At 43.3% G+C, this 56,080-nt stretch overlaps 2 protein-coding genes and 1 long non-coding RNA gene across 5 annotated transcripts; 1 reads left to right on the top strand and 2 right to left on the bottom strand.

Moving 5' to 3' along the window:
* Positions 1-10,083: 10,083 nt before the first annotated feature.
* Positions 10,084-13,330, bottom strand: RPL37A (ribosomal protein L37a). Of its 2 annotated transcripts, none has more exons than XM_030241879.2 (4): positions 13,202-13,330; positions 12,139-12,267; positions 10,876-10,958; positions 10,084-10,233 (listed from the first exon to the last, which is right to left on the bottom strand). In XM_030241879.2, the coding sequence occupies exons 1-4, from the start codon at positions 13,202-13,204 to the stop codon at positions 10,170-10,172; spliced, it is 279 nt and encodes a 92-aa protein (XP_030097739.1). In that variant the 5' UTR covers positions 13,205-13,330; the 3' UTR covers positions 10,084-10,169. The 2 variants fall into 2 exon arrangements, with proteins under 2 accessions (XP_030097739.1, XP_030097738.1); XM_030241878.2 differs by lacking the exon at positions 13,202-13,330 and adding an exon at positions 12,440-12,484.
* A 163-nt stretch (positions 13,331-13,493) lies between these two features.
* LOC127059804 (uncharacterized) lies at positions 13,494-17,002 on the top strand. The gene is made up of 3 exons (XR_007777957.1): positions 13,494-14,116; positions 15,163-15,345; positions 15,743-17,002. It is a non-coding gene; the product is annotated as an uncharacterized LOC127059804 (long non-coding RNA).
* Positions 17,003-17,147: 145 nt separating this feature from the next.
* On the bottom strand, positions 17,148-52,538 carry SMARCAL1 (SWI/SNF related, matrix associated, actin dependent regulator of chromatin, subfamily a like 1). Of its 2 annotated transcripts, none has more exons than XM_018911403.3 (17): positions 52,202-52,538; positions 50,729-51,690; positions 49,987-50,037; positions 47,162-47,422; positions 45,951-46,001; positions 43,026-43,206; positions 41,939-42,089; positions 38,949-39,107; positions 37,132-37,197; positions 29,306-29,446; positions 23,955-24,173; positions 23,101-23,171; positions 20,885-20,987; positions 20,044-20,226; positions 19,449-19,549; positions 17,846-17,942; positions 17,148-17,463 (listed from the first exon to the last, which is right to left on the bottom strand). In XM_018911403.3, exons 2-17 carry the CDS (start codon positions 51,597-51,599, stop codon positions 17,266-17,268), a joined length of 2,904 nt encoding a protein of 967 aa, XP_018766948.2. In that variant the 5' UTR covers positions 51,600-51,690; positions 52,202-52,538; the 3' UTR covers positions 17,148-17,265. The 2 variants fall into 2 exon arrangements, with proteins under 2 accessions (XP_018766948.2, XP_009086126.2); XM_009087878.3 differs by having other exon boundaries at positions 52,061-52,207.
* Positions 52,539-56,080: the final 3,542 nt, after the last annotated feature.

Genomic DNA, 56,080 nt, shown 5'->3' with positions numbered 1-56,080 from the left:
ATTGCCCTTATTGTTAAAAATTAACAACAAAACAATAATCGTAGACAGCTGGGCCTTTCGTGACTTTTATAGCAACATTCCCACAGCTCCACAAGAGACATTGTTTGGGATTCACAAATAAATTTTCACCCCAAATCAGGATAAATCTTTAGTCAACTGTTTCAAATACCTTCCCAAGAGTGAATGGACATTTCCCATGTGGCTCACCATGGCATATCTTCCTGGCACACACATCTCTGTCAGCAGGGCTATGGGGCTTCCTTGCTTGTAGGAGACAATTCTTGCACCCCCAGATCTGCTGCATCCCTCATTTTCTTTGTGTTTCAACTCACAGCATTTCCTGGCCTTGACATTGACAGAGACATGTGAGCCTTTGTCACCCCCTCCTTCCAAAAGATCATCTGGTGGCAGATGGCCCAAGGCAAAGGGAGGCTCAAGGGGAAGCTTAAGCATACAAAAAGCTGCAGCCAGTTCATCTTCAAGGAGGCAGGAAGGGGTGACCAGGAGATGGACTAAAACTAAGTAGAGAACCAACCCCAGCTCCTGCAAGTCAGGCTGATACCTAGGAGAAGACTGATGGGAAGGGTGGAGGGAGGTTGGTTGGCTGTGATGATCTGCATCCTACAAAGCCAAAGAAACATCCTTGGCTTGGAATGCTCCGAGTGCCAAACCTGAAGTGGTCTTGAGACTGTTATTTGAAGGCAGACATCAGCTGCACCCTGCTTGTCTCAGACTTGGGTGTCTCCTTCTTCTACCACTCATAACAATTTGTATTTCTGTATGCCAGGAAGTGCTAACCAAGACTGAGGGTGCGGGCTTGCAAAGCCTCCCAGCTCCCCAAGATGCTGTGGCTGATGTCTGACACTCCACAGCCTGACATGAAACCACAGCAGGGTGATGCAAACCATCACATAGACCCTGTCAGGATCAGCAGGAACAGCCAGTGCTCAGTTCCTGCACTGAGAATCAGAAACTTGGTGCTCCAGACCAAGAAACATCCCTGGGGAATCTGCTCCACTGATTAATCAACATTACACTTAAAAATTAATAACAAAATAATAATAGTAGGCAGTTGTGCTTTTCCTGCCTTTTATAGTAACATTCCCTCAGCACAATGAGGGACATTGTTCTGGGTTCACAAACAGCTTCTGGGACATTTACACATCTTTATCTCTTTTTCCATTGCTTACCTCTCACCTGCTGGACCAGCCTGCAACAAATCTAACTGTCTGGCAGAAAAGTACGTGGGTTTGCATAGCAAGGTTTTGATAGCAGGGGTGGCTTTCTGCAATAAGCTTCCAGAAGCTTCCCCTGTGTCCAACAGAGCCAATGTCAGCTGGCTCTGAGACAGACCCACAGCTGGCCAAGGCTAAGCCCATTCACAATGGTGGCAGCATCTCTGGGATAAGGGATTTAAGAAGGGAAAGAAGTTACTGCACCACAGCAGTTGCTGCCAGAGAGAGGAATGAGATGAACAGACACCCAGCTCAGTGAAGAAGGAGGGACAGGAGGTGCTCGGGGTGCTGGAGCTGAGATTCCTCTGCAGCCTATGGGGAAGACCATGGTGAGGCCGTGGTGCCCCTGAGGCTATGGAGGAGGGAGAGAAAATCAGGAGTGGAGTGCCTGGGAAAGAAGCAAGGGATGGGAGGAAGGTGTTTTAAGAGTTTGGTTTTCATTTTCTCATTACCCCACATTGATTTGATTGGCAATAAATTAAATTAATTTCCCCGAGTCAAGTCACGCAGCTTTGGTGGGCACTTGGAAGCCAGACAGAGTTAGACCACCACACAGACAGCAAGCTTGGTCCTAGCTTGGGTGAAGATTAGCATTCCTTCACATTCTGGGATATGGAAAGAGTTGCTCAAACCAGGCTCATAGCAACCTTTTAGACGTCGCACTCAGAGTTATGTAAAATATTTTTCCTGCTTTGGTAGCTGGCAAACTTTGTTTTATAGGACAAATGGAATTTATTAATGCAAAATATTTATCAAGTCTTTTTACTTTTTTCCCCAAGGGAGTAGAGAGGTTGACCAGGAGTCTTTCATCTTTGTTGGCTTCTGAATGTTAAAAATGCAGCTGATTTAGAGCAAAACCACAGTCAGAGTCTGTCTCATTTCTATGCAACCCCTTTTTCTGCAAGTGATGGCAAGTTTTCCTTTTGACAAAAGTACCACCTTCCTGCTGTGATGGCAGGGAGTGCTCCTGAAATGTATTCTCAAAGGCTTGGGTGATCTCCATGTTCCAGATGAACAGGATCCAGAAGTAACAGGCAGCATGCAGGATCCTCTGTGCTCAGCTTGCCCCAGTGGGCAAAACAAGAAGATATGCCATGCCTTCAAGGCCTCACAAGGGCCCTCATGGAGAAGGGTCCATGTAAGGTGAGAACACACCAAAGAAAGAAGGGAAGCAGTGGGAAAGGGCAGGAAAGTACAATGACCAAACAAAGTAGCCTGATTACCATGAACAATCACTCTCTACCCTTTGAGAGCAAAACAGCAACACAACCAGCAGCTCTACCACCTCTTCTTAAGCCTCAGGTTCTCCAAGTGAGCAATGTGAAATGATTTATCAGTGATTAAGGTATATATTGTAAAACCTTCTTCACCTGCTAAGCACTGGTGCAGTAATAATAGTCCAAATCAAAGTAATGGCCAGGCTGCTGATGGGCTCAGATAACAAGTCTGTTTTAAGGGCTGTGAATCCTCCATATCTGTTTGATTGTTTTGTTTTGACAGCTACCAGCATAGTCTTCACCTGAGGTCCACAAGGAGCACCACAGCATCCACAGCATTTCTGTCAGAGGTGGACCTACTTTGGAACAAGCATCTCCTGCTTGCTACAGGAACTCACATTTCTTTGTTTCATATTCCTCATGCAAAAAGAAAAATACATCTTCAGCTGACTAAGGTTAAAAATTAATTGTTTAATGCCTAGATTATTTATTTGTTCCTCTTCTTTCCTTGCATGACTTAGATCTAGTTTTCATTTAAGGATTTTTTTAATGTTTCCTTTACAGATTTGCCTTTTAATCTCAAATCTAATCCATCATAGTAATAGTAAGGACAGTTTCAAATGTAACTGCTTGAATGGAAACAGATATGACTGATAGAGGCCAAGATCCTATCTTCAAGCAATCAACTTGCCCTCACAGCTGGGATATCAGAGATAATCCTTCCTTGCATCAGAACTTCTTCCTTCAAAGGTGAGGCCCAGTAGTGGGTGGCAACTTGGAAGAAGTATCTTCAGTGAGAAAGGCAAGTGCCCTCTTGGCCCATCACTTAGCATCAAGTATATTTTCTGGAAGGAATCAGGTTCTCTCTCCACACTTGCAGAGAGCTGAAGCTGTTCCAGAATTGCCTGAAGGACAGAGCAAAGCTGTGACTTGCAGGACATTTGTCTCGGGGTGGGGAAGGACTGCAATATAAAACTCTCCTCTTACAATAGGAGGTTTAATCAAAGAAATGGAGAAGGGTCACAGAGCAAATTCCTGAAACCAAACTCAAGAGTTATAAATAAATATTCCTCAGTGTGAACAGAGGTCCCTTCAATAACATCCACTGCTCATTCCAGGCTGCAGTGTGATGCACTCAGGCTCTCTGGCCCCACAACTCAATTCCTCTGGAGCACCTTCCCAGCATCCCACATGGAGCTCTTTCCATGAAGAGAAGGTAGGACTGAGCACAGGGAGGGGAATCCAACATCCCAGCCTGAACACAAAGACTTGCTCCCAAGGTGTGTCCATCAGATAACTGAAGGCCAGGAGAGCAAGTCAGGGGCAAAGCTCTCCAAATGCTTATGCAAGATTGTCTGCAGTGAAGCCAAAGGGAGGTGTGTAACCTCATGCTGATTGATGAATGTCGGCGTCCTAGGGTAAGGTTTCCTTCAGGGAAACATTGAGGTTTTCAGAGGTGCTGCACTGGCTTCTCACTGCTTTCTTTGCTTTGTAAATTCCAAATGCCAAGGCAGCCCTGCTCTTTGCCTGGGGCAGAGGGAGAGGAGCAGCCCAGTCTGAAGCTCTAATCTCTGGGTCCTGCCCAGCTGCAGGCAACACCTCCAGGGCTGCTTCAGCACCCGGATAAGCACTGGGGAGGAAACAAAAGGGGAGCATGACAGCCTCATTCACTTGCTAATAGGCTACTGGAAGAAAGACATCAAATCTACAATTACCATGCAAGGACACAGTCCAGCTTGCTAAGAACAGAGGAGAAGCAAGAATGGCAAAGAGGAGAGGAAATAGATTAGGTTTTCCACAAGCACCCCGAAATCCATGCCTCCTACTCAACAGGAGCCCGGGAGGTTGAGCAGGGCTGTGGCACCGAACTGTTGAACACGAATCAAGCACTTTTTTTTGGCTCTGGTTAGAAAAATCCTTTCTTGCAGAGCTGCCATAGTTCATGTGCTTAGAGCAACAGCGTACAAAAAGAAGGGTTGGGGTTTTTTGGGAAGGAAGGTGGAAAAAAAAAGAGCACAAACCCTGCACTGGGAAAGCCACACCGATGAGCTTGTTAACATTTGAAGAGACTGCTTGGCATGATTCCTTACACAAATTCCTGCCAAGAATTTGCAAGAGGAAAGTATATTTAGCAATCCAAGGCATGCCAAAGCCTTGACAAGAGAAAAAAAAAAAACCTTTTGAATATGTGGAATAACAATTAGACATTTTCTAAGCAGCCATTTTCAAAATGCATCCAGGCATCTAATAAGGGCACCTGAGGCATATCCACAACTCTGCCACACTCCGTGGCTCAAAAGACATCCGCTGAGATCAAATACTCGGAGGAAGGATGTGTTACCGATGGCAACTGCCCACTTCCAGAGCACTGGGGCCAGTTTCAAGCCAGCATCTCAAGCCGTTGGAAATACACAATCTCATGCCATTGCAAATAATTTTGTAGCATCCTTTAAGGAACCAATTCTCCAAGGAAAGCTGGGAGCCCTGCTGCATAGCTGGGTAGCAGAGAGATGTCACCTGCCCGTTTCACGCATAGGAGCTGGGCCAGCTCTGTATGCAATTTTTCTCCAAGAGGAACTGCTGAAAATCCAGGCAGATGAGCAGCAGGTGAAAGCTAGGATAATACATAAAATCAGATGGTGACTTGCAGCCCATTAAAGTGGTGCTCACATAATTCTCTACATTTGGCTGCTTCTCTTGTTGTCCAGTGTTCTGAGCTGCATGCAAAGCCAGCAATAAACTTCATCACTAAATCTCCTTTCTTTCTACGGAGAGACCTAGAACTTAGTCCCAAAATACTGTTAGCCTGCGCCAGGAAGGTGACTCACCTACATCAGTCAGAAACTTTAGTTTCTGAAGTGCCATTGAAATCTCCTTGGGATGCAGCATGGAGGAAGGAGCTTAGGAAGCCCATGAGTAACCCTTGGTTGTGCTCAAGGAGGAAAGCAGCTGACCATACAAGAACAAAACATTTGATGGTCATGAAAGTTAGAAATCACACTGAATATACTCCTTAAAACATGGTGTCCATTGCTTATAACTGCCAGGCTGTGTTACAGTCAAATTCCTAAGACCCCAACCCAAAAGGGATCACCTGCACACAGGCTGAGTTCACACCAACCATAAGCCAGGACATGCAGGAAGGGCAACCAACCCCTGTGGCTGAGGTTTCTCATTCCTGTAAGCCCTAAACTTCCAGTCTTCAATATGGGGCATAACACCAGTGGTGTCCCCAAGGCTGAGTATTGTGATGCCCAAAAGACCAAACAGGGTGTTGGTGACCAAGAGGGGGCAGGAAGGGCAAAGGGGGTAAAGCCAAAGCAATTACTTTGTTTTGGAAAAAAAGAAATACTTAACAGAAATCAGAATGAGGAAAGCTGCCCTGAGCTTGTTCAGTTTTTTTATTTCCAAGTTCCTTTGGGCTCCTGAAACACATTTTGGTATCTGAAATGCCATGCTGATAACAGCTACCATCCCCTTAGGTTATATCCTTGATTCTGAAAGAAAAAAATCCCATGGGACCGTGAGATTGCTCTGAGAAAGATGTCCCCTTCTCACTTGCTCTTCAAAAGTAACCAAGATAAATTAACCTGCACAGCCACATCTAGTGAACATTCAGTCAGATTTAAAGTCTCAGTTTCCATCAAACCCTTCTCCAACTCCCAGAGCTATTGTAATCCAGATGGGTCTGGCATTGCCATAAGCTCACACCTTCCAGGACAGGTATCAGCTTTCTAGAGCATCTAAGACAACTCTGTCCAAATTCCTGACTAAGGTTTAACAGCAACTGTACTCAAAGCAGTAAGCAATATTGTTTAGAATTCCTGTTTTCTCCATATATTATCTGAGGAAACACCAAATTTGGATGATCACCCGGCTGAATCACATAGTTGTCAACACAAATATCTGCTAGTATATACACAGCATTTGGACTGACCACTGACACAAATTCAGCTTTGCTAGAGGTGACAATGACTACCAAGTCCTCATGTCCAACCTGCCCATTCCTATTTTAACCTCCTGATGCCTTTTGTCACAAACAATCGAAAAGACTGCCATGGTCTGTTTTAGGGGGGAGCAGGAGCCGCTGAGCTGAGCAGCTGCGGCAGGAGCCCAGGCGCGCAGAGCCGCTGCCGGGCGGGAGCGAAGCCAAGGGGATGCAGCGGCCTCGCAGCAGAGCGGCAGTGGCGCCCGCTGGCCGCTCGCAGCATTGCCAGCGCATCCTTCCTCCTGCCCGCCCTCACTTCGGGCAAGTGGCACTGCAGCCTCGAAGATTCACCCACACAAAACGCCTCTGCTGAGGAGCACGCCGGGGTACCACGGCGCAAGAAGCCCAGGGGATCTGAGGGCACAGCCCATCCCACAGGGATGCAGGTAGAACCACACTATCCAGGTCAAAAATCGTCTCACATCCTTATCTTCTCTTTGTATTTCTACCCTGCCCAGCTTCCACCGTCTGCAAATATAAATCCAAAGGGTAACTAATAACCTCCTCAACAGGAATAGAAGTCATCTCAGCTAAGACACCTGTGCAGCCATCCTGGGATATCAACACAGTGAAACAAATCCTCTGCACCTGTCAATGGATAGCCATTCATACTTCAGAGCAGTTGAGCAAGCTTCATCAGAAACCTGAACTTCAGTTACGACCTCTGCATTAATGAAGAAAGCATAGAGGTGTGCAGAGTCTCACCACCTGAAATGTGACCCAAGCACACTGAACGAAGAATAAAAAGCAATATGCAGAACCAAACTGTCCTGCCCATGAGAGGAAGCAACATTCCCACAGGGCAGAGGCTGATCTCTGGTGGTCAGTAACAGGACCCAAAGGAACATAATTAAGTTGTGTCAGGGGAGGTTTAAGCTGGATATTAGGGAAAGGTTCTTCACCCAGAGAGTGGTTGGGCACTGCAACTGGCTTCCCAGGGGAGTGGTTACACCAAGCCAGTTGGGATATGAGGATATGCAGATTGATATGAATGACACCAGATACCTGAATACATTAATTGACTTTAGTAAAGGATATTTGAAGCAGTGAATTAAAAGGAAAAACAAGAAGTTTGAAAAACGAGTTCAGGGTCACTGAAATCAAACTTGTGAGCCACAGACTTTTTGCAACTTGGGAAATAGTTCCTACTTAGGTCCAGCTTTGAATTAATCTTTTGAAGAAGTCAGGCTCTTTAATGAATCATTATTGCTGTGGCCACTCCCCAAATCCATGTAAAGCTTAATTTGGAGTAAAAATAAGCAACCTCTCTGCTACTTCCCTGCTATTTTTCCTCCAGCAGAAAAATTTGTCTATAAATTTTGTTAATAACCAAAGTTATTACAAGTCTTTTGTTTTCTGACCTGTATTGTTTGGATGGGAGATTCAGTCACCAAAAAACCCCCTGAAAATCCAAATTGTAACTCACAAGTCAGACCATAAAAGATGTTCCAGCATCTTGAGAGTTTAAATGGATTATTTGGAGGCAATTATTAACTCAAACAGCAGCTTTTTCACCAAGACTGAATGTCCAAAGGATTGGCTCAACATGAAAATTTATTGTTGCAACTCAGTGTGGATTAGGACACTCAAACATCTGGACACGAGAGCCTGCTACCATACCAGGGAGCAAAGTGTTCAGGTGAACTAACCCCGAGATCTGCACACACCAGAACACTCCACAGGCTGAGGTGCACAGCTGTAGGTGGTGCTGAAGGATTAGCAGCACCAGCCAGCAGCAGAGCATGAGTTGCTTTTACCATTCCAGTCAAAATGCTCTTTATCTCTCCATCTTGCAGCACATGGCCCAGTCCCTTGAGGAAATGGGAAAAGGCAGAGATGCTTTTTTATGTGTTCTCTCCTCCCCCTCTTACATCTGCCCATTCCTCCACTCATGGAGCTCTACTCTAGTCCTCGAGGAACAGATGTGAAGGACATACCAAGATGAGCCAAGCTTCTTCAAGTTATTTAAGCTTTCCTCAGATTCACCTCAGTGCATTCAAGCAACAAAATGTGCAATTAACTAGAAAGGAAAGTGGTTTTTAATAGCTTCACCAGTAACCAGAGCCACTCAAACTACTGGATAGCACTACTAGTGTCTCCATAGTTACACCTATAAATATAGAACAGTGCACTGGGTTTGCATGGCAAGATTTTGCGGTGGGAGGGCTACAGGGCAGCCTCTGGGAGAAGCTGCTAGAAGCTTCCCCTATGTCTGACAAAACCAATGTCAGCCCAGAGTATGAGAGGAACAGGTCTGGAGGTACCCAGGCCACTGCAGCAGAAACAGAAGATGCTCTAGGCACCTTTGAGAGAAATTTTAAGGGTTAATGATGCAATCAGCCTTTTCAAAAGCAGCTGGTGAGGTGCACACTTTAAACCAACTTTTGTTTAGTAACAAACTGGTTTTGAGCCAGATGAGGGAGAAGGGCATTAAGAAGCTGATCCTGCAAGATAGGAAAATGCTCTTTATCATGCAAATGTCCTCCCTTATACCACTGGCTGAGATGTAAAACTCCTCCTCCCTTTCCCCCTCCCGTGGAAGGTATTGGGACATTCACAAGCGCACATAGGCGTGACAGCATTCATTCCTGCCTCAGCTAGGATGATGTGAGGCAGCTCTCATGGCCTGGTCATAAACCATCAGACCACCGACGCACCCCCAGACCCATTTAGGGCCTGGACTGCACATGACCCAGTGTTACACTGGACAGTGGAAACCCCATCCCTTTCAGGGGAGGAACCTGGGCATTCCCACCACACGTGAAGATACTAACCCAGTGAACTTTTGTGTTTCAGGGGCTCCCTCACCTCCCACAAATCAAGACTGTGACTATCATCTCAACTAAGGGACACTGAAGTCACCCACAATCAAATCTTGTCACTGGATCCACGGGGGATGGTATTTTTCATATTTTCCTTTTTTTCCCTTTCCTATTTGCTTATATATGTATTTTTAATACTTTTATGTTACTATTTCTATAGCTAACCAAAACAGCTACATAGCTCCGTTCCACTGCAACCAAATAATTCTAAAATATATTTGCCATCCCAGTCCTACAGTCCACGGAGGGCTCCAAGCTGAAGTAGGGATGTCTAAAGGAGGCTGTGACACTGTAGGAAGCCTACAGTGGAGGAGGCCTGTGGCAGGACCTGTCCTCTGTGGAAAGGAGCCCAGGAGCCCACGTGGAGCAGGTTTCCTGGCAGGACTTGTGATGCCATGAGGGACCCACACTAGAGCAGAGGAAGTGAGAGGAGACCTCCCCCAGTGGAAGCTGGAGCAGCAGAGTCAACATGTGATGCACTCAGCCACCATTCCTCATCCCCCTGTGCAGCTGCTGGGGAGAGCAAGAAAGGCAAGAGTAAAGCTGAGGATGGGAAGAAGGGAGGGGTGACTGGAATGAACATTTGGTTTTATTTCTCATTATCCTACTCTGATACAACTGGTAATAAATTAAACTGGTTTCCTGGGTTGGGTCTGATTTGCTGATTACAGCAGCATCTCTCCCTGCCCTTATCTCAACCACAGACCTTTTGTTCTATTTTCTCTCCCTTGTCCAGTAGAGGAAGGCAGTGATGGGGCAGCTTTCATGGGCACATATGTAACAGACAGGACTTTTTGCAGAAAAGACAAAAATTATTCCACTCCATCATCACCCTTTTATTGATAAAAGGATAGGTCTTGACAGTGGAGAAAAAACGATGTTCCACAAGGAGAACAGGAAGTAGCTTCTACTGGTCTTTCAGTTCCTTCAGTCTTCTGATGGCAGATTTGACTGTCACTGCAGAGGTGGTACTGGAAGAAGAAGCAGAGTCATTTGCGTGTGGCAGAACTGTGCTGGTGTTGTTTATTTTTGAGAAAGTGCTTATCATTTCAAACTGTTATCATCTGACTGCGCTGTCAAACAGGGTCTAACTCCACTTTGATTTTCCTCACAACAAAGCGTAGGCCTGGCTCCACAAAGCACATGGAACTTCAGAGGCTGCATCCCAACCCAAATCTCCCAGTCATGCACTGACCATGAGCACCGAAGTGTGGGCTCAGATCCCTCATGACTGCTACACGTGGGGCAGGAGCATCTTCTACAGAATTGTGGGGGAAGGAGTACACAATGGGAGTAAGCACCCTCACAAGAAAGGTTATTATCATTCAATTTTTTTTTGCTTTTACAACAAAAGGAAAACATGAAAACAATTGTTCTTGGAATAAATCTGGCTTTGCCTATTGCAAAGAATAGCAATCAAATTGACTTTGATCCGCACCAATCAAATTTTAACAGAACAGCCAACTTCCCCCATTACTATCTCAAGACAAATCTACTCAATGATTAGATCAAAATTTAAAAAAAAAAAAAAAAAAAAGATAAAATGTCAAAAGCTGCATCATGCCACAGCTATGTGAGAATAAATACTGATTGGAGCTTCTTCATTTCCTTACTTGTAAGTCCACGCACCACCAGCAACTGTCTTCATGCAGGACCCGCAGTGCCAGATACCCACAGCCTTCCTCTTCATTTTAGTCTGGAACAGAAGAAAAAAGGAAAAAAATAAAGTCGCTCTCCATCAGCTGAAAAAGCCAAACAAGAAACTTCAGGCAAGGCCTTCACAGCACTACTATAAGCCAAAGGGACAATCCTTTTACTCAAATTCTGCAGACACTTCTGAAACACTTTTCCATTCAGATATGAACTGGGTCATTTTTGAAGGCATCACCAAAACTTCAGCTTATTTTGAAGGACAAAAATAGTAAGGAGCTACCTTGGTTATAACAACTGATATTCTCACTTGGTTTGGTGCTCATGTAACACCACTGTTCCCAGGACTCCCTGGGCAAGCCCAGCTTGACTCAACCCAGACCAACTTCCAACAGCATCTGAAGAGTGAGTGGTGGGCACATAACTCCCTCCCCAAGGCAGGTATCCCTCACCTTGCAGAGGTCACAATAGGTTTGCCCACACCTATGCCTGATTTAGGCAGCTCTGCAGACTATGAACATTCTCACTTCATATATGAAAGGCAGTAAGTTAAAAACAAACAAAAAAAAAAACCCAACAACAAATCAAAGCAAGTAAAAATCCCACAATGAAAATATTTTTAAATTTCCAAACACTTTAAAGATTCTTACTCTACAGATATCAATAAAAATATCTGTGCAAAGCATAAGCTGATGGACTTTTCAAACTGTCAAAAACTAAATTTTACAGGAAATTTTAATTATGTACACACACAGTTAAGATTACTTTCTATCAGAAATTCTTCCCCAACCAGAGTTATACAGCACACAAAAGTAAGCAACTGCCATCAGAAGTTTAAAGTGGAAAAAGCAAGTTTTGTTACTCTGCCAGGTATGCTGTAAAAAGTCCAAGTCAAGCCTTAATTATAAAGATAATAACTTGATGCTTAAATTCTGTCAGGTCTCTTTTATTAATTATGTAAAACATATAGCAACATTGCTCACTCTTTTGTATCATGAAATGTAATAATGTTTGTTTTCCTTTAACTACTACTAAACATTCATGTGAAATGTCTACTCTCTTTTTCAAGAACTCTGACAGCAGCACAAAGCTCACTACACACTAGTCCCTGTCTTGGAACTAGGCACATTTCTCTTCAGTACAAAAATTACTGAGGCATCAAATCAGCTTTCTAGCATCAGTAACAATGTGATTTTTAAAGACTTTTTTTGGGGAAGATCTCTCACCTTGCCGCAGAAGGAGCAGGTATACTTGGCATGCTGGCTGATTTCAATCTTCTTCACCATCTTCCTAAGGGATGCACCGTAACGGGTCCCATATTTACCCACGATCCCGACCTTCTTGGTGCGCTTGGCCTGTTGGAAGGCAAACCAGAATGAGCTTCAGCTCTACAGAGACAGCCTGCTCCTCACTGCTCCCCTCTCCAGCATGGCAGCTGATACTGAGCACCCTACAGCCTTCCCTGCAGCCTGGGAAAACTGAGTATTCACAGGGTCCGGCTGGAAGAGACCATCTGGTCCAACCTGCCTGCTCAAGCAGGATCGGCCCGGAGCACATGGCACAGGACTGCATCCAAAGGCTTCCCGAGTATCTCCATTGAGGGACACTCCACACCCTCTCTGCGCAGCCCATCAGTGCTCAGTCACTGCACAGAAAAATTCTTCCCCGTGCTCAGGTAGGACCTCCTGTGCATCGGTTTCTGCCCGTTTGTCCTACGGCTTGGCACCACCGAGAAGAGCCTGCCTCCTGCCTCCTGACAGGAAAAGAGATAATATTTGTAGGCCATTTTAACTATCTAATTATATATATTATTATAGTGAGATACCCTCTCAATGGCCTCTTCTGAGGCTGAACAGGCCCAACCTCCTCAACCTGTACTCATGTGAGCCGTTCCAGTCCTCCAATCCTCCTCGCTGCCCTCCCCTGGAGCACTAGCGATGAAATGCCACCGGGCTGGCGCTGCTGCAGCCCCGCAGCTCCTGCCGGGGCACTTCGGGCCGCCGAGACCGAGCAGAGCCCCGTCCGTCCCGGGGCCAGCCGGCGGTGGCACGGAGCGCTGCAGCCCCTCTGTCCCGCGCCCCGGCTGCCATTCCCCTCATCCAGGCCGCCTCCCTCAGGCCGCCCGAACCGAGCGAGCCGCTGTCGCAGCGCGGAGCCGAGGCCGGCTCGGGGACATGGCGCATCCCCGGCCCCGGCTCCGCGCTGCCTCGGGCGCGTCCCGCGGGCTCAGAGCGGTGGTCCCGGCGCGGATGCCGGCGGATGGCGGCGGACGAGTCCGGCTTCACTCACCATCTTCCGCCGGTGCCGTCACGGAGAGAGAGCGGCAGCGCGCAGGCGCGGGCGGGCCGGCGCGGGCGGAAGTGACGCGAGGAGCCGGGCGGTGCCGGCCCCGGGCGGTCGGGCCTGGCCGCGGTTGCAGCGCAGCCGACGCGGCCCAGGCCGCAGGATGGACGGACGGACAGCCGAGTACGGGCGGGTGCGCTGCTGCTCGGAGAGCGTGTGAGGGCTCCCTGACTGCAGACGCTGCCCAACCGACTGGATGCAGTCCCGTGGCGTGCGCTCCGCCAGGGCCCTGCTCGAGCAGGGAGGCTGGAGCGGATGAGCCCCGCGGTCCCTCCAGCCTGTGGAACCCGTGTGAGACCCAGGCGGGGCATGGGCGCCAGCACCGCCGGAGCTCAGATTCCTGGGTTTCCCGCGAGGGAAGTCACAGCAGAAAAGAAAACGGGGCAGTTACATTAATTCAACTCGTTTTTAGAGAGGATAAGCAGCAGGTAGATGTCAAATCAGGGACAGAAAACTTGTCCACAACTGCCGAAAAAGTAAACTATATAAAATCAATGAGGATGAATTCTTATCATAAAACATACCAGCCCTAAACCACGAGGTTTCAAGAGTCTTTGCATTAGGTCAGGTTAAGACAATTTCCTAATTTGCTTGGGATTAGCCAGTGCTGAAACCACCATCCCTGAAAGCCCTCATGTGCCGCTTCAGAGGTGATTCCCAGCACCAAAACAGAGGGAAAAATACACCAGTGCCACCGAACTGCAGTGCTTGTAAGTGGAATTGCAACTCATTAACCTCCATTAAGAAATGTAATCCAGTTAGCCTGAGAGCTTTTCCATGCGCAGAGGCATCTACGGTCCATCCCTCTCTTGCCAGGAGAGGGCCAGAGCTTCCCAGTCCACCGAGAGAAACCATCCCCAGGTAATTGTTACAGGTTGTTTTCCTCCATACCACCCTGGCTGCCTCAAGCAATGACAGCATTCTTCACTTGCAGTTTGTTAAGAGAGAATCAAGGAATTGAGTGTAACTGTGTTACTTTCCCTGGCTGTGGTCTGTACTTTTAAGAGATGCTCATAGACAGATGTCACATTCCTTCTTGGCTCTTGCTCTGAGGGTTTGAACACCGACATTTTTCATGCCCTCTGTCATGCCCGGCTCCTCATTCCCTGATCATCCCTGCAAGCTCTTGTGGGAGCTGGTGGGCCAGAGCAATGTTTGAGATGAGGGCTCAGCGAGGCGTTAGGGAATGGTATTTATATCTGCCTCAGTTGAATCAAAATTTCATTTGATATATCCTACGAATAAATTGCCCTTTTCAGATCCTCGTCACAATGATGACTCAGAGGATACAGTTTTGATACCAACGTATTAGAAAACAGAAAAAAGTAATTTCCTTTGGCTGCCTAGTGACGATATGGTTAAAAAAAATATAAATTGTCAGCCAACACATCCAGAGAACCTACTGCTATTCTCTGGTCTGTATCTACAGAGTTCAGGTTTGCTGTGACAGTACAGCTCATGGTCATATCCATCATCTACCAGTGTCACAGAGAGCTCTGGCACCAACCAAACCCAGCCACCCTGGGTGACAGCTGTTCCCAGCACTGCCAAAGTAAACACACATTTCCAAAGGACTGAGAAGATGAAGGACAGAGACAGGCCACCACAGCCATGCCTTGATAGTCCACCCCCTTGAACTTTTCAGCTCATAAAGTGAGCCTGGGACACACAGAACACTTAGTTGGAACTGCTCCAGCTTATTGTTGATGTATTTTAGCCTGTTGTTGCTGTTTTTAGCTTTCTTCTTAAAAACACACCTTCCTCCAACACGGGTGGGAGCACTGATGTAGGTGTACAAGCAGGCATCCAGCCACAGCAAGATGCTCCAACATCCAGTGAGATGGGTCCATCCATTTCCTCTGCTGGTTTTAGATAATGCCAAAAAGATATAGCTCTATCATCTTCAGCTGGCAGGTTCAAGAGGCCTAGGAGTGCTCCATGTTCCTAAGCCGCTGTGGGTCCCACTGGCATCCTGCACACTGCCTTGCAGAGATTCTCATCAGCAATCCTTGGAGTTCCTGTCTGAACCTGCTGCCAGCTGCCCAGCCACCTCCTCACCATATGAATGATGGACTAATGATGCCATTGGGGTAAGGCTTGCAGTCTCTCCAGTCCCTTGAAGTAATCATAAGTAAGTAAATAGCACTTTCCTGCAAGGTTCTTCTCCCCTTTTTCATGTAGTAAGGATAAAGTGGATCTCAGGTGTATTTGAAAAACCTCTGTATCTGGGCAGCAAACCAGCTGAGATTTTATGGGTCCTAACAAAGGGAAGGTTCACCTGGCATTTCTCTAGCAGGGCTGGGATTTATCAACATGCAGACAAGATGAATCAAGTTAATAAGGAGCAGAATTCTCTAAGGGTACTTTCAGTGTGTCTTAGGAAAGTACCATTTTGAAACAGCTGTAGCTTTACAAAGAAGAGAACTACTCCTATGAGACAACAATATGGGTACACAAATAATTTTTGCATTTTTGTTTTTCATTCAGCAGACAGCAACATTTCTCACCTCTTATTCAGAACAACCCACTCTGCAAGTAGAAAGATCACTCATCCTACAGACAGATTAAATACTCTGTGTTCAAGATGACAGACATTTTAAAATGTCAAAAAGCGTGTCTTCAGCACCTGGCCAGCTGTTGAAGTAGAAGCAGTGATGGTTAACTCTCAGCCTCAAACCCAGAGATAAAACATTTCCTCCAGCTACCCAGTCACAACACCCCTTGCTACTGCTCACCCCCAAAGCACCATCTGCAGTCACGAATGAAAAGCAGCTCTCCACCCAGCCCAACTGTACACACAGCCTGGGGGGCATTTCCGTGATGACACCAGCTGAAAATGGAACAATCAAACCCTTCAATGCAGGAAAAAAATATCTAATGTTACCAGGTTGATCTTACAGCACAAACATTTTTCTCCTCTGCCTTGCAAGAGAGGTATTTTTGTCAGTGTCTGGTACCTGCACAGAGCCAAGCACATCACCTCCACAGCACTTTAGCTATTGGCCTCCAGGAGCTAAATGTAAGCCTTCAGTTTGCCACCTTTTCTACAGATTACAGCTGTAAAACACAGCTAAGTGGGAGATAGAATGCTAAGACAGAGGAAGTACCAAAAGCTTGGTACACAACTTAGAACAATTTATTTAAACAGTTCAGTCCAGAATCAGTTTCTTACAAAACAAGAGCAAAAGTCTGCCCATGTCCCCTTCTCATCATTCACCTGTAGAAATCAATCAAGTCTTGAAGAAAACACCCACCCACCGCACCTCTCTGAGAAGTCAGGGTTAATCCCTGGCAGTCAGCACAAGCTTCACCCTCCACTGGTAGAAGAAGCACATGCCAATGGAGCAGGTCCTAATATTCAGCACAAGGCCAGACATGAGTGTGCAGAGGCAGACATGTGCCTAAAACAGGTAATGTACACTTACTGGCACACAGCTACATTACTTAGCTCAAGGTGGTAACTTCTACTTTTCCCCACCTCCACAAAACATCAAGGATCTGTTTGGATCTTTCTTCCTTGTGGCCAAATAGAATAACCAAGGGCCAGTCTGTGAGTGATCCGAGCAATGGCCCAATTTGCCAGTGAACAATCTCCTAGAAATATAGACTTTTGGAAATGGAAAACATTGTTAAAAGCACTCTGCAGCTGCTGATGAGTTGGTTTTCTCAAGAGTTCTGCCTTGGGGACAGACAACCATTACCTGCTTTTTAAACGTAACAACTGTGGAAGCTGACATGCTGAAACACAGCAGAATGATACTCGGCCTGTGTCCGTTCAGTCACTGGCAAAACCAGGACTGCAAACCCTGCAGGCTGCCAGGTGTGTGCTGCACATCTGTCACACTGTCATACTACCTTCTCATCCTTTGAGATGGAACATGCCAGAGATACAGAAAATTTCAAGTCTTTTATTTCCAAAAATTGAAAAAAATAATATATGATTGCTTTTGGTTTTTCTTTTTTAATTAAAAAAAAAAAATCTCTAAGCTGCCATTTTTAGCTGTCAGCATTTACACTTCGTCAATACGCCGCTTTTTTTTGGGAGTCACTGAACCTGCATCTGCTTCTCCGTCTTGCAAGGCACTGCCAGAGTCAAACTCACAGCCAGCATCAGCTGCCTCCAAAAACAAAACATCATCAGCATCAACTCTGCTCTCAGAGAAGGTCTTCTGGAAAAGGTCGTAGATACTCTTCTGCTTTGGATCTGGCTGAGGAAAGAGAACAGAACAGGATCTGCATCCACACTGTCATGTAAAACACAGTGAGCAAAATCAGAGGACACTCCTTACACAGTGCACATGTGTGTACAGATCATAGCTCACATGATACACACCAATATGTATCTCATACATTATAAACTCAAAGACATATATATGGCATGGATGCTAACAGGTCTCCTTGCAGGTAGCAGGTTGGAACTTCTGTGGAGACTCCAAGCCAAGGCGTGGATCCTGGGAGGAGCTGAACAATCTGGTCTGTGGCATTAAAGGCAGAACAGGTGCAAGGTCACCTATGCCAATCTAGATGTACACAAGCCAAAGCCCATTCAGCCTCTCCCAGGGACCACCAATATTCTTTCAGGTCAATTACCTTAGGACAGTAATTAGTTGACTCAGCTGTTTCAGAGAAATTGGTTTCTGAAAGACCAGCTTCACCCAGCACTTTGATCTTCTCCTGAATCATTGGCCTAGGAGTGATAAACAGGTATTACTGAAAGGAAAAAAATCAAGGACACCGCTTCATTTACTATGTGTAGATTAAAAAAGAATACAACTGGGAAGAAAGATGGCTCTTCTACCAAACTTTGTTGGTTCCTTGACTTGTCCTGCTCTTGGCTATAATCACTGTATTCTGTCTTGAGATATCAGTCAATTAAATTAGTAACAATTAGAGGATTTTGGGCTATAAACATTTGGAGAACACATATGTCCAAGAGAGAAACTAGTTGACTGAGGCAACATCAATGGTACGAAGCCAGACCGAGAAGATGCAGCTAAAAGGACTCCTAGCAGCCTGTGTGCTCAGTCTCCAAGGCAAGCAATGGAAACCCCCAAAAACAGATGCATCAGCACTTCAAGGATAACTTCCAATGTACAGCAGGAGGAAGAATCCATCACTGGCCCCAGAGGCTGAGAGGTCCTGGCCACACCTGCACACTGGACACTGAAAGATGCCAAGGCCACAGCACAATTAGTGCATTTACCAAATAGCCTTGTCCTCTTGTTCTTTTTCTTATCTTAAAAAAGATGCCACTGTCCTTTCGAGAGCCGTTATTTCTTCCCCATTAAGTACTAATGACTGCACGGACAGCATTTCACAAATACAGGCAGAATTAATGTCATTAATTTTCCATGAAATTTGGGTGATGCATCAGTTTCCAGATCCTTGCATTGTAGGGTTATAATTACTTGCCATCATGATATTCTGGGAACTGCACAAGTTCACTTCATTCATTCCTTTAAACAAGGTAATAAAGACGTTATTTTGGATTTAAATGAAGCAGCTGGTGGATAATTTCTTGTCATCATTTGCAGGTCAGCTCCCTTGCAGCACTAAAGATTCCTCAGATCCTGCCTACCCCCAGATGTTAGATTCCCCAGCCCTAAGGACTAATGTCCACTGGTAACTCTCACTGAAGCCAAAAAGCTTCGTACAACTACCCAGAGGTTGGTCAATAGCACCTTTTTAATCTATTTGAAGGGCTCACTGAAGAGCAAGAGGAAGGCAACAGTGCAGTCCTCCTCCACAGCTCTCTGTCCAAGCACACAGCAGCCAGACTGCTCCTCAGAACTGATCTACAATATACTGAACCATCTCCAGTCTCTGCCAATTTCGTTTGAGTCCCAGCACTTTACAGTATCCTAGCACAGGAAATGTTCTGGGCTGGTATCTAAGACAATTCCTCCTCCTTACACAGAGACTGTGAAGGTTTTAGATGCATCAGCTCTCCCAGAATTTCTCTTGAGAGCCCTTTCTTTGTCAGGTAACTACTTTTATTCCTCCTGCTTGTCAGCCACTCAGTCATGTCCACTGCAGCCAGTCCATGCCACCAGCTTGCAGCAGCCCTGGCACATATTGGTCCTCCCCTCACAGGCCCTGGAAATCAGCACTAGCATTAACTCCTCACACCACATATATAACAGACAGTGGAAACACCTATCAGGAGAACCAAAGTGTCTTTCTCACTTCTTACCATAAGTAGTCATCTGCTGTGCCTTTAGCCACTAGGTAGTGAACATTAACAGAGCTGGTCTGTCCAATTCGGTGTGCCCGATCTTCTGCTTGGATCAAAATCTTAACATAAAAACATGACAAGAATTGAAAACTGCAACATCTGAGAAAGAGTGTAAGCATCAGAAAACGGAGGATCTCATTTCTTCTGCTTAGCAACTCGTTCTTATCTGGATCCTGTTAAGACCTGTATTCTCAGAGTAAGACAAGAAATAATCTGGTACACCAGGTTCCCAAAAGGCACTGAAGAGTTTTCCAAAGTAGAGGGTGAGCACTGATGATGGACCCTTTCAGGTGTTGGATGAGCAAACCGTTAAGAGCTCTGTCAAATAAAGACAGAAGCATGTTTCCCTTTTGTGCCACCTTCCCCTGCCAGCAAGCTGTGTAAACCAGCCTCACAGCTTCCAGCCCAGGCACCTATGGTTGCAGAGCTAGCAGACATCAGATAAAGAAAGAGACAAACCCTAGAGAAAGCTGCCTGCCCATTATATCACTTAATCAGCAACATTTCTGCTCTTCAGAGAACATCCAACCCCTGTCCCCTCCAGGACACTTACCCCTGGGTTCCAGAAGAGCTCTGCAAACACCACCAGATCTGCAGCAGACAATGTCAGGCCCATGTTTGCAGCAGTGAGGGAGAGGACAGCCACAGCCTGCTTCTCCGAGAACTGGAACTTCTGGCACAGAGCCTGCCGCTCCGCTGAGGATGTGGAGCCATCGATGCGAATGTGCTCGACGTGCTGTGAAAAGGCAGAAGATGCTGTTTAGAGACCTGGTGTTCCCTTTCTTGTATACTCCTTCCTGTTTTAGTGGATCCCATGTCCAGTGCTGCCACTGAGCAAAGTCACCAGTGCCACTGTGGGTTACAGTCTGGAATGTTATCTTAAATCATTCTTCAAAGTGCCCCAGCATGCTTTAGGAGCATCAAAGGAAATTTCACATGAAAAGTTATACAAACAAGAGAAGTCAAGAGAAATGATTGGCAGGTCTATCAACTCTCCCTACAGTATCTTACTTCAAAAATACAAGAGCACCACAGAGGTAAAGGCAGGCAGAGATTAGTGTGCTTGGGTAGTCTCATTCTCCCTCTGAGGAAAACCTGGAGAACAATGGCCACACAGTTAGGTAACACAAGAATTCACAAGCTCTAGGACAGACAGTGGAATTAAAGAACATTAAATATATAAAAGCCATTCAGCTAATACAAAATGCATGCTGTGAGGCATTCACCCTGACAGCTCAGCTCCCTTGGTGAAGGGCACACTCAGAAGCACAGCAAGTAGAAATCATCTCTGTCACTAACTGTCCTGAACTATCTGACCAGCCATAAATCCAGGGGGCTGTTCATCAGCTTTGAAGCTGGAACAGTGACAATGTTGAGACCAATCAGTCACTTACTTTCTTCTTCAGCTCTGCAACTACTGCATCCAGCATTATCTTGTGATGAGCAAACACCAGGAATTTATTATTCCCACTTTCCAGTAACTCCAGGATGTACTCTCTACATGGAAAAGGAAAAACAACAAAAACTATAAAATTACATGCTGAGAGAATACAGACTTTGTTCACAACAAATTTTGAAGATACTGCCCATCTATAGAGAAACATTAGGAAACAGGCTAGCATAAAAAGCTGCAGTAAAGTGCAAGCAGCGAGTCAAATCTTCTATAGATTAAAATACAGAAAAGAAAATTCTCTCAGTTTTTCTTCACCACAGGCAGAGAGCTGCCTACATTATACTTGGGTGTCAAAGAGAATCAGTTTATTATATCCTACTTGGAACATAACATCCTAGGCCAATCGACTGAAGGTCATCTATACTTAATTACAATCTCACTCACTCATCTGTATTTCTAACTTCTGCACAATCACAATACACTTAAGTAATCTGTATGCAGTTAACTTCCTGTGTTTACTTGGGATTTGTTTTGTATCAGAAGAAAACAACTCTAAACACGCTGATCAGAAAAAAGTACCTTTTCTTGCAAGGGCTCCCACTGACAATTTACTCCAGCTTAAATTTGTCAGCTATTTCTAGGAGTTATCCACATGTATATAGGCTAATGGCCAATGAGAGGCGACAAGGCTCCTTTTAAGCAACTTAAATGAAAATATCTAGCTTTTCCCATGGACTAGCAGCACAGCTACAGAACCCATTTCTATGTAACAACTTGTATTACAATCAGGTTAACTGGAGCCTGAGGAACACCTATAAGCCCATACAGATGATGTAATTTTTTCTTTGGAACAGCTAAGTTGTTGAGAAGATCAGGAATACCAAGACCTTTGCTAAAGTCAACACATCTAGGTCAGCTGCAACTGTCACAAAAGACCAAAAAGGATTTCCAGCACTGTATTAAGATGGCAGAAAATTTTGCAAGGTTCATAATATTCAAATCCCCATCACATGACAGTATTATTTTAACAAAGAAATCTTGGAGAGAAGTGGGACTGCTGTATTTTAAAACAAATATCAAAGCAAACATTCAGAGTAGTAAGCAGATGCCAACCAACACATCACAATTATTTTGTATCTCATCCCCACGTTCTATTTAACAAATGGCAAGTCATTTCAATGGAAGCAATGCAAGTCATTAAGGCTAAGATATGGGAAGTTCTGATGACCATAGGACAGCATCATTAGTTAGATGCAGCTTGTAGTAACTGATATTTTAAATGCTACTAAACCCTAGAAAAAAATTGACTACTTCCTACTCAAGAGTCAAATAAACAGCACTTTATGGTTTTATATTCAGTTCACACTTGTAACTGAAAAACATGAAAGTCTTGTAACTGTTCACTAACAAAAGGAAGAAACTCTTCTACAGAAATGAATGCTGGGACTAGGAAGTGTAGTTCTGTTCCAAACAAGCAAATTTTGCAGCAAGGTCTGTGACTGTGAAATCACACAGTGCACATCAGTTGGTTCTTACATTCAGAGAGCTGTGGAAAGTAAACCATTTTCATATTATTACCATATTACTTATTAGAAAGTTATGCTATGACCTAAAGCAACTCCTTTGCAGTTCCAGCAAAAAGGCTAAGGATGAAAGGGCACAGAAAGAAATTACTTCTAGGGAAAAGAGAGTTAAAAGCACACCTGTGGTACAAAAACTTTACTACAGAATTCCCACATGAGCCCTGTGGAAGAGCCAAGAACTTCAGTAGGAGCTGTGAGATTCCTAAAACACACTACAACCAAAGCTAAGCCCATGTCATAAGCTTTTTGGTTCAGGATTCCTGCTGCAGCAGAACAGCAGGATTTGTTTTCTCAAATTCTGTTGATGCTTTTAGTTTCATTATTCCCCTGCTCCTTAAATTGAAAAAGGGTACAGACCAAGGAATTTGATCCAAGTCCCAAACACAAAGTCATTTTAAATGGTTCAAATGACAGTTTAGATTTGTATCTGGAATGAAATTAGAAGACTTATTCAGCCACAGAACCCCAAGAGAAGAAAATGTTTAGTGCATTGTAATTACAATCAAGTTTTTCTAGGCTGACTTGAGGCTATGCTTCACGTCCCTGCACTGTTATCTCCAAGGCACTGTCTCCCTGTTCTCAGCAGAAAAGCACATTTTACTGGGCAAGAATGAAGCAGTGACACGGAGCTTACGTGACTGAGCGGATTTTAGCTTCTGCTGTTCTGCTGAAGTAGACAAGAAGAGCTTCCTTCTCCTGTTGTTTCTGTAGAAGGAAGAGATAAACAAATCTGAATTTCAAAAATGCCTTTTCTCCTTCTTGCTTACAAATCTGGTATTTCTGCTGCTGCCAATAAACACTTTGCTAGGAAAAAAAAGTCAGCCTAAAAAAGCACAACAATAGAGGCCTGGGGGGGAAGTCTTCTACTCACTATTAGGTACAGCAGATACTCACACAGATCTGACACCTCCCTCCCTACCTCTCACAAACTCCTACCAGTTGGATGACAAGTGTATCACAAATGCAGCTGTAGTTGAGAAAGCGTGTCCCAACTAAAATGGCAAGGAAAAATCCCTAAGTTCTTACAGAACTATATTAGCAGCCTAGAAGCCTACAACATGCATTTTCCACCATACAAGGAAAACAAACAAGAAAAGCAAAAATAGACTCTTGGCATTTTTGGCCACTGCTCTGTCCACAACACAAATAAGTCTGGTTCTGAACGCTGAATAAGATTACAAGGCTAGACAGGAGAGTAAGTAGAGAGGCAGAAGATATGAAAGACAATTAAAAATTACTAACAAGAGAGGAAAAAAAAGATAGGAAATGGTATTTCACACAAAGGGGCAAAGTAGGCCACTTAGATCAAAAAGCAAATCAAGCTGAGCTAGTTCTGATTGTGCTGTACACTCATTAAAACTGTGCCTTTGCATAAGGTGTGGCTCTGACCTTTGGAACTCAGGGTACTGCTTTTCCATGAAAAAGTTTTTTAAAATAAAAGTACCTGAAATAGCAATGGCTCATTGCGAAAATAAGTTTCTGACTTACACTTTCACATCCTTTGGCCATCTTCTTTGCTTCAGCTGCCAAGGCAGCTTTGGTCTTCGCACTAATGCCTTCAGGAGCCACCACAACCATTTTGCGTTGCTTTGCTGGAAGCTGGGAAAGCACATCTGATTTCAGACGTCGAATCATGATGGACTCTTCCAGCAAAATTTTCAGTTCAGTTAAGTTGGATGATCCAGAGTAGTCCCAACCCCATGGCATCTGGGAAAGATCAAAGCAGTTATCAGTGTCAAACCTGTAAGGGACTGCTCTACATACAATCCAAAAGCAGAATAAATTTACAGGGAATCTGGACAAGGCAAGAACTTGATAGTCAGCAGGAGACTTGACAAAAATGGCAATAAGGTCAAAGCACACAAACTAATATATTCAACATGAAAAGGTTACTTACAAGCTTCCCTTCTTCCTATCTACAAGAGCCCAGGGAAGTGCAGGGAAGCAGACTGCGCAGAAAGGTGGCAGGAATCTCTTCTCCAGCAGTGCGCCCTGATACACTCACACAGCAAGGTGTTGCTGCTCTCTACTTGCAGCTTTGAGCAGGCCAAAAGAATTCACTGCAGTTCTGTGCAGGCACATTTATCTCAGCTTTAAGCAGAGAGACACACAAAAATATTCTCTACCAGCATGAGGACAAATATCCTTAACCCAGATGCCTTCACAGAGTTTTTACACTTGTCTGACATGCTATGTCAGAACTGCCTGTTCTCCACTGTGACCTGACTCCTGCTCTGCTTCCTGGCATACTCTATTTCTGCCATTACTGTGTTTGGCTCAGACTCAAGCAAACCAGAAATAAACTGTGGCCCAAAAGACATTACTCCAAACATTGTCTCTTCAAAGCATCATCACTTCAGAGCTCCTCTGAACAAGCCATTTATTTACTCCTTCTTGAAGCACTCCCCTCTGAAGCTGGCCTATCCTCCAAGATCCTGTGTGCAGGCAATATACATCTGTTCAACTAATCTCAGCTCATCACTTCTCCAGCAACCCCACAGCCTATCTTTTGTTCTCTGAGAAAGAACAACAGTGGCATCAAAATTGGTACACTCCCCAAAAGGAGCATCTTTCAAACAACTGTCTTTCAGAGAAGAGACCAATACAGTTTTAATGCTGAAGCAAGGGGAAAAAAAAGAAACCTTTCTGCTACAATTTCACAAATAAGTATAGGGAATTCAGCTACAGGAATACCAAAGACCAAGGTAGGGAGAGAGGTGACATCTTTCTCATAGCTCTAGTTCTAAATAATATTGGCAGTGTCCAAAAATACAACCTCTGGTCTTGGAATAACAATCCAAAGGAAGCCACTACATACAACCTCCTGAAATGCATATCATGGAGATGTGAGGAGCCTCAGCACCTCAATCAGCCATATTAATTGATAAAATAGACTTAACCTTAAATATCTATACTGATTTTGTCTTCCCCAAGAGAAAAGTGCTACAACACAGTTGTAGCATAAATAAATGGAAGTAAAGAAGAAAGAATCACTGCATCCTCCATCCTCTCCTAGAATGCATGAGACAAAAAATAAATCATACTAGCCATAAGGTTAGTCATGCTACTGATGACTGACTGTATTAAGGGATGGTTCTTGGATGATCAGGGAGGAGAACATGCTGTGGGACAGGAAGAGGAGGAATCAGATAGCTTATAGGCAAGTGAACGTACCTACTTCAGGCTGAGATAAAACAATCTGCAATCCTATTGCCATATTGTACTGATGTGAACCATCAACTGACTTCAGATTCTAGTACATTAAACTCATCTGACTTAATCTACTCCTACATAATTATGGCACCATCTGATTAGCTACAGTTGGTTCATTAAAGAAGGAAACAATTCAAACCCTTAATACATAGCCAGTTTGAATCCTGGAGAATTAAAACTTTGGCTCCGACAAGAGCCCAGTGTTGTAGGGCTAAAGTTAATAAGCCAACCTGGATCTCAGCCAAACCCTCAAAAAACCAACATGGTATCACTGCTTTCCTTCCCTGAAACCAAGAGTGCAACACAGGTGCATCCCTCAGGACCAAGTTTCCCTGGGTTTGTTAGCTTTAGTCACTCTGCATGAAAGGTGATATTGCTGAGCCACAGTCGTTATGCTCCCTTTCTTCATTTCTCAGGCTCCATGGGCCCAGCAGAGCAGATGGACAGAACCAAGAAGGACCCCCTGGTGCCGTGCCCTGCCTCCAAAGCCCACTGCCCACACTGCTCAGTGCCCTGGAAGGTGAGTAGGACGGATCAACGTGATTAGGCTGCTCAGCAAGGCCTGCTGTGGGGCCTGGATATCCCTTGGGCTACCTCTTTCCACTTAAAAGCCCATGTTTTCCAACTTTCCACTTCCATAACAAGCAAGTATACATATGCTTTGTGTCCACGTAGCCAAACTGATTTTAGAAGAGCAGCATCCTCATAAGGCAAAGAACAACACACACACAGAGCCAAGACACCATCTACTGTCATGTTAAAAAGCACACACAGGCAGAGTCCCCACAGCATGTTTAGGTTATTGCTTATAGTGCTGGAATGATTTGCAAACAAGAAAACATTCTAGCTCTGTGCTGCACCTAGCTAGTTATAAAGAGATAATTACTTTTGGAATTATTAAAATTTACTTTAGTATACCCTTCTGTGGAAAAGAAAAGAGAGAAACAAAGGGACATTTATTTTGCCAAAACACACATCTGACTTTGATCCATAACATTCCAGAACACATGCTTCCAACTGTGATTTTCTTACCAAAGTGTTACAGCATCTTACATGAGTCAGTAAACTTATTACAGTGTTAGCAGAAGCTGCCAAACTCTTACAAATTCAGAGCATGTGCTCAGATAGAAATTACTTAATATTTGCCAACATCAGCCAATTTGAAAAATGAATTCACAGCATGTATTTTGGGAAACAGTCTTGGGACATCTTGTAAACAACGGGTGACATTTCACTTGCAGCATTTTTAAAAGTACAGGTGCTGGGAGGTTGAATTAATAAAAATTTATAAACTTCTATAACTTTTGTAATCAGATCTGCCAGATATTTGCAATTTTCGGTCATAAAATCTTGAAACAGAAACTAGTCAGACTTTAAGTTTAAATTCAATGGATCAGGTTTGCCAATTTTTCTTTAATCTTATAGTGCAATCAGATTTATTATTAATACCAAAACATTTTTACATAACACCTTTCATCCTCACACATCTTCAAAAGCCTTGCAAAGCCTCTCTGGTCCTGTGCAATTTTACCTCCACTCATAATGCTGCCAATTTCAGGACAGAAAGCAGAATTCATTTGAGTATTGACAGCAGAAGTACCACAACAGTTCTTCAGAGAGGATGCAACTCCTAACACAATCTCAGGTTAGAGCTGCAGCAACAAATGTCAGGGATACTCTACAGTCATGAAGGAACCAACTACAATCACTTTTTAAATTTTTTCACTGCCAAGCAGATCTGTGCTAACCCATCTTCAGCAGTCCAATCTTTTTCTGTAATGCTATCTACATCTCTTCATTTTCAGCAGCCCTACTTCTCCAAACAACCAAATTCATGCTATCATTTACTGACATTAACTGTAACAAAATGTCCCAGGTGAGCATGGAGAAGAGCAACAATGTTCAACTGTCTAGGAAAGGCAGGTCAAACATAGAAAGAAAATTGTATTAGAAATCCTGACGAGGTTTTGAAGGGAAGCTGATATAGACTGGGACCTCCATGCTGAGTTTCACTGAAGGCTGAGAAGTCATTTACACTGGACACACTATTCACTACTACCACCTGGATCCTGTAAAACAATTTTATTTCTTTTATCCAAGGTCCATCTGCCTCATAATTGAAATGACAGCTACTTGTGCAGAACTTTACCCTTAACAGGGCTTATCAAACTCCAAACCTACTTATGCTGCAAATCAGTTTTCCTTTTTAGTGCAGAAAACCAAGAAGATTAAACTCTATCTCTCAATTTCCCTCTAGAGGAACCATTCTGAAAGGAATGTTCAGAAAGGAATCTTTCAGTTTTAAAGATAATGAATCTTATCAGAAGATGTGGCCTCTCTCCATATGATTCCTACTATGGATGGAGACCCAGGACTGATGCTCTGTGATTCTGCATGCTAATAGCCTTTCTCTAATCAATGGCACCAGCACACGACTACCGAAGCCAATTAAGTGCTTCTTTCACTTGCACACTTGGACATACACAGAACAACACTACACTGGCTATGAAACCAAGTGGGCATTCAGATCTAGGAAAAAGGGGATTCAAGAATTTTATATGAGACTGCAGTAAGAATCTTCTTGGTGGAAACTTGGTATATGTTACCTACCTCAAACAGAAAAGAAAATAAACACAAAAGCACTACAAATAGCTGTAACTATTTTTATGGCATACACTGATGATGTTCAGCTCTTCAGTAAATATTTTTGAACACTGAAATGGTCATTAGGTGTTTCCAACCACTTTGCTGAACACTCTGAAGTAGAGCTGTAGGAAGATTTGAGTCCCTTTTTGGTGTCTATGCAAGCAGCACAGAAGATCCTAGAGCCTCTGAGTAGAAGAAGCAGCAGCAACAGCTCTTCTCTGAACAGCGTGTGCTCCAACACACACAACAGCCCTAGGGATGGCAAATCCAAGTACAGGTGAGTTGCCCATACCTTGGCAGCAAGGCAGACATTTGCTATCATGGCTGCAAATGCTGGCTTTGTGGAAAGCCAAATTCTTGCAGTGGATGGACTCAGTAACTCTGTGGAAACAACTGCTGAGCAGTTGGTAGAGGAGTTATTTTCAAAATATGCTGAGGATTGCATTCACTTCCTAAATTAGAAGATGGTGGAATACAAAGATGTAGTCTGTAAGTCTTCAATTTTTTACTTACCTGGAGGTATAAAATCCAAAATCCAAAGCAACAAAGTCCTTTATCAAACAGTGACTAAAACGAGGAACTAGTTTTTTTTTGTTTGCTCTTTTAAATTGTTTAAAAATCATTTACCCCAAATCTGTAGCTGCTTAAATGCCCCTTAGTTACTCTGCCCCTTTTAAAAACTCAGGGGGGCAAGATCTGATAAGAACCAGTTATGGCCACATTTATTTGGGGATTTTTTTCCCCCCGTTTTAATTTCCATGGCTTTAAAGGCAAGAAACACTACTGCCTTCACATCTCAGGCCCACCACTGCAGCACCTACACCTCCTCAGCTTACAAACTTTCAAAATGTTCCTCTGCAGAGAAACTTTCTCAAAAAAGATGTAATATCGTGCAGAAAGAAGGAAGAAAAAGCCTCCACATTTTGCAAAAACCCAGTGCTGTTTGCAGAGTCCCATCAGGCCCTCTGCCAGGGCAGTACCTTCCTGGCATCACAGTAGCGCAGCCCAAAGTAGTGGAACAGCGGGAAGAAGCTGGGCTGCACAGCCGCGATCTGCGTGTAGAGCTCCGCGGGCCGCGACATGGCCGGCGTTCCCGAAAGCAGGATCACTCTCTTGGCAGCCTGGGAAAACCAAGCAGGGCATCGTTACCATACAGCTTACAACACAGCAGGGCTTAGGAAGTCACCACAGTCCTGAAAGAAAATCCCAGACCCCCCATTCAAGTACCCTAAATGGAAGAGTGCTTCACCTTCACAGGTACCTTCAGCTGTCACTGCCTGAAAACCTTCAAGCCCAGTACTTCAAACTTCCAGGGACACACAGTTTCTTAACACCCATCCACATGCTCTAAGAGAAGGATACATCCATTTTTACTACAGTACTTTCTGAATCAGCATTTACCCACTAGACACATCTTATGCCTGGCTCAGCTTTTCATTTGGCATCAGCAATCCCGGGAAAATGACACACCCTCGCAAGTACATCCCCACCTCCAAAATAAATTCTCTCATAATAAACCTGCCACAGCAAGCCACAAGCAGACTGTCTTTCTCACAAAAGCAGAAGAGATAAAAAGAAAAAGGATTTTTTTCTTACTTCTTTATTATTTTTTTTTAATTATACTAGCAAGGAGAAAAAAAATGAAGCTCTCTGATGCAGGGCCAGAAGAAGATCTGACAGCCAATGGTGAGTGAAGACACATCTGGCTGGATGCTAGAACATGAGAGAATAAATCCAAATCATGTAAGAAAGAAAATATGTTGTAGGGGAGACAGGAAGAGGACAGAAAGTCTGCATCTAAAGTAGGTGCTCCCAAGAAGAAGGGGCAAAAATTACACTATAGACATTAAAGTCTCCAAAATACACTTCTACCTTCATACCACCACTATTAGCTAATTCTATTATTAGATAAAAGCTATGAACTTCTACTGCTGTAAATTCACATATTGTGGTTAAATTACACATGCCTTGCAATTTCCTACATGGTTTAATGCAGGTTCATTAAAATAACAAAGAGATTGTTGAGTGACATCTGTACCAACAGCTCATTCACATTTAAATGAAAAAGAAAATTAAATTCTTTTATCATTTCACTGAGATCAACAAGTCACCCAGATCTATTCAGCTGTTTCATCCACTTACCAACCAAATCTAGTGGAAAAAGAGTTCCGGAAATTAATTCAAGACTCTATCAGCTATTTATATATAGGCTGTGATCAAGGTGGGACTTGACTTCTCCAATAATCCCTACTAAATAGATCAGCAGGAAATGTGATCACCACCAGGATCAGACAATTCCCATGAACATTTAAAAAATCAGAATAGTTACTGAACTAAGAGGAGAGGTCAAACCTTTGAGCATATCAGAAGGTGGGAGTTTGCACAAGACAGAGGTGCTGATGCTACTCAAAAGAGGAAGAAGTCACAGAGACCAGAGATACCACATCCCCTGAGGAAACTGATCAAGCAGAAATTAGGTCCCTTTTAAAAATTAAGGTAACACTAGAGGACAACTGAACAGAACCTAGACAATATCTGACACCTAGCAGAAACCTTTGAGGAAGAAACTGACACTACCCTGAGAAATCTGCTAAAAAGTAAGACAAGCAAGTCCCACAGGTGCAAGAAACCTCCAAATTAAACTTGTTCCTCATGGACCAGCAGAAGGTAATTCCAGAAAAAGGGAAACATGAAGGCATGGGATGACAGACATCTCATGTAAGAAAACTCTGGAACATCTCATGTAAGAAAACTCTGGATCAAGTGAAAGCAAGAACACACTCAAAGCAGGGACATAATAAACGCAACATAAACCCAACTGTGTGGAAAGGGTTTATGCCATTCTCAAGGCTCTTGCTTCTCAGAGGGTGTTCCCTGGGAGCTGCACAAGATGAGGTTGGAACACTAATTCCCCAGTAGTTAAAACAATTATTCAGGCACCTTCCCCAGTCCCTACATAAGTGTCAAAAGAGAGGTTGATGAAGTTACAATTTATTTGAATTCTAAACTTGTCCAGCTGCTGTTTTGCTGTGTGTAACTTATTTCTGAACAGACAGGGTATTCAACCACTGCAAGCTCTTACCAAGAGCTGTGACATGTCTTCTAATTAACCATTTAAAGAAAACTGAAAAGTAAAAAAAAAAACCCAATAAAAACAACAACAACAAAACCAACCAACCAACCAAACCCCAAAATACACCAACTCTACAAGAGCTGTGAAGAACTTCAGAAATTAACTCCAGAAAATTTCACGGAACATAGGTGGTCTAACTCATTATCCCAAAGGTCCCTTTCAGTTTTAAAACCTGTGACAGATGGAGCTCAAAAAAGAACAGAAGGAAAAAAAAAAACCCTGGGAAGACAAATTTCCAAGTGTTGAAGGCTGACTTAAATTCTGGATGAAAGAAATGGCTTCAATTCCCATTTCTTTTTCTAGTGGCAACTCATTTTGAATAGATGCCAATAAAGATTTGCTCCTGCAGAGAAGTCTCTACTGATCACTGCTTAATTCTTGTTCCCTGCTGAACCTTCTGTGCTGCCAAGAGTGAGCACGTAGCCTCTTTCTTTAAGGGTCTGTAACAATAATATGGAACAATGCCACAGAAAATAAGATTGCAGGGACCAGAAAGGACTTTCTAGCAAAATCAGATCTTGTAGTCAATTGATACATATTTCCACACAGATGAACTAACATTAGCTGCTCAGCTGCATTTAGGCATGAAGTTCACAGAACTGGTGGAGACCTGGTCTGCAGTTCTCATTTACTAAGCAGCCTAAGACAAATGTGGCTTTGTAGCATTACAAAATACACCAGCAATAAATAATTCCACAGCTGTGAAAACATTTACAAAAGTCACTTCTGAAAGTCAAAGAATAATTTATGAAATGATGGCCCTTACTCTAGGGGTCAAGACCCAGCAACCAACGATTGAAAGGGGAGTAGGCGAGGCAGAGGGGTTATATGACAGACAAATAATTGAACACATGAAGAGCCTCATTAACATACAATGACTGTCTCTGTGTTAAATGGATTTCTCAGCAGGAGCTCTGCCATATGCTATCAGACTGACATACTTTGTTAAACAAGTGTGCCTGGTTCTGGCTATACATTTACTCATGTCCCCAGTTTTTGCTTACTGTGTCATTTTAAACTGCTTATCTTAAGAACAGCTTATCCTGCAAAATAAAAAATCTGAGAAGGACCAAAATAAAATAATCACCTGATGAAACAGAAGATGTGGTAAAGGAGAAGAGTAGCAACTGCTTTCAGGAGTCTGTTTCTCTACTTGGGCAAGAGATCAGGCTCTGCATTTCATAGGATGAAATTATTACAAAAAAAAAAAATACTTTTCCCTGTTGTTAACTGATATCTAGACAGACAGTGTGTGTCAAACAGCAGTGATAAGCTATGACTGAAGCAAAATTAAACTGCCTTCCTATTCCAAGAAGGAAAAAAATTGGAAGGTAAGAGCAGATCTGAAGATTAAGCCCTGAGGGCCCACAGCTTCTTCAGTTTCAAGATGAAGCTCCTTCTCTCAGCAGGTGACAATAAGGAAAGGTTTATTTATCTAATCCATACAGATTTGTAGCACCTAAAGACAGCTGTTGTTTATTTCCCAATAGAAATAGAAATTTTCGTGTTCCCTCCTGACCTTCTACCTTTCAGCATGGACCTCCACTGTTTTTAAGCTGCTCTATGGCAGCAAGCATAAAAAGTTTAGACTCCAGCCACACAGTGTATTTGGACTCCCATAACAAAACCAAAGACCTTTAAGCCTGCAAACACCAGGATGTGTATCAGACTATTAACTGGAACAGCAGCTCAATGGGAACAATCAAATTAGTAATATTACCCATGTGTTGGAGAGCAGTGCTCATAGAGACACAAAGAGTATAAGAACATTTAATGCCACTGGAATTTTTGATTAGATAGTACCTTTTATTTATCAGTTTCCAATGCAGTTCTTCACTACTTATTGTAATGCTTCCAAAAAACTCATCCATTTTCCATTGGGACCTTCCCTAGTTTCCATGCCTTGCAGTATTCCATGAAATTACAGAAGAATAAAGACCATGCAGCACCTCGGCTGGTCAAAATAAGTAGAATCCTTTCCACTTGGTACCCAAGAGATCCCACTACAGATCAGAAAAAACTTCTGTTTTGTTTGTTTCTTCTCCATCCACATCCCTGAGGCTTTACTGGTTTAAGGATATTGGTAGTATGTATACTCCCTCTCCTATGTTTATGTCTCTGAGCCAGTCTAACCTTAGAAGAAAAAACTAAAATGTTTATAAGAAGTGTAACACTATTGACACTTTCTGCCTCTGAGGGAAGCAGATCCAGGGCAGAGGTGAAGGGAAAAACCAGTATTGTCAGTATACCTAGGAGAACTTAGTCCCAAACACGAGACTACAGAAAACAGCAAGATGACAAGCAGGTCCTGTTACCAATTGACACAGCTTTGAGTTAGGGGGAAGGACATGTCAGGCCTGTCGAGGCCTTTTGGTGACTCAACTACAGCCCAACAGTATGAAGCCATTCTCACTTTGATGTGCATGGAAACAAGACACAAAGACCACTTTGAACACAGCAACCTCTAGCCCCTGAGTACTTGAGAGCTGCTGCAGCTGGGGACAAATCTCAGGCAGCTGCTGGCACAGATCTGCTGGTGTGAAAGCTGGCTGACTTTGAAAGCAGCATTTCTGCCACATGACCAAACATCAAAGGACTGTTGAAAGCTTCTACTAAAGCTTTCAATCCATCCCTCTCCACAATTCTGCAGGGATGCACACAGACTGTGTGCAAACTCTACCACCTCCTTTCACTTAGGCGGACAGAGCAAGTCTGCGCACCCACAAGTTTGCACATCCACTGGAACATGAAGGGAATAAGATATTTGAACTAAACATCTTGCTGCTGCTATTTCACTCTATCTTACTCTTCATGCAATTGTAAGTTCCCCTCAAAGTTCTGTCCACTAACAGTAAATTTGGCATAACACGTCTATATATTTAAACTGATGACAACCTGGTGTAAGCCATGAGGCAGTGAGCACAGCCACTGCATACATCCAGCCATTACAAAATTTCTTCCTCTGTCTCAAGTAAAACTTTTCTGAATCTCTGTCAGGGTAGGAGCTAAATATGTCAGCAAAAATACTGAGTGCTGCACACCCCAAGTTTGCAGCTTTTGTTAATATTAAAAAGATGTCTAAAAATCCCCAATGGGCAAACTTAGGTGACATGTTTAATACATGGCTTTGCTTGACAATTCCTTACCATACTTGCTCTGCAATATATACAAGAGAGCAGGAAAAGATGAATTATGACTGAGTGGCTAAAAACACCACTTCATTTTGAAAACCTGTCAATATCAGACATAAAAACTAAAATAAGGCTTTAAATGCTGTAACAATGAGATAGATTTGCGAGGTGGAGATTCAGTTTGGCTATCTAACAAGACAAATTAGAAACTAATATCCAAGGTATGTCATCTTTATTATCAGTGTACCAATTTAATCCAATGACTATGCAGTTCTGTATAAACATTTGCAACATTTATGTATTTCATTTATTATTCAAATTGAGAAGTCAAAAGTGCAGATTCTATCAAGATAAAAAGAATTAATTAGGTATGGATAGAACTGACAAACATTTCTGTCTCCAAAACATTTTAACTTAGATCTGTCCAGTGTCATTATGGACTCATAAATATTTGCAGCATGTAAGGACCAAGGATCACATTCCTTAAGTTGGTTTCTTTTTTCTTGGTCCCTAAAAGTGCTTTAGGACACTGAGATCCCCATAGGAAATACCAGCAACTATGGCAATTTCAGACAGTTTAAAGTGGTATTATGCTAACAGTTAGAAGTGGCAATGCTCAGAATACCAAGACATGCATTAGCTCCAGGGCCTCTGGTTACAGCACTGGCACAGCTGCACACTGTAACCTTAAGGTAGGGACTGGGGTACTAGAAGCAGTTTACCTCTCAAGGACTTGCCTACAGCTACACCTTTTTCTGTTCTCTTCTAAGAGCCCTACTGCTGCTCAAATCCTTTTAACATAAAGGAGGCAAGAATAAGAATATTATCCTCAGCAGCCTGTTTAGCCACACCTCTTATTCAGTAATTTCAAGGTATCATGTAAAAGAATGAAAATACTCCCATTTCTATCCTACTGGCTACTTACTATAGGTATCACATAGTATAGCTGTTAGATTCAGTATTTAAGTGATGAAAGCTCCTGATGTTTTGAGAGCTCTTTCAAATACAGAAATATTGGTGTGATGTGTTGTGCCAGGAGTGACCACAGCATCACTCACTAGGAGCTGAAGACACACCTGCCAAAGGGGATGGTTTTAGAGCAAAATGCCTGTGTTGCAAAGCAAGAAAAATGGCTATTACAGCAAGTACTTCAGAAATTTTAGCCAGCAACCAGGCAAACAGAATTTTGTTCAGAATTTACCTGAACATCTAACACAAAACATCTGGTACTGCATGCTCATTGCAGGTGAGATAATGCACCATGTTTCATATGAATGTGAAACTCTTAATGCTTTCAGAAGACTGAAATTCAGTTTCAGAAACATCAGTGCTCCATTCTTTAAGACCAGTGATGTGACAGCATAAAACTGTAAATTCTCAGGAAGTGCATACAGGCAATTAACCTCTGCCTAACAGCTACCATCTTTCACTCTCATATCTTGCAGCCTGAAAATACTTCTGACAAGCTGATCCGTACAAAGCTTCAAGTAGCAAAGCAGGAGGCTGTTTTTTGAGCATTTTGCTCAAAGTGAGGGCGAATTTGTTATTTTCCACGATTTTCAGACACACACCCTAATTACTGTATTTCAAACTGCTCATAGAATTGGACCTCCTACTTAAGCTTCCAAACATTAAAAGCCTGAAGTGATTTGAAAACCAAGAGAAGACACGAGTCAAGCCTTTAAGGAGAACAAGCAAGTTATTCAAGGACAACCATCTTCAGCAAGCCATTAAGAATCTTGCATATTAAAGGTGGTTGCTATAAAGCCATCACAGATCATATTAATTGGTTAATTGCTGAAGAGGAACTGCATCTACTTTCTTCCAATGTACAGACTCTGCAGTGTCTAGAAACTACCCATAACTTCAATCTGTATCTGTTAGAGGCTACCAGGATGAGTTTGATTCTTTGATCCCAGGACAACAGGCAAACATTAGAATTTACATTTCTCCTGGTATCTTATAATTGACTACTGCTTCCCTTCTGTGGGCACTTGTCCCATTAACCTCACATTCTGCCATTTCCCAGTAGCTCTGTACGTGTAACCAGCAGGAATGCTGCTAAACCCCAGCCACACAAGTACACTGGAAGCCTGCAATAACAGTCCAGAACCCTAAAACCAGCGAAGGGCCCTAGGCAATGCCATTCTGACATGCAGCAGCAATCTGTGTGCCAAGAAGTAACTGAAAATGATTATTTTCATTTAACAAGCTATTTTGACACCTCTGTATTCTGTTTACTCTCCCTGAATACATTCAGTAAGTTCTGACATTCCCTTTTCCCTGTCATCACAGAACTCATCAGTGGCAGTACCACAATTATACTGAGCTTTTGAAGTTGTTTTGTTAGGTTTTACCATCTAGTATTTGTATGGAAACAAGTGGTAAAGTCCAATTTCAGTCTTGGATCTACACTATTGCCTGGATTTCGCCTTACAGACCAGAAGAATTCAGCTGCTGGCTCCTAAACCTGGTAAGTGGAGATACACTGCCCCAGGAGCCCGAGGTTAGCAATCAGAGCTTTGGCACCCAGCATACACACCTTGAGGAGAGGCATGGCAGCTTGGCAGCGTGCAGTTTTTGTGTTCTTCAGGAAATGAGATTCATCCTGAAACAAAACAAGCATGAAAAAGCAAAGTCAGTTCAAATCCACAGTCCAAATGCAGGTCACAGAATAAATTCCCAGTATTCTCAGCTATCTAGTATTACAGGCCTTTCATTCAGGATATTTCAGGCATTGGAATAGTCACATCAAATTCTAAACAAAAAGACAGGATGCAGAGTAGCAGGCTTCCTGCACTCAAACCTGCAGCTGCAAGCAAATGGAACAAAATCAAACCTTGCAGGCATGAATCATAAATGAACACCAAAAAAAAAGGGAGCAGAGGGGGCTGGAGAGGGGATGAGAAAGAGGAATATTATTTCCATAACTGATACTCATTTGCCCCTATGTATCTTTTAAATGCAGCAAACATAGGAAGCCTATACAGTGCCAGTTCCATCAATAAGAGGTTAATGCAAATGATAAGGAAAAAAGAAATCTAATTAAGATCCAACTGTTCTGCTGATAGGGCTCACCAGGTGGGTAATAGTCTCCTACTTCAGACATCACCCTCAAATGGGCTTCACTTCTACTGCCATAGTAAGGCAGAATTTAAGGCACAAAAAGCAGTCAGCACCCTCCAAGGGTATATTCTCACCTTTCCATGTGTGCAGAAACAAGCATGCAAAGACAATGTAACTGCTTAGCCTCTCAGACACAGCCTTTTCTCTCCCAAATAACAAATAAGCTACATTAATTTTCCCAGCCACCAAAAGAAGAGTGGAAGAAAAAGCAGGAAAGCCCAGCAAGCAGTAGAACTACCCTCATCTGTAAAAACCTACCAAGGGTCCAAATTTGAACATATAAACACACAGAAAGGACATCTGCCAGTTCAGGGCTGGTTAAAAGTTCCAAGGCAGTAGCCTCGAGCCTACAAAAATAATACTCTGCATTTCCACCCTGACAGACTATTTAGTCAGTGTGTGTAGGAGACAAAATATAAAAATAAAAAGATCAGTTCCCCCATGAGTAGCTTGGTCTCCAAAGAACTCCATCTATGATCACATTCCCATCTAATGCTGAGAAACAGAAAGATTAGTATGTTCCAATTGTCATGATCTTAGGGCAGGTGTGTGTGTGCTAAAAACCAGACTGAGAACATCAAACACTCATAGTAAGCTACATATACACTTTTGCTCTCTATTGATCCAAGCTGGATTTGAAACACCAGATGTTTTGAATTTTTAGTAACTGAAATCCAGAAAAATGCCATTTACTATGGCTCTATAAAAAGATAAAAACTGGAATTTGAAGTGATTTACAAAAGAAACTATACAAATGATTCAAGAAGGCTTAATGCAGATTGTCAGTGGAACACAAGCTATGGGAGATTTTTTGGATGCTTTACCCATATATTTGATGTTGAAAGGTTATCTGGTTTACTGGATAAACACTAACACCACCCTGAAGTCCAAGACTTAGGAAGATACAATTCCATGACTACTGTACTGACACACCACATTAAACATTCTTCTCTCCAGCAGAGGACATGACAGCACAATGGAATCAGAGAGGCACCATAACCAGTAAAAGTGAAAACACAGCCTTAGGACTCACAAAGGAATTAAACTCTACTAGTTATTTCAAAAGGTTTCAGAGAAACCTCATGCTTGTACTCACAAAGACAGCTGTGATCACAGCCACAATTACAAGATACTTTCAGTCCTAAATAAGGCCCACTTCAGACTTCTTTGCTGTACAAAGGCTACCCCGTTTCCAGCATACAATTAAGGTGAAGATTTTCATGTACCACTTACAACAATAACTACTTGGAATGTGCTCTTAAGTTGCTTGTCCATCCTGCTGAGGAGATCAAAACTGATGATGTTGATCAAGCTTCCTGTTAGGTTGTCTTTTCCACTCACTATGACATTGGTGCTTCCTGGACTCAAGGATGGAAGCCATCTGTGAAATGCCTGGAGGAAGAAGAAAGAAATTAATTGCTTATCTTCTTTGTCAAGATCCCAAAGCACTACACAGAACATCCTCATGAATATTTAGAACATGGACCCACCCCATTCACCATTAGACATCACTTTGGAGCACAGTAAGGGTAAGTAACCTTCCCATGGCAACCTTCCTGGTAATGGGAACATCAAGAACAGAACTCAGGCTACAAGGCAACATCTGCTTTATATAGCAAGGAAAGCTCAAACCCTATTCCTTCTTACTGGAAAAAAAACCAAACCAACAAACAGAAAAACAAACCAACCCCAGTAATACATCAAAAAACCAAACAAAAATCTGATCTTTAATGGAAATATGCACAACCTCTTGAGAAAGGTACCTGCTATGCTCAGAGGTAGAGAATACTGTGACCACTGCTCACAGGGAAATTTAGTTTTCCCACTCAACAGGAGACCTACGGTTGTGAAACACAGACTTCTAAGCAGTAAACATCTATGACTATAGCAATATTTACTCCATGGTGAGGGTGAAGTACAACTCATCCACATGAACAAAACTCTTCCACTACCTCCTCTTCTTAAAAAGTCCACCAAAAAAACTCCAAAACCAGAAAAACAAAACCAAAATGAAAAGATCAAGTTGACAACACACCAGCTGCTCTATGACAGCAGCTGAAATTCATGTGGTAATTGTCATTCAATCAACCTCTTGAAATGTTCCACACACCAGAGCAAGATATCCTCCCCCAAATCCATCTGTTAGCCAGACCACCCACCATTTCCCTTGTAATTCTGTCCCCAGTGACACCAAGCTCTCTGCAACATTTGAGTTCTGCTGATGTTGCTCTGCAGAAAACTGTCTGGACCCATTAGGATCTAGTCCCTACAGAAATGTAACCAAATGGTGATGAGAAATGGCATCTCTGTCTCTAGGAGCTTTGTCTGTTGAAATCCCCTGACCACAATCATTCCTCTCCACTGTTCAGCAACCTCATGCAGCAGCAGGAGCAGTTAAAAGTGAGCTTCCCATATTTCTCAGTATGTGAGAAAGCAACAATGAACTATCCTTTTCCACTCGCTGAAAGCACCACCAAATGAGCAAACATGCAGGCAAGGTTAGATACCACCCAAAAAAGTGTGTGCTTGACACCACGTCTGAATTTAAGACAAAGGTGGCAGCAAAAGGAAAGTACCTAGAAACTCCTACTGTACTGCCCTCTCCTTTTATAAAGGGCATGGGACTAATTTAGACCATAAAATTGATCCTGAATTTTTTATGGGGTGCTGACCTTAGTCCACAAGTGCTCTGAAACCACCCTGTTAATTACTGAAGTTTCAATGATGAACTCTAAATGCAAGGGGATGCAACACTTCAGACCCAAGAGTACCTTGTCCCTTCCCATGGCATCTTGACTATTAAGTCACTCAGTGGCCTGAGCACAGAAAGCCAAAATACAACACTGGTATTACTAAGATGAAGAAAATTTCTGCTGATTTGGTTCCAGAGACACCACAAAAGCTTGTACTATTAAGTACAACACATCTGTACAAGAATGAACTGAGCAGATTACAGACTGTAATAAATTTCACCTTCTGAATTTCTGTGACACATTTTTCTCATGTCCACATCCATCATATACTCAAAAATCAACCAGATCTCTAAAGCAGATCTCTAACAAAACATCTCCCACAAGAGCCTCCTGGGCAGCTGTGAGTAGGGGAAGGAAGAAATCGACCATTCAAATTAAAAAAAAAAAAAACCAAAACAAAACAACTAGACAAAAATGCCTCATATTTCTTAAATCTTCTGAAGCAGAAGGTAGTTTATTTGCAGTTGCCCAATACTTCAGGAAATCTAGGCCCAAATTGTTCCTGGTAGGTATCTCACAGATGGATTTAGGTTAGGTGCTGTCCCACAGGTTTATAGACACTGAGATTTCAAGTATGATGAGCATCACTCCCTTTCTCAGTAAACAACTTTATCGTCTTTTCACCCTGCATTTTGTTGTACTACTGGATAATAAAACATCAAGATGCTCTAACAAGCTGGCTATAGCACAAAACCAGTAAATCCAAATCAATACTTTTCTCATCAATGCCATATTCCAGAAAAAATTAAACTCCCACCTCCTCCTTCTCTGGAAAAAAATTCACTGACCTAAAAGTCTTGGCTCACCTTTTTCTCCCACAGTGAACATTTCACAAGCCTATGGCAACCCACCAGCCTCAGTGTATATATAAACTATGGCAGTGATTTATTTCAAGACACATTTCTCAACCATACAAGCTTTCTTGGGCTTTGACCAACATTAATAAAGGACTCAGAGGAGTCAGCAGCATACACTGGACAGGGCCAAAAGACATATTATGACAGACAATGATGATGATAATGGGGCTTTTTGAACAGAATGGAGAATTCCAGCATCTGGGACTCTGTTCCAGCCAAGGAACTGGCAAATACAGCTACGATGGGCTCAAATACAAGACAATTGCTTGAATGTAACTATTATCTTTGACACTGATGAGTAAAATGCCCACTTGGAGCCAACTGACTTGCAGGAAAAAATTTAACAGAGGGTGAGAGGACATACTTTCTCTAGCTGTCCCTCTTCCCAACACATCAGCTGGACTACAAAAAGAAAATCAGCCAATAAAAATAATTAGGCATACACCATACAGTCAATGTCAAGCATTTTCCCACCATCAAGTTTCTAAATCAGTACATTTTTTTGTTTCTTTGCCTTAATACATTTAGAAGTTTAACTTTTGCAAAGCACAATACAGTCTAACCATCACACAGGCTCTTCAAGACCCCATGCACACGGCCAAGCCCACAGTACCTCTGCCCATGTAAACCTTACAGAAGAAGGAGTGACCACCAGCAAGGGCCACTCCTGCTGGTAATAGGCAGCAATGCAGATGGCCTGGATGGTCTTGCCCAGGCCCATGTCATCCGCCAGGAGCAAACGTCCCTTTCTGGAAATTGCAAAACTGGGGAAAACAGAGAGGGAAAGAAGTCAAGAAATGAGTTACTATCTGGCAACCAAGATGAGCAAAAGTCATGACCAAGCCTCTGATGTGGATCACCTGGAAGCAATCAGGGTTCTTCTGTAAACCTGGATTTTCTCCCTTAGTCTTCATGCAAGTGAGCAGCTCCCACAAATCTCTCAGGCTTGGGAACTCCTTAACAAAGTGGTTCAGCTCAGTTCTTAGAGATTTTGATTTCATATGAGAAGTACTCTCAAGACCTTACAATTATTTAAAGCACATTTTTTCCATTATATTACTCACATTGTGTTTCAGAGTTTATTCTGGCTAAGAAATTATTACTAAAAACAATAGCAATTTAAGACCATTAAGTACAGACTGTCCTGGACTGCACTGAAATCAACAACTATTGATCATATATGATGGGGACAGGGACATTTAAACTTTTATCTGTACATATAAACAGTAATTTTAAATGTTTTAGGGCTTGGGTCCCATTTCTTGGTCCCTTCCCTTGTGTATTTAATATTCAAAAAACAACAACAACAGAAGAGATGCACTTGGAAAAAAAAAATTACCTTACAAAATAAAAAATCATATGACAAATATGTACATACTGAATCACAAGAGGGAGATCAGAGATGTATCATTTGATCAATTTTTTAGACTAGCAAAATACTACTTTCCACCTGACTCATGATGAATTCTATCTAGAAATAAAACAGATGTGTCACCCAAAAAATAATAAATTTAAAAAAAAAATCCCAAACAAACCATACTGTACCAAACAATCAAAAGCCCCAAGTGCCAGAGTACAATGGACCCAGACTCTAGAGAAATGCAGAACCCTCCATGGACAAGAAGGCAATCAGTGTACCAATATAAACTACACAATTCTAGACAAGGACTAGTGCTTAACAGCATGCAAAAAGGACATACTTCACACCTTCCCGCTGAAAGGGCATGAGGCTCGTCACAATTTTGGAGTCTACTACTGAAAGGTCAGCATCAGGAATGTCTGTCAGTGATGGAGATCTCTGGAGCTGAGCAGCAAAGGTCTTAATTACTGCTTCAGGCAGTGGCTCCACTTCTACGGACACGAGGCTCAGCAACACTTGCACTGCAAAGAACAGAGCAGTTTATTATCTGAAGGGACAACATACACACAACTTCCAAATTGGATCTCAGGACACAACCCTCAACCTCATCAAAAATATCATTTTCTATCCTGAAACAGCTCACAGAAATCATGGCATCATGCACAGGTGCTAGCCTGGCCTCGTCCCTAAAGTCTATTTCAGAACCTCATGATGAATCACATCTCCTCCCCTCTTACTTAGACTTGATTATAAAAAACTGCATCTCTGATGCCATCAGTCAGACAATTGCTACTAATACAGCTGGAGCTGGATTATTCATGCTGAGGGCAGCTTAGCGCACACTTTACTCAGAAATGAAGTACAGATTTGAACAAAAGAGCTCCTGAGGCCTAGAAAGCAGGGGCATCTTTATCTTAACCTTGGGATTCTGTACCTCTGAGGTTTCCACCATACCAAAACCATCAGAAGTGACCCAAGACAGATACCTAAAGAATATAATTCATGTTCAATTTTGAAAACTCTCTTCTTCTCCTGTTCCCTGAATTCATACAGTTGGGTTCTCCCTCCACTTTTCAACATTGGGTAAGAAAATAGGAAGCACCTCAAGACTCAGAGAAACAGCTCATACCACCAGCAGCAGCACTCCAACAGCCATCCTTCAGGACATACAGCACCTCCCTGCCCAGCTGGTGGCCACTGCTCTTCTCCTGGACAGAAGCACCTTACAGGCCAGAACCAGCTTACAGGCAGCCACTTCAGTTCCTCAGTACTAGTGTTCCTTCACCCATGAAGCCTCCCAACTTTACCTTCCCAGTTCAACTAAAGGGATCCCCAGAATCCATTATGCCAAGACCTCAGAGCCTTCATCTTTTCAACCCATATATCATAACAACCACAGCATCTAGCCAATTCTTATCCTGGATGACCTTATTTTAGTCCCCTCCAGCAGCCTCTCTATCCCATTCCCCCAGAAATAAAAGTGTTTCTTTTTAATCCAACAGTTAATTTCCAAGCAAATTAACACCTGTTTTAAACACACAGTGAGCTGTAACCAGGAAAACTTATTAAATAATTTTTGTCCAGTGACTATGAAATCAAAGACACCTCCACACTAGGAACACAAATGCAGGGGCACAAATTTTTATTGCAGGAAGCAACTTTTTTTTTTTTTTTTTCCTTTAGTAGTCAGTTTGTATATGAAGTCCAGAAGACAAAAAAAAAAAACTGCTTGGAAAAACAGCTAAAATAAGAACTCACTATACCAGCAGTAAATGCACCAGAATTCAGTTAGGTATTTTTGTTTCAGTCATCTCCAAGAGGAAAACAGCAGGATGGACCCTAGCCATATAAAGGGGGAAAGCAATTCCAAGAAATATACATATGAAAAGATTTCCATTTGTGGTTGGGCAATGACCAAACTTTTTAAACTCTCTGGTTTAATTTATACTTCTTCAATAGCAGGAACTCTCTCCATCCAAAGAACAACACAAGCTTGTTATTACACTCACAGACCGAGCTGTGTGTTAGCATAATTGCTACAATTTGCTCACTGGTAATTCTGTTGCTATTGTTCTGTACATGAGCAGGGAGAGTGATGAAGATATATCTGCCATCAGCATGATTCATCCAACAAACAGTTTTTAGTGAAGTGACCTTTATATAAAGATGACTGAGCAACTAGGCAAAGAGACATTAACCTCTACAAACAGTTCCCAGCTAACAGATCTCTCTGCTGGAAATGGCATCCAGCCTAAATTCTCTTTTTTTAATTTTGATGTAGGCAAATGAACAGGCAACAAAGCAAATGCTGCTCCTCTAAAAGGCACGTGCTAGAATCCTCAAATGCCCTCACAAATTACACTCTGCAAGATTCATGGAATTATTTTCCTTTCCTCAAATCTGTGGGATTCTGAATACCTCGTGTAATGTGTACAACTCCCGGCCAGCATGACTGATCCTGTGACAGACTAGGAGGTGATGTGTCTGCTCAGACTGCCTGGCACATGCTACAGGATCAAGCCTTGGCATGTACAAAAGGCCTTTGGACCAAATTGTGAGAGATCATCAGCACTCACCAAAATCAGGAATGTCAACACCCCAACGCTGCAGTTTCATAACAGTCTCTTCCAAGACACACTCACTTGTTTTCAAGACCTGGCCTTCCTACACAGCCCCACCACATGGCTTTCAGCCCTACAACCATTACTAATGTTATTAAGGCATGCATCATAGAAGCAGGCACTTACTCAATTATTAAACACGCTCTGGTATCCCATGGAAGCAGGAGCCCATGCTGGAGAAGAAGTACTCTGAGAAACAGCATTTCAGCTCTGAAACACTCACACTTCCTAAGGATGTGCAGAGAGCACCTGGCTTATTATCCTTCTGAAACTTACCCCAATCAAATTTCACAGCCACAAACCCTCACATGAGCACTGAAGCAAACACAGCATGCTGACTGGGATGATAAATAATAGTTATAATCCATAGGACTTGTGTAATGCTATTCATCTCAAAGCACTCTATAACCTCAATTAAACATAAAAACCTTAGAAGCAGATGTGCTAGAGGCATGCTGCAGAGACTGGATGATTCTGCAAAGTTGCATCTATTAGGAAAAAAAAACATACCAAAACAGAGTTCTACATTTCAGTTTGGCAAGTCACAGTTTCAGCACGATTATACAGATACATAAAGGCAAAAGGCAATAGACAGAAACCGATGCACAGAAGTTCTCCTTCTCTGGAGAAACACAACTACTCACTTAGTTTGGGGTAATCCTCTAGCAGGAAATTCCACTTTCTGGTGTTCATATCTGCAATAGTTACAACAAACACTGTCATAAGTCTCTTTTAAAAAAAGACTGAATTCTCTGCCATAAGGACATGTCTATCTACCTATATCCTCTCCCTTTCAAAACCGTTTTAGAAAAACTATTACCTTGATCTAAATCAATTCTCCTCTGTTTGCTGTCATATTAAGCAGTCAGTTTGGAGAAGATTTAAAAGTATGACCACACATCTAGAAATGGTGGTATCACCAGAGCAAGCCAAGATCAGCTCTCCTAACAAACTCATCCGCTCAAGGATTTTGGCACTTTTTCTTCACTGCAAGAAGGGATGAAAAATGTGTGCAAATTTTCTGCTTGTGAACCAACAAACTCTGACTTCAGTCAGTAAAACAATCACTTTCACTCGGGCCTTCGCATCCTAGAGTCAAAGTGCTCAGGAGGGTACAGGAGGAAATTCATCGATATCCAAAATGTAACATCAATGCCACCTATCCAGCAGGCTTATCCCTGGGTAGCATCTGTGTGCAACATCAGGGAAAGAAGACTGAATTCAGAGTCAGGTGAAGGCACAATGAGGAGGTGGGCCCTGCCCAAAGAACTAGAGCTTCAGAATTTCTTCTCCATGCTGTCACTGACCTTCTGTGACACTGTGCATGTCACCTCATCACTGTGTCCCATTTACCAAATTACAAGTGGAAAAAAAATTATATTTACCATAGAAATCTGAATGCCAATATAAAAAGTGTTCTACAGTTACACTTGCCTTGAAAACAATCGTAAAGCTCCTGGTAAATTAAATCTGCTCAGGCAGTTGCAGCCACTACACACCACAGTAAAGCAGAAGTAAGAGAATGTCCAGCTGCATTTGATAATAAGGACAAGAACTTTGCATGGTCTCCATACTGCTGGCAAATTACCAGCACAACCCACCTCATTTACAGTATTAACAGTAAATGTCAATGTAATCATGCTGAGATCTGAACTATCACCTCATTTAACAGGCTAAGGACATGTTCTGCCATGGGATAAAGTGCTGGACATGGATACAAGATCTTTTAAAATCTTCACCAAAGCACATTCTCTTGTACTCTTTCAGAGGGATGTACTCTGACAACCTCTTATTATGAAGCAAGAGTAGCCCCAACATGGCCATTATTACAAAGCAGACACAGCAGGAGACTCACCATAATTTCTGGAATCCATCTTTTTGAACACTCCAATCACTTCTGCAGAATACCCAATATCGACCTCAAACCGCAGGCGAGAGATAAGCACACACTTCCCTTTGACAAGGGCTGAGGGCTTCTTCCAGTACTTACACATCTTCAAGAGGGATTTCACATCAACCCTACTGCAAACAAAATGAGAGCCTGATGCCAAGCCAATCACATTTTCTCCTTCCAGTGGTGCCAGAATTACTGATGAAAGTTGATTTGCTGCTTCCACTAGGGAGAATAGAAAATAGAAAAGAATTAGTAACAAAGAACCCACACAAGTTTAAAAGGAATGATGATTCCCTGCTTTCATTCACAGGGACAAAGAATAGAGAAAGCAATGGCCTGGAGGAGGAGGTTGGTGGGATTTTGAACAGAGAATACAGCAGGGGCAAAGGGAACATGTGATAGTAAATGAACAAGGGCCTGTCCAGCACTGTGATTGCACTAAGCTCCCCCTCTGTCAGCAGTTCTAAAATGTGGCTCCCTAGGCCAGGGCAAGCAATCTGCAGAAGCACATTTAGCAGTAAATTGCACACAGCCTTACAGTGCTTTCACTCAGAAAATCACAGGGACAGGAGCATGGTGATCAATAGCATGAGTCTGAAAAGATGGGAAGGTGCTTCTGTAAACAACAAAGGAGAAAGATTTAAAAATCTGCCTCCTGCCTCACATCAATGTCTGACAGACAGTCCATCTAGGAGGAATGCTGTAGGAAGGAATCTAGTCCAAATTCCTAAATCTCTTTTGTTACAATTTAAGTTCATTACCCTTCATTCTGTGTCTTACAGTTAGACTTGCACTTCCACCCACCCATCTGCACTCCTGTCTTACCCATCACCAGCAATCACTTCTGACACAACGCCAGGGCATGGAGAGTGGAGGGACACAGCATTTTACAGATGTTAGCCTGAGAACACTGCTATTCACAGAAATAAACATGCCACTTACCCGTGTTTCTCTGCCAGTCTATACTCATGTGTTGCCTTTATTATTATAACTGAACTCTGATGGTTAAGAAATACTATTTCTTATACTTTTTACAGCACCAAATTAGTGAAGTTTGTGCCCAAGTCTCCACCTCACAGATACTACAGTAACACAAAGACTCATGAACATCTCCAGAGTCCATTAGACTGAAAAGCAGGGGACCATTAAGCACACACTGCCTTCAAGTACTTGTGGAAGGCAACTTCCCCTCTCTGGGAGATGTTTAGAATAAACCCAGGTGAATCCAGTCCCCTGAGCACTGAGCTGCACATCATGATCCTCTCTGTTTCTTTCTAAGTAGCCCAGAAAACTGATACACAACAAAAAAGTACAAACTTTAAGTTCAGTGGTCAAGATGTGAAAATGGAGGGAAAAAATTCAGACAATTTCTTCCTAATCAATTAATAAATAAACCATTTGGGTATCATCCAACCTTATTTTAAAATAAGTGATTTCTTGAATAAATCCATGCATTTGAGATTTCTACTCCAAATAAAAAGTTTAAGAGTACCCACTGAATAAAATTTTTAAATTAGAGGGATTGAAAAACACCAATTTACACCTTCTCCTCCCAGTGCCCTAAGCAAAAGATGTTAAATGCTACTGGTTTAGCATTGTGTAGTTAGAGGTCACCTCTACAACTAAAACTGAAAGAAATTACAAAGGAAAAAAGCATACTTTACTCCTTTATTTCAACATTTGTTTCTAGCTTGACTGCAAGTTTAATTTATACTACAAAGAAAAAAAAAGGTGATACAGGATCATATTATTCAGAAAAACTAAATTACAAGTGTGAACTTTAAAAATAATTGGTTTACACTTTCACTTTTACATTTCCAAGGCCCTTTTAAGCTAGTTCCCTTTTCTCAGGCTATTTTCCCCAATTTCACAGGCCAACATTGGTCACATACCATCTTCACTTGTAAACAGGAACTTTCCACAGAGTACTCAGGTATTTCATAGCTTTAAAGAAAAATGCTTGATTTCTAAAAACCATTCTCTTCATTTGAAGGCTCCTTGGTACAGAGACTCTGCTCTCATCTGTACTTGATACACTTCAAGCAAGCCAACAGCATTTAAATTATAAATGTGTGGCAACCCACATGGGAAGCTAAAATACCAGCACTCAACTGTGGTTTTTTAAAGTGCTCAACACAGGCCTAATTCTGTTCCCACTGAAATCAATAGTGATTTATCACTCACTTCAGTACAGTGTGCTTCTGAAAAGCTTACCTGAAGTGTTTGCCTCTATAATCTCTCAATCTTTCCAGAATAAGATGACAGGAGAGGAAAAAAAAAGATAAACCCACCCTTGTTATACCAAAAAAAAGGCAAATTCAGTCGCACTCAAAACCCTGGAGAACTACCCTTTATCCTTTTCTGACACACAAAATGAACAATGAAAGCGTTTATATAAGAGCTATTTAAAAAGAAATTACATGAATGGACCCAGAAATTAAGCATTAGCCACTGGAACACACTCGGTTTTCAAAATAAATTCAAAACAAGTACCAGGATGGCAGATAACTTCCCTATGATCTTGTTGCTTGCTGAAATATTCAATGGTAGAGAAAGTGCAACCTGTACTTGGTATTTAGACTACATGAAAAATTAAATTATTTTTAATCAGCTACAAGGTATCAGAAAAACATTATGAGCTAGATGCCTAAAATATGGGCATTATCTTTAAGTAGCAATACTTTTATTACTCAAGACACTAACAAAGCTAAACAATAACTATGGAAAACAGGGGAAGGAGGGGGTGTCAAGATTCCACTTGTTTTTATCATTCAGTATTTACTTACAGACACTGCTGTAATCTTCCATGCTGAAATTCCATTTTTTCATAGCAGGATCTAAAGTAGGGCAAGAGTAATAGGACAGAATATGAATCATTTGGGCCAGAAAAAAAGTCCGCTGGAAAATGTTCATGTGAGATAAAAGTATTCCATCTACTCATGCAAAATTTTGCCACACATCTGAAAAACACTTATGCCCAAGTTTACAGCTACTTGACACCAAAAAAACCATGGGGAATATCAGTACTAAGACATGAATGCAACGGCCATTCACAGGGATCAGCAACACATGAGAGAAAACAAAAATACAATATATCAAATAAAGATAATGGTAAAAGATTAGAAGAAAGACAAAACGGAGAGATTCCACTGCTCTGTGTAACCCAGGATATAGAATCAGCTCATAACTCTGAACTATAGCTGAAGTGACCCATTTTCACATCCCAGCTCATGAATAACTTTGCTTCCTTCACTTCCAACAAACTGGCCTGCTGGTGCCACTAAACTTCTCAGAGCATTGCTCATAAAGCAAGGCTTCAGACTTTTCTAAATCCAAGCTCAAGCTATTTATGTCCAGAATGTCAATCCAATTTAATCAGTATTTACTTCTTTAATCCCCTATTACTGCCACATATTCCACCCCAGCAACAGGTACATTGGTAAGAGCAAGTAGCAACTACAATAGCAGCAGATGCCAAAAATTCAACCCAATTTAAAACAGAAATAACAGCAAACAAACAATTCTTACCATAGGCTTTGCTTGGTACCTTCTTAAACATAGCAATAAGTTCAGCATTATACCCTATTTCAACCTGGAATCGGTCTTCCCCATATTTCACACATTTTCCTTTTGTAACATTATTTGCTTTCTTGTGAGAGGCAGCTTCAAAGGCAGAGCCCACACTAGCAGAGCTGGTCACCTTCTGCATCCCACCACTGGCCTGAGAGACAAAACCACCCCCTGTTCTTTCTGTCAGTGTGTCCATGCTTGCCAGCATTTCTGAATCGCTCAGGGGGACACTGCTTGGTGGTGGAACATAAAAAATGGCAGATTTGTTCTGAGTTTGTAAATCTTTACTACTGTCAGGGTGCCTGTTATCAGTGAATCTTGGATGAGCTGGTCCCGTGGGGTTTTTGAAAGCTGGGTAGCATTTGGGCTGCTGGAATGTTCCATGATTAACTGAAGTGTGTTGTCCATGATCCTGACTACCAGCATCCAAGAAATGCTTATTGGAATAACTCAGGGAATTCGGGATCATTGCAGGGAACTGCTTTAGACCACTTGCTTGCTCCGAGTCCTCTGAACAACTCTTTTGCTGCTTTCTGTGTGAGCCAGCCATCTGTGGCTTTGCTGTGTAATGGTTATAGCCTTTCTGGAGACAGCTCTTCTGCTCCACAGGCGTGTTTGGATTGTGTGGGTGCTGACTGCTGAACCCAACATGACTGTTTTCCTCCTTGGAGCCTCCTGGCTTGCCCAGCCTCTGCTCTGTGTGCGGAGCTGCAGCGGTGCCCACGTGCCCGGCTCCCTGGGCTGCCAGCCTCTCTGCTCTCCTGGCCAAAGCCAGCTGCCGGTTCTCTTCAATCCTTCTCTTTTGCTCCTCTGTAAGGCCTGATGACATCTTCAACAATTTCCAACAACAAATCTCTACCAAAACTACATTGGGAATTAATCACAGAGGCAACTGCTGTTTTAGAGGAAGAGAGGTCAGCCTACAGGGGAAAAAAAAAGAAAAAATAATTACTATTGTAGTGATAACTTAGTATTATTAGTGATTGAGTATCACTGTAACTGATCCTACGTGAATCTAGTAGTACAGCAAACCTGTCACACGAATGCTGAGCCTTTATCAGCAAGTAGATGGTGACAGGCACGGATGAAGCCTTGCATGCCAGTCCTGCATAGATAAAATATATGGAAAAAGGAGAAAACTCCTATTCGAGTACTCTTCTCTGCAATTCCCAGCAGAATTAATAAAATAGCGAAGCACAGATACACCTGCACTGCAGAGCCAGCCCTGCGAAGGCACATGGAGGCAAAGGATTACATCCCTTTGGTGTTAGTGTGTCCTACTTCGGGTACCTTTTAGCAAAGATGGGACGATGCCCATCTTCCCTGTTCACCTTCGGTTCCTGGGTATCTCCCAGAGCATGGCAGATACATCTGAACCCCACACGACAGAGCCAGCTCCTGCCAAGAAACCTCCATTCGCAGGTCACGGACCTTCAAACAGAAGCGAGGAGCTGGCTCCCGCGACTTCTCCCAGCAGCCCGTCCCGCTCCATGCGCTCGCTGCCCGTGTCCGGCGGGATGCCCGCCCCTCTGTTCCTCAGCTTCCTGCGGGCGGTGGGGTTCACGCTCTGCCCCCTCCTCTCCCAGGAGCTGCGCAGGCTCCTGTCCCAAACTCCGCGGAGGTCCCGACCCGTCCCTCGGGCCCCACCGCCACTCCCGGGTCACGGAGGTCAGGGTTTCTTTCCCGCCCGCCGCGGAGGCTCCGCCGCCCGCTCACCACCGGCGGGCACGGCCCGGAGCGCCGTCGAGGGACTACAGCTCCCAGCAGGCTCTGCGCTACCGCCCGGTGGCACCGAGCGGCCGGGAGTGCACAGCACGCCGGGAGATAAGAGCGGCGCGCGGGGCCCGCGGGGCGCTGGGAAATGTAGTCTTCCGGTCGCAGCGCCATCTCGGGGGCGCTGGGGTTGCGGCGTTCCGGGGAAGGGAGCCGGGGCCTCGGGGCCGCCTGCGCCCCCCGCTCAGGTCCCGTACGGCGTGCGGGGACTCTGCTGCCGGCCCCAGGCTGAAACCTTGACCCAGCCAGCACCCAGCGCTGTACGGGCGGGGCGGACCCCCTCGCTGGCCGCCCCTGGTGTGTGTCTGCACGCCAGTGTGTGCTGTTCCTGAACGGTGTCTGAGCGGGAGTCAGCAGTGAGCCGGTGTGTGAGAACACTGCTAGACGGCACTTGTCAGCAGTGAGGAAGGAGTCTGCCCCCGGGGGTTAGGAGCAGCAGCTGGCGTTGCTAGGCTGCTTTGTAATTTTTGAATGTCGATGGTTGGAAAAGAGCTCTGAGATCATCGAGTCCAAGTATGACCAAACACCACCATGTCAACCACACCAGGGCACTGAGTGCCATGTCCAGTCTTTCCCTAAACACCTCCAGGTGACTCCACCACCTCCCTGGACAGCCCGTTCTAATGTCTAATTGCCCTTTCTGTGAAGAAATTCTTCATACTGTCCCACCTTAACCTCCCCTGGTGCACCTTGAGGCTGTGTCCTCTTATCCTGTCCCTGGCTGCCTGGGAGAAGAGCCCTTGGAAAGTAGTACAGTCTTCTAAGAAACTATCACAAAGCAAATAAAGTAGGTGATTGGGAAAGCCAGCACAGATTTATTAGAGGGAAATCATGGCAGATTAACCTAAGCACCTTCTACAGCTAAATGACATTTTTTGTCTACATGGGAAGAGTAGTGGACGTTGTTAACCTGGACTTCATCACAATATTTGACCATGTTTTCCATGGCCTTCTCCTGGATGAGTTGACCAGATAGGCTGAAGGGGGTGGATCTGTGAGATGGGGAGGGAATTGCCTCCCAGGCCACAGCAGAAGGCAGCAATCAATGGGTTTTATGCAGGCTGGCACTGGCAGCCTGTCACAAGTGCAGTCCCTCAGGGAGCAACACTGGGTCCTACACCATTCAAGAAATTACTCTGGAAGAAGTTTCATCTTGAAATGGGAAAGCAATTTTTTGCCGTGAGAACAATCAATCATTGAAACAACCTCCCCAGGGGCAGGGTGGGGTCCCCATCATGGAAGGTTTTCAAGATCCAATTGGACAGAGTGATAGATAACCTCATCTTGGCTCCCTTTCCCACAAAGGATTAGATCAGATGGTCTTTCAGTGTTCTTTCCAACTTGGGCTGGTTTATGAGTTTGTGAACATCTTCAAAGATTATTCATATTTGCATCAGTTAAAATAAAAGTTAAAATAAAAGGGCCTCCCAGGGTTTTAATGATACATGGGGCTTGATTATACACATCAAGATGCCTTTCCTGAACAGCCACGTTCCCCATGTGGGTGACCAGAACAGTAACTGAAGAGAAAGCAGAGAAAAGGCCCTGGGGAACACCATAACCCCCTCCCACCTCAGAATTTTACTATCCTGCCCAGTGGCAGGCCCAGAGCTGCCATCCTTGTCCCCAGATTTTTTCTCTCACCTGACAGGCCCTTTGGCTCGGGACACTGCAGCCAGCTGGCTGTTTCACAGTTTATTCATTCTTCTCTCTGCAAGTTAATTAGAAAAGGTTATCATTAAATTGCTTCCTGATTAAGCAGCAGTGACTGCTATTAGTCAGGAGCTTGTCAGCCTGAGAAAAACAAGGCAGGCAGGAAGAGTGAGGTGCAACTCAACACACACCACAGCCCTGAGCGTGCTGCTCCTCCCCTGGGAATCACACACCGACATGAGCACACCACATGCACACAGGCACTTCCAAACACACCACTTTTCAAAAAAACCACAGGCTAAGGAGATGTCTGGGTCCAGGGTTTTGCTTCTCTCAAGCAAAACATCAAACTTTTTCACATGTTTCAGGTCCTCTTGCTTCAGAGCATGTTTGCTACGAAGGGATGCATAGCCTCAGGGTCTCTGTCCAGATCTTCTGCCTTCACCCTTTCTTCCCCTGCAAGCCAGCAGACTCCAGGTGGCTGCACAGCAGAGAGAGAAAAGAGCTGATGAGAGACCTTATTTCTCTCTTTCTTGTCGCACTTTTATCTGCCCAGAGCTAAACCAGATCCCAGTGTCACATATGGATGAGAGGGAGAGGGAAGGTGTAGAGCATAACCCTGAAACTGTTTCCAGCCACCTTCTCCTTGCCAGCAGCCATCCCGTTCCAGGTCCCTGGCGATGGCTCCTTATGCTTTGGGAGATCTTGCGGGTAAAAAAAACCAACAGCTTGGGAAGAGTGAGAAAAGCCCCATCCAAGGACTGTCCCCAGCTCATGCAAATACTGAGAGCAGAGCATTGTTTGCAGAGAGCCCTTGAGTTGCACGGTCAGGCAGACACAGACGTTGAAGCATTTGCTCCATATGGCACGAGTTCAGCGAGACACAAGGAACAGCCCGGCCATGCAGAGAACAGACCTACAAAATGAGAGGCCACTTGCAAACAGTTTACTGGTGCACTCCAGGTGTCCTTTCAGTCAGAACATGCTTCCAGCACCGGCTTGGACTCATCCTCCACATACTGGGTCATGGGTAGAGATGCAGAGTGAAAATCCAGGAAGGGATAGTACACTCCAGGTGTACTAGGAAAGGAAATGCAGAGGAAATGGTTCACATCCTTCCAAAAAAATGCTCCCATCGGTGAAAAAAATTAAGGAAATGGGGTTCTCAGTGTTGTTCTTAGCAGGAGCTTTGTCTCATTTGGATCATGCTTTAAACCTCCTCTCATGGGCTGGGCTGGCTGACTGCTGGCTTCAAATAAGCCAGAACTGCCTGTATTGTACATCTTATGTGAGCAGCAGCCAATATCTAATATGAGTCTCCCAAAACTCCAGAGCCATTCTGGAATATCATGGATTATCCTTTGAGGGGTCTTGGGCTGCTCTTTAGAGGTCCCACTACTGTCATATTGAAAATATTTGCCCCATTTCACCACTTTGCTAGCACAACTTGGTGGTTCTCCACATGAACAGAGCTCACTTCCTTCCTCCTGGATGTGTGGCCAGCCTGCACTCTCTGCTGGGGCTGAATTGCATGCAGGGCTGCTGTGTGTAGCAAAGCTAACCAACAGAGAACTGGAAATCAGCCCAGGCTAAGGATCCTGAGATGCCCCAGCTTCTGGGAGGGTTTTGGTAGCCCACACTGAGCTCAGAGATGCCATAACCAATGCCCAATTGCACCAGTCTTTGACTAGCTATGGAGAACTTGGAGTTTCACCTTATAAAATAAGTTAATCCCATGCTATCAGTTTGTACCCAGCTAAGACTAGTCAAGTGGTTGGATTGGGGACATACAGGTCAGCTTTTAAGAGAAGGTTGTGGTGCAGGAGATTCAGAGAAAGGCCTCCGGACTGTCAGAGCTTGTTCCAGATGGAGAAACCTTTATTT

Source organism: Serinus canaria, chromosome 7 (genome assembly GCF_022539315.1).
Source record: "Serinus canaria isolate serCan28SL12 chromosome 7, serCan2020, whole genome shotgun sequence".
Classification (NCBI taxonomy): Eukaryota; Metazoa; Chordata; class Aves; order Passeriformes; family Fringillidae; genus Serinus; species Serinus canaria.
The sequence above is the reverse complement of the archived record's forward strand: the minus strand, read 5'-3'. Positions and strand labels throughout refer to the sequence as shown.

Bases quoted from the DNA above. Each gene is read 5' to 3' on its own strand.
- RPL37A (XM_030241878.2), bottom strand. From the start codon at position 12,484: ATGCAGTCCTGTGCCATGTGCTCCGGGCCGATCCTGCTTGAGCAG. The intron at 12,268-12,439 runs GCAGGTTGGACC...GCCTTCCAACAG, and splicing joins GGCCGATCCTGCTTGAGCAG to GCCAAGCGCACCAAGAAGGT. The intron at 10,959-12,138 runs GTGAGAGATCTT...CTTCTGTTCCAG, and splicing joins CCTGCTCCTTCTGCGGCAAG to ACTAAAATGAAGAGGAAGGC.
- SMARCAL1 (XM_018911403.3), bottom strand. From the start codon at position 51,599: ATGTCATCAGGCCTTACAGAGGAGCAAAAGAGAAGGATTGAAGAGAAC. The intron at 29,447-37,131 runs GTGTGTATGCTG...TGGTTTTCCCAG, and splicing joins CTGCCATGCCTCTCCTCAAG to GCTGCCAAGAGAGTGATCCT. The intron at 20,988-23,100 runs GTAAGCTCCGTG...TTTTCCATGTAG, and splicing joins GCTAAAATCCGCTCAGTCAC to AGAGTACATCCTGGAGTTAC.